The following is a 69,531-nucleotide window of genomic DNA, read 5'->3' as shown; positions in this document are numbered from 1 at the left end:
CCCCGGTGCGCTGCTCCCCATTCAGAGTCACAGGGAAAACAGCCCAGGACCTGGAGAGAGAGGTCCAGGACATGTTGGCCCTGGGGGTGATCCAGCCGTCCTCCAGCCCCTGGGCCTCTCCCGTGGTGCTGGTTCCCAAGAAGGACGGGTCGATCCGGTTCTGCGTGGACTACCGGAAGCTCAACGCCATCACGGTGTCCGACACCTACCCGATGCCAAGGCCCGACGAGCTCCTGGACAAGCTGGGGGGAGCTCGCTATCTCACCACCCTGGACCTCACCAAGGGCTACTGGCAGGTGCCGCTAGACCAGGAGGCCAGACTGAAATCGGCTTTCATCACGCCGCTGGGGCTCTATGAGTTCCTGGTCCTACCCTTTGGCCTCAAAGGGGCGCCGGCCACCTTCCAGCGCCTGGTGGACCAGCTGCTGAGGGGAATGGAGAACTGTGCCCTAGCGTACATCGATGACATCTGCGTCTTCAGCCAGTCCTGGGAGGACCACGTGGCCCAGGTCAGCCAGGTACTGGATCGGCTGAGGGAGGCTGGGCTGACCGTAAAGGCTGGGAAGTGCAAGGTTGGAATGGCCGAAGTGTCCTACCTGGGCCATAAGGTGGGGAGCGGCTGCTTGAAGCCAGAGCCGGCCAAAGTGGAGGCCATCCGGGACTGGCCTGTGCCCCAGACCAAGAAGCAGGTCCAGACTTTCATTGGGATGGCGGGGTACTACCGGAGGTTTGTGCCCAACTTCAGCTCCATCGCTGCCCCGATCACAGAGCTGTGCAGGAAGGGGAGGCCCGACAGGGTGGTCTGGACAGAGCAGTGCCAGAGGGCTCTCTGTGCACTGAAGGAAGCCCTGGCCAAGGCCCCAGTGCTGGTAAACCCAGACTTCGACAAGCCCTTTATCGTGTTTACTGACGCCTCGGACACCGGGCTGGGGGCGGTGCTGATGCAGGCGGACGAGAAAGGGGAACGTCACCCCATCGTGTACCTGAGCAGGAAGCTGCTGCCCCGGGAGCGGAGCTACGCGACCGTAGAGAGGGAATGCCTGGCCATGGTGTGGGCCCTGCAAAAGCTGCAGCCGTACCTGTTTGGACGGCGTTTCACGGTGTTCACCGACCACTGCCCCCTGACCTGGCTGCACCAGATGAAAGGGACGAACGCCAAGCTGCTGCGGTGGAGCCTGCTCCTGCAGGACTACGACATGGAAGTGATCCACGTCAAGGGGAGCGCCAACATCATCGCTGACGCGCTGTCCCGTAGCGAGGGGCCCGAACTTCCCCAGGTCACGAGCGGAGTGACCCTGCTCAGTTCGCTCTCGGAGGGGGGAGAACTGTGACGTAGTGGGGGTACTTGCTGGGCTGTGGTGACCCCTGCTGTCTGGAGCAAGACCCAGCAGGGAAAATCTCGCTAGGCAGAGATAAGGCCAAACTTGTCGAACCAGTGGCCAGACACCCCCCATGGAGAGGAACAAAGGAAGGTGAATGCTGCCCTGGACTGGGGGGCAGGGCTGCAAGGGAATTTAGTTGTTACTGTGGGAGAGCATGGAGGAGACAGCCTAGGGAGAGGAGCTGGAGTTTAGGGGCCCAGTCTCCCCCCAACTCAAGGGGGCCTGAGGCATCCTAGCCCAGTTCTGTGACCAGACTACATCTGTGCTGTGCTGTATCCTGGAGAGGCAATAAACTTCCTCTATTCCACTGGCTGGTGCAGTCTGTTTGTGACATCTCGGGGTGCAGGAGACGGGGAACCCCCAACACGCCGTCACAGACGGACACACACACACACACACACACACACACACAGAGAGAGAGAGAGAGAGAGAGAGAGAGAGAGAGAGAGAGAGATTCATTCATGGACTCGCCCAATGTGACTCCAATATGAATAAAATAGGTAAAAACGGGCTTTAAACTAGACAGACTTTGGGACATTTCTCGTATCACGTGCTCTGTCGGGGACACGCTCTGCCTAGTGCCCCACAATGGGCTGTCCCAAAGCTCTGTGTAAACTCAAAATCAGTCTCAACGTGGGTCTGCTCCTCCGACCTGCCATGGGGAGTGTGTCACATGGACAGCCATGGGGAGAGGGCCCGAGCACAGAGGCCCACACGCGGCGGGCGGGGGCGCTCTCGGGCGCGGAGGTGCGCACAGACCCTCAGGGAAACACTCTCGGCGCTTGCAGTAGGGGGCGGCGGGCTGAGCAGGTGGTACCTGGGAACACTCCCTGTGGGCAGCTTGACCAGCGATCCTCGGGGAAACCCGCTGGTCCGTGCGCTGCAGGGGCTCGGGTCAGGCGGTCCTAGAGGTGCTGTCGGGACTCAATAGCCATGAGGCTATTGTCATTTGCCACTGACACAAACCACAAACTGCTGCTCCCCCTGCCTGTTAGCTCGGGGGTCCCCAGGGTGCAGTCGAAGCTCTTCATGGCACGAACCCCAACGCTGCATTGTCCCTTCTGGTCTCCATTTCCTCCTGCCTCCTGGCACCTGTTTATTCGTAGCCCCTGCCCAATGCCCAGGTCTCTCCACCGCTTTCCCTGTTGGCTCTGTCGGCGCGGCAAGGCATGAGTTAACAGAAAGGAATCACCTTCCCCTTCACATCCTCTCAGCGGCTCATTTCCACCGGGGAGGATGTTTCTGCGCTTTGGTTTAATCTCTGTCATCTCTATTCTCAGGAGCCACAGCTGGAGGGCACCAAACCCCGCTAAGCCCTGTCCTAAGGCCCATGGCACTCAGGGGAAAGGCTTTTCCTACCGCCTGTGACCGCCCCATCCCAGGCCGGATGCGATGACGAGTTGCAGGTGGCTCCGCCAGACAGCGCTCCCCTTAGACGTCCCTTTGTCACCTTATATCCGCTGGGTGCGACCCGCATGCAAATCCCGGCCCAGGCCTTGCTGCTTAAATACAAACCCGGGTTCTTCGAGCCTCAGTCTTTGCCCAGACACAAGAATGGAACCTCTGCTGCTTTTCCTTGCCCTGCTCCCCACCCCCAGCTGTGAGTGTGGATGAGACGGGGAAGGGAAGAAGGGGGAGGGAGAATCAGGGACAGAACCGTGGGTTGGTTCAGTGGCTAATTCTTTCGTCCTTTTTTTCCCTTTTCCCAGGTGTCCGCTCCCAGGTGCAGCTGGTCCAGTCGGGCCCAGGGACTGTGAAGCCTGGAGAGACCCTCACCCTGAGCTGCGCTGTCTCGGGTGTGTCCATCACTAGCAGCAGCTACCTATGGAACTGGATCCGGCAGCTCCCCGAGAAAGGGTTGGAGTGGGTGGGGGCTTTGTATCCAGCTTTCGGGGAAAGCACCGACGTCCTGTCTGTCCAAGGCAGAGTCACTATCTCTGGGGACACCGCCAAGAACTAGGCGAGCGGAGCCCCTCAGAGATCAGGACACGCGCGGGGATGGATGCGAACAGCCCACACGCTCCTGTCGGGCAGTGACCCGGGCGGGGCAATTGTCTGTCAGAGGAGAACACAGAGCGCAGGGACAGTCTGAGTCCCGGGTTTTTCTTCCCGCGGGGTACAAGGGGTCTGGGAAGGACCATCCCCGCCCCCCGCTAAACGAGAAAGTCTAAATGATACAAACGGCAGAAACTCGCCCTGCCTCGTGCGCACTGGGGTGAGGCGGCTGGGCTCGGAGTCAGTCGCAGGGATTGGTTCCTGACTTTGTCACTCTCCTGTTCCTGGGAGAGCCCCTGTCAGATCTGTGCCTCTTTATCTCCCCGCCCCCCTTCCTTCTGGGGAGGGGCTGCAAAGCTGAACAAAGATTCTGGATTCTCAATTCGTGTCCATTTGGGCACCTGAACTTTGGATATGGAACCCAGAGAGCGACTCGGCCCGGGGCTAAGGACACTCTCTGGAGCTGGGGGGGACTCAAATCCCTGTTCTAATGGGTCCGTCTGGCAGCTCTGGGTGAGAAGGGCCCTGCCCCCTGAACGTTTCCGGCTGGCCCAGGCTGGGAGCTGGGGAGACGGGCGAGAGCAGGGGGCGATGTGTGGGGGACACAGGGGCACATGCCCCCAGTGCCCTGGCAGAACGGGCAAGGGGCAGGCCCCGGATACTGGCGCGCCGGGTAGCTAGCGGATGGGCCTGGCACCCTGTGATGGCGCGTTGGGGGTTCCCCGTCTCCTGCACCCCGAAATGGCACAAACAGACTGCACCAGCCGGTGGAATAGAGGAAGTTTATTGCCTCTCCAGGATACCGCATAGCACAGATGTAGTCTGGTCACAGAGCTGGGCTAGGATGCCTCAGGCCCCCTTGAGTTGGGGGGAGACTGGGCCCCTAAACTCCAGCTCCTCTCCCTAGGCTGTCTCCTCCATGCTCACAGACAGCCAGCAACCAACTCACTCACTTCCAGCCCTGCCCCCCAGCCAGGGCAGCATTCACCTTCCTTTGTTCCTCTCCATGGGGGGTGTCTGGCCACTGGTTCAACAAGTTTGGCATTACCTCTGCCTAGTGAGGTTTTCCCTGCTGGGTCTTGCTCCAGACAGCAGAGGTCACCACATCCCAGCAAGTACCCCCACTACGTCACACACCCGCAGCAGGGGACCCCCCAGCACGCACTGGCCGCGGCGGGAGTAGCAGAGCAACGCGCCTCCAGCTCCATCTGCTGCCCCGGTGACTGGTTCCGGGGAGGGGGCAGGGTCACATCAGTGGGAAACGGAGCGAGCTGGGGCCACGCAGCTCTGTTAACCACCGAGGCCAGGAAGATCCCGAGCGTGTTCCCAGGGGCGCCCCGTCCTGCTGCGCCTCTTTCTCCCCGGTCCTGCTACTTTCCCTTAACCACCCGCCCCCGCGGGCAGCTCTTGAGAGAGGCCCCTGGGTCTGTCTGCCGGCCGCTGAGCAGCTAAAGGGGTGGGTCTGGCTGGACAGGGGAATGTGGACCAAGGGCAGACAGGGGTGTGGCTCATTCGGAGGAGCGGAGCCGCGTGGGCAGGTATGCAAATATGTGTGTGCGAGTGAAGCATTGTGGGAGTAGGAGCAGGCTGAGGAACGGGGCCCTAATTTGCAAGCGGGGCTCTGGGTGGGGAATGGAGGGGGACGGGGGAGGCAGCTGGCAGCAGCAGGAAGCGGTGCCGGCGGGGTTGTTTGGCGGTGGAGGTGGAAGCCACCGTGATCTGAGAGTTCGGGGGCTTGAGGGCTGGCGGGGGCTCTGGGACAAGAGTTTATACTTACCTGGCAGGGGAAATACCACGCTCAGGAAGGTGGTTTTCCTAGGGTGAGGCCCATCCATTGCACTGCGGGTGCGCTGACTCCTGTGATTTCCTCAAGTAGAGGAAACTCGACTGCACAATTTGTGATAGTGGGGGACTGCGTGCGCGCTTTCCCCTGGTATAGCTGTTGAAAGAAAGATAATCTTGTTTCCGCAATGAAGGGTTAAGCTGACATGAGTAAGCTTTGTCTGTTTTGCACCCCTGCAGTCAAACAGATTCCCCAAGAACCACTCCCGACAGTGTATAAAGCAGGAATTGTATTCGCTCCGCTTTGGGAGTTTATCATCCTGTTAAATATCATCAGTTCATTTCCCCGCGGGGCTGGGCTCGTTGCTCGTTTTTGTTTATTTGCTTTTTCCTTGTCGGGCAGGAGAATGGTCTGACCAAAAACGCCTGTTTCTCCCGCCTTCCTGGGAAGTTCTGGTCCAAGCTGCAAGCTCCCCGCCCCCACTCACCTCTGGACCCAGCTTGGGTGTTGGCACCCCCGAGTAACGCAAACATTTAAGAAAACGAAGGTTGGAAGAAACTGCCCCGGGGCGCTCTCAGGGCGGCCGAGTGATCTAACAAAGCGGCCCACTCCGGGGCCTGTCTGTCCCCTCATTTGGGTGTTCTGGTCTCCGAACTCAGCCGTGGGTTCAAATCCCGCTCCGGGCGCCGCCTTTGCTTCCTGTGCGGGGAAGTAACCGCATGTCCATGTCCCCCGTCATTGCAACAACACGCGCTTAGGAATCTGCCTGTTCGGGGCACCTGGACAGGTACGTTCTGGCTCATTCCCCAGGAGATATTTGGTCTTGTCTGGGCTTTGGTAGGCTGAGGGAGAGGCGGAGGGGAGAAGCGCAGCAAACACTGATCAGAATCTGTCCCCTCTCCCTGAGGAAAACAGGAACCCAAAGGGCGCCCAGAACTATTTTAACTCAGACAAGTATCACAAAAGCTGGAAGAGCTTCTGCAACGTGCCCGCCTCACAAGGGGATTGGCTGTAACTGACCCGTAGCCCCGCCCATCTCTCCGCGGGGAACGAAACTCCTCTGCTCCCTTTTCTGTGCCCTGAGCCCGGTTCCTCCTTTCTCAGGTCCAGCAGCGCGCGCAGGCCGAGGCGGGGGAGCTTTTTCGCAACAAGTTCTGCCGGGAGCGACACAACCGGCAGGGGGCGGGCTTCGAGCTTTGTTCAGCCCCAGAACCCCCGGCAGTTCGAGCTCAGCCTGGCGTGGACACTCCCGCCTCCGGGCACCTCCCGGGCGCTGCCTGTGTCCCTGGCAGACCCCGGCACGTTCTGGAGCAGCCCGTGGGCCAAGGGAGAGACACCCATTGGTTCCACGGGGCTTTGACCTCAGACATGGGGGGGAGGGATTCTTCGATCCACCGGACATCAGTCCCTCTCCCGGTGGGTCATCTCCGCTGGCTCGCACCCGCCTGCAAACCTCTGACCCACCGGGGTCTCCTGCGTCCCAGTCCAGGGCCTGGTCCCCTGAACCCACCCACCGCCCTATCCCAGCCCCTCCTGCCGCCCTGCGAGCGCTGAGCTGAGCGCAGCATCTTTCTTGTTTAAAGGGAAGGCCTGTCTCCGACGGGACATCGCCATGTGGTGAGCTCCCCCCCCCCCCCTTATATCCGGCCTGGGGAACCCGCATGCAAATACCTGCCCGGGGCTGCCTGTTTAAATACCAGCCCCTGGTTCTAGGAGCCTCAGTCTCTGCCCAGATACAGACCTGCCCGGCCCTGCCCGCTGAGGAGTTTCCCTCAGTGCCTGGGAACGAGAATGAAATTTCTGTGGCTTTTCCTCGCCCTGCTCTCCGCCCCCGGCTGTGAGTGTCCGCGGGGCAGTGAGGGGTTTAGGGTCCCACACACATTCAGCGGCTAATTCCTTCCTTGCTTTGTTGCCTTTCCCCAGGTGTCCTCGCTCAGGTGCAGCTGGTCCAGTCCGGCCCGGGAGCAGTGAAACCCGGAGAGACCCTCACCCTGAGCTGCGCTGTCTCCGGGTTCTCCATCACTGCTCAGCATTACAGCTGGCACTGGAGCCGGCAACCCCTCGGAAAAGGGCTGGAGTGGGTTGGGTCTGTGTACCCATATAACAGCGGGGAGACAGGCTACGCCCCGTCTTTCCAAGGCCGAACCACCAGCTCTGGGGACACCGCCAAGAATCAGGTCTCTCTGCAGCTCCGCTCGCTGACAGTTGCAGACACCGCCACCTATTACTGCGCCCGGAGACACACAGTGGCACAGAGCGACGCAGGGCCTGGCACAAAAAGGGGAGGCTGCAAGCCATGGAAGCTGCACCTTCCCCGACAAAAAAAAAAAAGGAGGAGGTGGAAAAATACCTAGAGCTGGCCCCGGACACAGGGAAAGGGGGAGGGGCACGCAGGGGTGACATCATGGGGAGGGCCATTCTCAACCGGTTTCTTTGGGGTCTATTTTGATTGCCAGTCTCCCCTGTCATTGTGTCTAATGTTCAGATCTTCAGCATGGTGCTGAGAATCCCCTCTGAGCAGGGCCGGCACAAAGTCTTCTCCACCTGCCTGCCCCACATCGCTGTGGTCTCCTTGTTCCTTTGAGTTCCTGAAACCCACCTCCAGCTTAGCAGCCAATCTGGATTTCTTGGGGGGTGTTCTCTACACCCGGGTGCCTCCCATGGTGAATCTGGTCATCTACAGTGCTCTGAGGAACAAGGAAAACAGCTGCCTTTGTCACACCTGAATTCCCCAGCCTGGCACATAGGAGCGTTAAGTAATGGGGGCTGGCTAGCAAAATAAACACAGTCAGATCCTGTCTGTGTAGATCCCAGAGACAAAAAGTTTTCCTGATTTCAGTTCCCCTGAAATCCGTTGGTAACTCTGTGAGGTAGTGTAGGTACCTTGCTGGTTGCTAGGCTTGGGCTGTGGGTGACCCCCACTGGCTGCTGTGTGTACCAGGGCCCAGCCAAGCCGAGTAGCTGATGGGACAGGGAGGTAACCTGTTAAACTGGTTACCTCCCAGGGAGAGGAACAAAGGAAGGTGGAATGCTGCCCCTGGCTGGGGGGCAAGACTGGAAGGGAGGGCTTTTAGTTTGTGTCTGGGATCATGGAGGAGATAGATTAGGGAAGGGGCTGGGATTTAGGGGCCCAGTCTCCCCCATCTTAAGGGGGGCTGAAGCATCCTAGGCCTGCCCTGGAACCAGATTACATCTGTGCTGTGCTGTATCCTGGAGAAGCAATAAACTCCCTCTATTCTACTGGCTGGTGGAGTCTGTGCCATTACCGGGGTGCAGGAGACGGGAAAACTCCAATGCACAATCACAAGGGGAAACTGAGGCCCACACTCACGGAGGCTAAAGTTAAAAAACCCGCCCAGTGGATTTGGGCTCCCACCACCCACTCACACGAGTGGGAATTGTGCACACAGAATCCCGAGTTGGGTTGGCCTGAAGGCAACAGGGAGCAAGAGGATGATTTAGGGACTGACCCTGCGTCCAGTCTCCCAAGGCCCAGGGGAATTATTAGACTAATGCAGGTGTCTGGGTTGTAGGGTGGGCCCTGTCTGACCGGGACATCGCCATGTACCGAGCGTTCTACTCTTATCCCCGCCCTGAGGAACCCGCATGCAAATCCCTGCCCCGGGGTTCCTGTTAAATACCAGCCCCTGGTCCTAAGAGTCTCAGTCTCCACACAGGCATAGACCTGCCAGGCCCGGCCCGCTAGGGGGAGTATCACTTAGCCATCCCCATGGTACCGTCACTGCTCTTCTGCCTCTTCCTACTGGCCTCCCCGTCGGGTGAGTGTTTCATGGGGGCCCTGAGAGACACCGCGGTGGGGGATGTCCCAGTTCCAGGCAAGACTCGGATCCGCTTTCTCCTTCCCCAGGTGTCCTCGCTCAGGTGCAGCTGACCCACTCTGGCCCGGGGACGGCGAAGCCCGGAGAGACCCTCACCCTGAGCTGCGCTGTCTCCGGTTACTCCATCACCGGCGGTGTCTGGAACTGGGTCCGGCAGCCTCCCGGGACAGGGCTGGAGTGGCTGGGGCGGGGATATTACAGCGGTTCCACCTGGCACACGAACTACGGCCCATCGGTCCAGAGCCGGGTCACCATCTCCCCGGACACCTCCAAGAACCAGTTCTCGCTGCAGCTCCGCTCGCTGACAGCTGCAGACACCGCCACCTATTACTGCGCCCGGAGATACACACAGTGACAGAGCGAAGCAGGATCCGGTACAAAAAGGGAAGCGAAGCCTGAACTTTAGGGTCTTCATGACGCTGTAATATATAAGATTCGGAGCAGGAGACACCCCCGCCCCTTTCCACTACATGGCACTAAAGGGACAAGCACAGGGTCAAAATTCATGGACAAATAGAAACGTTCACCCGCATCCCACCCCCCGTGAAAAAGCGTCTACACACAGGCGCTGAACCGAATTCACTCCTGATTAAGCACTCGCCGTGTAAATTCTGCCTCTGGGCGCCCTCATCGCTTTGCGCTACAAATAGTGAACAGGACGAGCGTGTCCAACCGAAACACTCCTTGATCTGGTTCCCTTGCAGGAAACAGTTTTGCCTGACACAATCTGAGCGCCCTGGGATTTAATAACACGCATAGAATTTTAAAAAACCTGTCAGGCTCTCCCCGCAAAAGTCCCTGGTTCGAAACCAGCCCATCCCTTCGTACTGTGGCTCCCCTTGGTGCCCCGGTAAGCGCATCTCCTGCTGCCTGTCCTGGGTCTGGGAACAGTTCAGCTCCCCTATGAAGTAGGGTTGTGACGTCAGCTCAGAATGCAGCTGGGTGTCAGCCTCGGGAAGGGAGAGGAGTCGAGTCGGGTTGGAGGCCTGTCGCTGGGCCTCAGGTGCCCTTGGCAGGTGGCAGATGGAGTCGGCGCTTCCTGCTGCCTCCCCTGTGTGACCTGCCAAAGGAAGAAGCGAGGGAGGGATGGGACAAAGGAGGAAACTCAAGCTGAGGGAGGCAGGGCAGTAAGTCAGCGCCACAGCGCGACTCACTGGGCTTAGCAAAGCGCCACCCTTTGTGCTGCCAAAACCTGTGGGGTGCGGCTGGGTGCGGGGAGGCAGAATCCTGTGCCTGTCTCATGGCATCCCGGGGGTGGTGACTATAGTCCAGGAGAAGAGGGGGCTTCTGGGTGAAAAGGAAACCGGCAAAGCTGTGTCCGAGTGGGCATGAGCCGGCGCTCTCTTTGGCCCAGCTGGGTGGGCGATGGTGGACTTCATGGGCTCCCCGCCAGCTTTTGTTGTTATTCGTGGCTTTGCATGTGGGGTGGGGCTGCCTCTGAGCAACAGGGATCCACGAAGTCTCCACCTGCCCTTCCGGCGGTGCAGTCCGAGGAGCGCATCCTAGAATGGAATGTCTGGGACCTGACCCAGAGCTCTCGGGGTAAAAGCCTGATGCTCTACCAGCTGCGCTAATGAGTAACCTTCGAAAAGGCTCCAGGCTACTGGTAGGAGAGCGAAATGGTTCCTACGCGCACCAGCCGCGCAGAGCCACAAGGGGGCAGCAAAGTGTCACGTGGGAGCACGAAGCGTTTCTTCCCACAGACTGACGCTGGGCACAAGATCAGGGAATTCCCGCGCCCAGCGCCCAGGGCCCCTCGGAGGGTTTGTCAGCCACAACGATCGGGCCCATTTCATCCGGGCAGGGGGAGCCCTTGGTTCTGGTCTTCCAATTTCCTTCATCTCGCCTGTTACATTCCGAGTTCACAATAGGAGGAATTTTCCTATTCAGTCTCCCAATTCACTCCGAGCTCAGACCCATGTCCACGTGCTTCAGTGTCCGCCGGGATCGGGACCCGAATTTCATTCGTGTGTTTAGTGCCCACCAGGACCGCGCCCCGCTCAGTTCTCCCGGCGGCTATTTGTACAGGCGGGTGACGCTGAGGTTTAGTCAAATGACGAGGCGGTGCCCACATGCAAATGAAGAAGGAAAGTGACTGATAAGGCCAAGAAGCGGCCCTCCCTGAACAGCTGCCGGCAGAGGAAGGGTCGCTAGTTCCCAGGCACGGAACTGAGGCTGAACATGCTCCGTCTGAGCCTCTTTTCCTTGTTAGCAGCTCTCTCGGGTAGGTGGATGAACGCACCGGCATCAGCTCAGCACAGCTGGGCCAGGGGAGGGAAGATGGTTGTAAGCTAGGCCAGAGCGGTGCGGGTCAGGATTGTAAATTCTCTAGCCTTGAAGAAATCACATAGATTGAGATTTTGAACCGTCAAAAAGATTTTAATACCCACGTTCATCATTTGTAATGGGACCTGGGTGTCCAAAAACTCAGAGAGCACACTCAAAATCTTCCTGCCTCAGTTTCCCCCTTTCAAAATGGGGATAACTGTACCTCCCTACAGCACAGGAGGGTAGTGCAGGTAAATTCCTTTTGACGCACAAGCTGATCAGCTTCTGCTGCGAGGAGAGGAACAGAGGATCTTGGATAAACCTGGGAAGGTGGGGACAGACGGGAATTAACTGTGTTTTTATGATTAACAGGTGCCAGCTCCCAGGTCCAGCTGACCCAGTCTGGGGCAGATATCAAGAAGCCCGGAGAGTCTGTGAAGCTGACATGTAAAACCTCCGGCTACACCTTTACCAGCTATTGCATCAACTGGGTCCGGCAGACTCCCGGGAAAGGCCTGGAGTGGATGGGCTACATCTGTCCTATCGATGGTAGCACTGGCTCCGCCCCGGCCTTCCAGGGGCGAGTCACCATGACCAGGGACAACTCCATAACCACGGCCTGGCTGCAGCTGAGCAGCCTGCGAGCCGATGACACCGCCACGTATTACTGCGCTCGGGACACAGTGACACAAACCGCAGCTACAGCCCTTCACAAACCCCAGTGAGAGAACCCAGGGCTCCTGCTAATTCCTCACTCACCCGGGCCAGTGATTGCTCGTGTGAACCCGGGTCATTACTGCCAGTGACATAGAATCAGAGACAGTTAAAGGGCTTTAGAGCCCTAAGTGCCTAAATCACTTTCCAGGGTACGACTCAGTTCCTGGAACACAGTCAGCTCCAGCTGGAAGGGACCAGAGCCATCGCAGCCGCTGGAGAAGCTGGATGTGTTTGGAGCAAGGGGCAGGTGTGACAGCGCGTTGGGGGTTCCCCGTCTCCTGCACCCCGAAATGGCACAAACAGACTACACCAGCCAGTGGAATTGAGGGTGGTTTATTGCTCCTCCAGCACAGCATAGCACAGATGTAATCTGGTTACAGGAACTGGGGCTAAGAGGCCTCAGTGCCCCCCCTTGAGATAGGGGAGTCCCAGCCCCCTCCCCAGCTCCTTATACCCTGCCTTCCAGCGAGGAACTCACTAAAATCCCTTCCAGCCCTGCCCCCCAGTCAGGGCAGCATTCCACTTTCCTTTGTTCCTCTCCTTGGGGGGTGTCTGGCCACTGGTTCAACAAGTTTGGCACTACATTTGCATAGTGAGGTTTTCCCTGCTGGGTCTTGCTCCAGACAGCAGGGGTCACCACAGCCCAGCAAGTAACCCCACTACGTCACAGTTCTCCCCCCTCCGAGAGCGAACTGAGCAGGGTCACTCCGCTCGTGACCTAGGGAAGTTCGGGTCCTCTGCGTGGGAACCCGCCCCGGGGACATGGGTGCTCCCCTTGACTCAGTCCGGCCGTGGCAAGGCCCCACATGAGCTGGCTTCCCTCTGTCCACTCGCCGCCCCGCTCCAGGGCGACTGGCGCAGGCCTGTCCTCAGGGTCACACCCACCCTTCCGCTGGCCTTGATCTCTGGCCAGGGTCTCTCGGGCCGGGGCCATGAGCCCAGTGAGCCTTCTCTGGACAGCCAGGGCGGCTTCCACCCCCGAAGCTCCATCCAGGGAGGTCTTCCCCTCCCATAACTCTCTCAGCAAGCCCAGAGGGTCTATCTGGGGTAGAGACCCCCAAGCCGCTTTCCTCCTGTCTTGGGCCTTCCCGCCCCTCTGGCAGGAGTCACAGGACCGGCAGTACCGCTGCACGGCTGTAAAGATTCCCGGCCAATAGAAGTGCTGGAGCAGCTTCAGCTGGGTGCTCCGGATCCCCCGGTGGCCCCCAACGGGGACATCGTGGGCCAAATACAGCAGCTTGAGGCGATACTTTCGGGGGACGACCAGCTGCCGCTGGACCCCCCATGCCCTCGACTTCCTGGGGGGAAGCCATTCACGGAACAGGAGTCCACGCCCCCGCAGGAATCTCTCCTGGCCACCTCTCCCCCGGGACTGAGCTGCACGGAGGCCAGCCTGGTCCCTCAGCCTCTGCAAGGAGGGGTCTGCCTGCACCTCAGCCTGGAATTCAGCTGCTGAGGCAGGGATCGGGACCTGTTCCCCACTTTTGCCTAGGTCCGGAGTCCCAGCCTGGCTGGACCCCGTGTCCACTGGGATGGGACCCTGAGGACGATGCCAGGAGTCCTTCCCTGGACCCAGGTTGTCAGCCCCCCGCTGGCTCTGGCTCCGGGTAGTGACTAGAGCCCGCTGGGATTCATGGGGCCACTCCTCTAGGTCATTCCCCATCAGCACCTCGGTGGGCAAGTGCGGGTGCACTCCCACTTCCTTGAGGCCTTCCTTCACCCCCCATTTCAGATGCACCCTGGCTACAGGCACCTTAAACGGGGACCTGTCTATGCCCTTCAGGGTCAGCTGCGTGTGGGGTAGTATCCGCTCTGGGCCACTATATCGGATCGGGCCAGTGTCACCTCTGCCCCCGTGTCCCAGAAGCCCGTCACCTTCCTACCATCCACCTCCAGGGGTATGAGGCACTCGCTCCGCAGGGGCCGTCCTGCCCCCACCCGGTACACGGAGAAATCCGCCTCCTGAGAATCAGACCTCCCAGGGGAGGTGCACTGAGCATCCTTCCCCTCTCTCTGAGCTGAGGTTTGCCTGCCAGCCCCTGCCTCTGGGGCAGCCTGCCCTTCCTCCCGCCCCAGCCAGTTAACCCTGGAAAGTCCCCGGTCCTGGGACCTGGTGCACTGAGCCCTCTTGTGGCCTTTTTGCCCACAGCGATGGCAAGTTAGGCTTTGGGCTGTCTCTGTCCAGGGCCTGGCGGGTTCTCTGGGGTATCGATGACTGGTCCTGGTCCCCGGGGCTCGCCTCGGAGGTGTCTCTCTCCGTTGCTCCGCCGGGAACTGGTCTCTGCGCGATTCTCCTTCTCTCCGGGACTCCCGTTCACCCCCGGACCGGCTCTCCGTGAACTCATCCGCCAGCCTCCCGGCCACCTGGGGGTTCTCTGGTCTCCGGTCCTTGAGCCACAGCCTCAGTTTGGGTGGGCACGCTTCATAGAACTGCTCCATCATGACCAGCTTGAGCAGCTCCTCTGCAGTCTGGGCTCCGACTCCAGACACCCACTTGCGGCAGTATTGCGCCAGGCGGGAGGCCAGATCCACATAGGTCTCCCGTGGCCCTTTCTGTACCCCCCGGAACTTCTTCCTGTACATCTCGGGGGTCAGCCCGAACTTGTGCAGCAGGGCCTCCTTGACTCGGTTGTAATCCCCTGGCTGTAGGTCCTCCAGCTGACTGAGCACTCCGGCCGCCTCCTGGCTCAGTGCGGGGATGAGCTCCTGCAGCCAGTCAGCTGGGGGAACCCGTTGCAGTCCACAGGCCCTCTCAAAGGCACTGAGGAACCTGTCTATGTCGCCCATGTCCTTCAATTGGGCCACCACGAGCCTCTCCAAGCGTCTGGCAGTCCTGGGACCTTGGGGCCCATCCGCACTTGGCGCAGCCGGTGCCCCGCCGGTTCTCCGCTCTGCCATGGCCAGCTCATGCTGCCGCTGCCTCTCTCGGTCCTCTACTTCCAATTCCTTGATCCGCAGCTGGATCTCCAGCCGCCGCAGCTCTGCTTGGCTGGCCCCTGCCCTAGATGGGCTGCAGCTTGCAGGTCTCCTGGGGGAAGCTGTCTCATCTCTCCGGTGAGTTCCAGCACTCCTCCCCCTCTCTGAGCCTGACACACTCTCAGGACGGGTCTGGCTGCTTCCCCTGGGGACAAGATCCTGGCCCTGTGGCTGGTCGTTCTCTTCTAGCTGAGCAATCAGCTGGGCCTTGGTTGCTTTCTGCACAGGCAAGCCCCTCTCTCTGCACAGCTCCACCAGCTCTGCCTTCAAGAGTCGGGCATAGGCCATCTGCCCGCGGGTCCCCTCGGTGCAGACTCACCAGTCTAGTGCTGCAGCGCCCCACGATTCCCAGGAACCGCTTCACTCTGTCTTCAGCATGCCTGGCTCCAGGGCTCTTGCTTTTCCTGCGCCTTGTCGCTCGCCGCTGGAAGCTCCAACCACAGGGTGCAGTGCATCCCGCTCCTGACACCAGTGTGACGGCGCGTTGGGGGTTCCCCGTCTCCTGCACCCCCAAAATGGCACAAACAGACTGCACCAGCCAGTGGAATTGAGGGTGGTTTATTGCTCCTCCAGCACAGCGCAGCACAGATGTAATCTGGTTACAGGAACTGGGGCTAAGAGGCCTCAGTGCCCACCCTTGAGATAGGGGAGTCCCAGCCCCCTCCCCAGCTCCTTATACCCTGCCTTCCAGCGAGGAACTCACTAAAATCCCTTCCAGCCCTGCCCCCCAGTCAGGGCAGCATTCCACCTTCCTTTGTTCCTCTCCATGGGGGGTGTCTGGCCACTGGTTCAACAAGTTTGGCACTACCTTTGCATAGTGAGGTTTTCCCTGCTGGGTCTTGCTCCAGACAGCAGGGGTCACCACAGCCCAGCAAGTACCCCCACTACGTCACAGCAGGAAATGTGGGTCTGTCCCAGGACCGGACCCGCCCCCATGGCCCTGCCCCCGGCGCTCACCCACAGCTCCAGCGGGGGAGGGGCCCTGGCTGCTGACGCCTTTTAGCCAACCCTGCCGCGAGCGAGGGGCCCTGCCAGTCACAGGCTCCTGGAACGCGCCTCCGGGCGGAGAGCGAGCCCGAGACAAAGGGCGCTACTCGGGGAGGGCTTTGAAGGGAGGACACAGCGGGGAGGAGCGGTGCTGAACGGAACAGCCGGACATTGGTCACTGTGGGTTCCAGCCGGAGACAGCCCCGAGAAAGGTCTCGCTGACTCTGGGTTTCCAGGCTCCCTTCTTACCGCCAGTAGGACCACAAGGGAGATTTGGCTCCAATTCTGGTTGCTCAAGTCGAGACACTTTTAAAAAGGCGGCTCCAGGTGGGGGCCCTGCCCGCTTCGGTTTAGTCTCTTCCTGGGGCACAGAATTAAAACGGGAGCAGTCAGGCTGGGAGGCGGCTAAAGCCAAGAGCCCCGTTCCGTTGTGTCAGCCTCCGGCCAGGGGGTCTCAGATCTAGTCTCTCAGTTTCTGTCCTAAAAACGCTACCGGCTTCAGTGACATATTCCTGCAAAAATCGCACCCACCCGCCAGCCACCCGCAGGAGACACCAGCTGACCAGCAGGGGGAGCCCACCAGCTGCAAATACTGGACAATTCGCCCGTCAAGACATCTTCAGGGGAGTCACGGGACTTAAGTACAGGAATTTCCCGTTAAAAACGGGACGGGACCATGTATTATCGTGAGGGGAGGGTTACATTCAGGTCAGGTGAATGCGGCAGGCGGTGCCAGCAGGGGGCGCTCTCAGGCAGGGCGCAGAGGCAGAACGACAGGCGGCCAGTAAGAGACCAGGCAGACTGTGTGTGATAGAGGGGTCAGGGTGCGGGGGTGAGTCAGAGGTTTGTGTCACCCCTGCCCATGGGCACCCCAAAGAAGGTTCCTCAAAAGGGGGGATTTCAGGCTGCGGTGCTGAAGCCCCAAATCCCGGCACCTGCTGCGGGGCTGAAACGTTGATCCTGCCAACCCCTTCCATGCTGAATTCCCAGCGCCCCCAGGCTGAAGCCCCGAAGCCGGTGGAACCCCCTGAGTTTCCAGCACCTCTCCAGGCTGTAGCCGTGATCCGCAGTGCCCCTTGTAGTCACAGTACCACCCCCACCCCCATTGAAGCCCTTATCTGTGGCAGCCCGCTAAATCGCCAACATACAAGCATCCTAGCTCATGGCGCTGCTCGGACAGGAGCTGCTGCCTCCCTCCCTGTGCCAGGCTGTGCCGCAGGAAGAAGCAAAGACCCCCGGCAAGAGGTGAGGGGGCAGCAGGTGCAGGGACCGCGGGAATCGAGGCGTTTCCTGGTGTCCGCTGCTCCGGGCTTCTCGCTTTACTTACGACTCCCTCTGACTCGGGCTGTGTGCCAAAGACACGCGCTACGGGGATATTTTACACGCAGGAAAAAGTGACACCCTGAGACATGGACCCTCCCCTCACACTGAGCTACTGCTCGGCGCTGCATGGCCCCTCTGCGCATGGGAGGGAGCTCCAGAGATCACTTCCCTCCCCCATCACCTGAGAGTCACCAGCCCCTCAGTCCCTGCGTGAGGAGACACAGTCACTGCAGGGAGCTGCTCCTTCCTCCAAGGGTCCGAAAGTGTCAGGAGGGTCCCAGCGCCCCGTGCCCGGCCCTGCACAGACACCCCGGCCGGGGCAGTCTGACTCCTGCACTCGGGGCCCCAGGAAGTGTCAGTCAGATCCCCGGCAGGAGCAGCGCGTGTATCTTATGAACAGCGGGGTATGCAAATGAGAGAGTCAGTGTCTTGCATAAATCTGTCCCTGTCTCTGCCCAGACTGCACCCGCAGGGACAATCCGCAGCCCCTGGGTCTGGACAGTGACCAGCCAGTCCCCGGAGAACTTCCCCCTCCAGCGCCAGGGACAATGAATATTTTGCTCCTGGTAATTTTGGCTGTAGCGGCTTTGGAAGGTATTTTCTTCTTCTGACAAACGGCAGAGGTAGAAGAGTATTAAATCCCCCCGGGTGCTGATAACAATATGTGTAACCTGTTTGTGTTCCCAGGTGCCCGGTCCCAGGAGCTGGTGGAGTCCGGAGGGGATGTGAAGAAGCCCGGAGACTCTCTGCGCCTCTCCTGCAAAGCCTCCGGCTTCACCTTCAGCAGCTACTGGATGAGCTGGGTCCGACAAGCTCCTGGAAAGGGGCTGGAGTGGATCTCACTTATTTACAGTGATGGGAGCCAACAATTTTATGCAGACTCAGTCAAAGGTCGATTCACCATCTCCAGGGACAATCCCAACAACCTGCTGCACCTGCAACTGACCGGCCTGAAGCCCGAGGACACCGCCCGCTATTACTGTGCCGGGCACACAGTGAGGAGAAGCCGGGCTGAGCCCAGACACAAACCTCCCCCTGCGTGAGCGAAGCGGCGCTGGGGGCGCCCAAGGTCCGTACGTGGAAATGAAACCGAGTTCTGAGCGCCGGGCTGCAGCAGCCAAACCCCTTTCACCGCCGCCCCCTGCCCCCGCAAACCCCTTTCACCGCCGGCCCCTGCCCCCGCCTTGAGCTTCCTGGAGGCGGAAACGTTTGTCCAGGTTCCCACCCCTGGCCTGCAACAATGGACCAGTGAGACGCAAATCCAGGCTCTCTTGTTTACTAGGCAGGCGCTTTAGCAAACCAAGGCAAGGTGCCTCCTGCAAAAACGCTTTAAATGATCTATGTGGCTGTGGGTGGGGGAGTCAGGGCAGGGGGCCGGAGAGTGTAGGGGTGAGAGGAGGAGGGGCGCTATTGGGGGGATGCAACTGAGATCACCCGGCCCTTGTGTGTTTCCCTGTTCGCAGGGAGCGAGGGCAAAGGGCACATTCTGCTGCGCCCAGCTCTCTCCCGGCTGCCCCCACAGCGATGGGAAAGGGCAGCTGCAGCCTCTCCACCTTCGAAATGGCTTCATACGGGATGGAAATAAACACTGTTTGCCTTGACAAACGCCCTTCCTAGCCCCTTCCAGTAAGCGCAGAGCGCCCGGCTTTCATCGAACTGCCCTGCCCTGGGAGAGGCAGAACGGTCCAATGGTTAGTCCATGAAACAGCCACTGCGGTTCGATTCCTTGCTCGGCCTCGGAATTCCCCTGTGACCGACAGGAAGTCGTTCCCTCTGCCCCAGCCTTAGTGTTCGCCTGTGGAATGGGGGTAACAGCGCGCCTGCCGCAGGGGGTGTAACAAGACTGCACCCATAAGAGCGTGAGGCGTGCGGATCCCGTACTGATGGGGATCAGCTAAGCACCCGAGGCCGAAACTTCCGAGTGGTGATCGCGAATTCCCTGGAAATCTTTGGATGCACAATTGGAGACATTTGGGGTCTGCTGGTGAAGAGAATTTTTATAAATGAAATTCAGACTGAGAATTAAAATCCCGGATCCTACTGAATTTCGATGCCAGGTGGGTTCTTCATTCCCGTGAGCTCTTCTGAAATGCCCCCAAAGCCGCAGGAGAAGGGGTGTAATTTCTCTTCTTCAAAATGTCCTTCATTCCTAAGAAGGCGCCTTCCTTCACATACATTGGGATTGGTCCTGCCTAGAGCAGGGGGCTGGACTTGATGATATTCTGAGGTCTCTTCCAGCTCTATGATTCTATGATTCATGATTTCACAGACCATCCATAACTGCACAATTCCCATGTTTTTCTTCTCTCCTCATTTGAAACTGTTTCCAAGCCCCCCGTGTTTTAGTACCCTCTCGGCACCTTTTCCATACTTAACATAGATTTTCTGGGATAGGACAACCACACCTGCTTGCAATATTTAAGGTGGAGCCGTACCATGAATTTATACCGTGGCATCATGGCATTCACTGCCGGGTTACCGATCCTTTTGTCTTGTGGTTCCATTTATTTTAGATCCAAGGGAAACCTGGGCAGTTCAGGGAGACTTAACCACTTTCTTATTTTTTGCAAGCTTTAAGCTGTTAATACAGTTGTTAAGTTTTACAAGCCTTAAAACCGACGACTATGCACTTTAAACCTTAAATACTATACATTCTAAAGCAATTAATACAGTGCAAAGCAATGCAAAAGCAAGCAAGAAATTATTATAATACAATCATTAAGCCTAGTTCTCTTACCCTTCATCTATATGCTCCCTAGAGTAGCAGGCAGGAGATTGTGGTTCCTTTGAACGCCAGGCACTGGGGTCCGGGCTGTGAAGGGGCCATTATTGCTAGTTACATCGAAAGCAAAACCTGTGGGTCATTCCTGCTTATTCCCTCCCATCCATTCTTCTTACTAAACCCAATTGACACCAAAGCAAGCCTTGGTGGTTCTAGTCATATCTACCAATCAACTGCATGTTGTGTAGGATACCTATTATGCCAATGTTTAGGATACATTTTGCTGTGCCAAAAGATTGCAAAAGTGCTTAATTAATAGTTTTTCAGCTGTCTCTGGAATTTTTCTTATAAAAAATGGGATGCACTAGGACCAGGTTGTTTCTGCTCTAATTGGCTTGGTCTCGCTGTCCTGTACAAGCTATGCATGATTGGGCAGCGCTCCTGACTCTCCTTTTTGGCCTTGTTTGCATGTGTCCGTGCATACACCAGTCTTGAGTCAGACCTAGGCTTTGCTTTGTTAGAGATCCAAGGACTGGACGAGGCCTGGCATTGGAGACATTGTTGTTCTGGTCAAGGGAGGGCCGTCCAGGCTCCCCGACATGTGCCCTGTTGCTTTCTATCTAAAGGTGGAGAACCGGGGGCCAGGGCAAAGGGAAGCTCCGCACCTTGGCCCTTACAAGTCCCAGGCCTGTGTGCTTGGTTGGTTTGTCTGTTGGAGCTCTGTGACGTAGTGGGGGTACTTGCTGGGATGTGGTGACCTCTGCTGTCTGGAGCAAGACCCAGCAGGGAGAACCTCACTAGGCCAAGGTAATGCCAAACTTGTTGAACCAGTGGCCAGACACCCCCCATGGAGAGGAACAAAGGAAGGTGAATGCTGCACTGGCTGGGGGGCAGGGCTGGAAGTGAGTTAGTTGGTTGCGGGCTGTCTGTGAGGATGGAGGAGACAGCCTAGGGAGAGGAGCTGGAGTTTAGGGGCCCAGTCTCCCCCCAACTCAAGGGGGCCTGAGGCATCCTATCCCAGCTCTGTGATCAGACTACATCTGTGCTATGCTGTATCCTGGAGAGGCAATAAATTTCCTCTATTCCACCGGCTGGTGCAGTCTGTTTGTGCCATTTCGGGGTGCAGGAGACGGGGAACCCCCAACGCGCCGTCACACTGGTGTCAGAAGTGGGATGCACTGCACCCCGTGGATGAAGCTCCCAGCGGCAAGCGACAAGGCGCAGTAGAAGCAAGAGCCCTGGAGCCAGGCGTGCTGGAGACAGAGCGAAGCGGTTCCTGGGAATCGTGGGGCGCTGCAGCACTAGACTGGTGAGTCTGCACCAAGGGGACCAGCGGACAGATGGCCTACGCCCGACTCTTGAAGGCAGAGCTGGTGGGGCTGTGCAGAGAGAGGGGCTTGCCTGTGCGGAAAGCAACCAAGGCCCAGCTGATTACCCAGCTGGAAGAGAATGACCAGCCACGGGGCCAGGATCTTGTCCCCAGGGGAAGCAGCCAGACCCCCCCCTGAGAGTGTGTCAGGCTCAGAGAGGGGGAGGAGCGCTGGAACCCACCGGAGAGATGAGACAGCGTCTCCCGGGAGGCCTGCAAGCCGTAGCCCATCTAGGGCAGGGGCCAGCCCAGCGGAGCTGCGGCGGCTGGAGATCCAGCTGCGGATGAAGGAATTGGAAGTACAGGACCGAGAGAAGGAGCGCCAAGATCGAGAGAGGGACCGCCAGGATCGAGAGAAGGAGCGCCAAGATCGAGAGAGGCAGCGACAGCATGAGCTGGCCATGGCAGAGCGGAGAACCTGCGGGGCCCCGGCTGCGCCAAGAGTGGATGGACCCCAGAGTCCCGGGGATGCCAGGTGCTTGGAGAGGCTCACGGTGGCCCAATTGAAGGACGTGGGCGACATAGACGGGTTCCTCAGCTCCTTTGAGAGGGCCTGTGGGCTGCAACAGGTCCCCCCAGCTGACTGGCTGCAGGAGCTCATCCCCGCACTGAACCAGGAGGCGGCCGGAGTGCTCAGTCAGCTGGAGGACCTACAGCCAGGGGATTACAACCGAGTCAAGGAGGCCCTGCTGCACAAGTTCGGGCTGACCCCCGAGATGTACAGGAAGAAGTTCCGGGGGGTACAGAAAGGGCCACGGGAGACCTATGTGGATCTGGCCTCCCGCCTGGCGCAATACTGCCGCAAGTGGGTCTCGGGAGTCGGAGCCCAGACCGCAGAGGAGCTGCTCAAGCTGGTCATGATGGAGCAGTTCTATGAAGCGTGCCCACCCAAACTGAGGCTGTGGCTCAAGGACCGGAGACCAGAGAATCCCCAGGAGGCCGGGAGACTGGCGGATGAGTTCATGGAGAGCCGGTCCGGGGGTGAACGGGAGTCCCGGAGAGAAAGAGAATCGCGCAGAGACCGGTTCTCGGCGGAGCAACGGAGAGAGACACCTCCGAGGCGAGCCCCAGGGACCAGGACCAGTCATCGATACCCCAGAAAACCAGCCAGGGCCCGGGCAGAGCCGACCCGAATGGGCCCACAGAACCTAACTTGCCATCGCTGTGGGCAACGAGGCCACAAGAGGGCTCAATGCACCAGGCGCAAGGACAGGTCCCATGACCTGGGACGTTCCAGGGTTAACTGGCTGGGGCGGGAGGAAGGGCCGGCTGCCCCAGTGGCAGGGGCTGGCCGGCAAACCTCCGCTCGGGGATGGGGGAAGGATGCTCAGTGCACCTCCCCTGGGAGGTCTGACCCTCGGGAGACAGATTTATCCGTGCACCGAGTGGGGGCGGGGCGGCCCCTACGGAGGGACTGCCTCGTACCCCTGGAGGTGGATGGCAGGAAGGTGACGGGTTTCTGGGACACAGGGGCAGAGGTGACGCTGGCCCGGCCCGACATAGTGGCCCCAGACCGTATGCTACCCGACACTCAGCTGACACTGAGGGGCATAGGCGGCACCCCTTTTAAGGTACCCGTAGCCAGGGTGCATCTGAAATGGGAGGCCAAGGAGGGCCCCAAGGAAGTGGGGGTGCACCCGCACTTGCCCACCGACGTGCTAATGGGGAGTGACCTAGAGGAATGGCCAGACGGACCCCACAGGACGCTGGTCACCACCCGTAGCCAGAGCAAGCGAGGGGCTTGCGGCCCGGAACTCGAGGAGGTTCCCCAACACGGGGCCCAGGGCCCCGTCCCAGCAGACCTAGAGTTGGACCTAGGCAGTGGGGGGAACCACGGCCCTGTCCCAGCCCCAGCCGCTGAGTTCCAGGCGGAGGTGCGAGCGGATCCCTCCTTGCAGGCCCTGAGGGACCGGGCTGACCTGGGTGCCGCTCAACCCCTAGGAGGAGATTGCCAGGAGAAGTTCCGGTGGGAGAGGGGATTTCTGTACCGGGAATGGCTTTCCCCCGGGACGGTAGGCAAGTGGGGGCTCCAGCGGCAGCTGGTGGTTCCCCAAAGGTATCGCCGCAAGCTGCTACACCTGGCCCATGACATCCCGTTCTCGGGACACCAGGGGATCCGGCGCACGCGGCTGAGGCTGCTCCAAAACTTCTATTGGCCGGGGATGTTTGCAGCTGTCCAGCGGTACTGCCAGTCCTGCGACTCCTGCCAACGAGTTGGGAAGGCCCAAGACAGGAAGAAAGCTGCATTGAGACCCCTGCCCATCATAGAGGAGCCTTTCCAGAAGGTGGCGATGGATATTGTGGGGCCCTTCAACAGAGCGACCCGGACAGGGAAGAAATACATCCTGGTGGTGGTGGACTTCGCCACCCGCTACCCCGAGGCCGTGGCCCTGCCCTCCATCGAGGCAGACACGGTGGCAGACGCACTGCTGACCATTTTCAGCAGGGTGGGGTTTCCCCAGGAGGTTCTCACTGACCAGGGATCCAACTTCATGTCGGCCCTGCTCCGGTGCTTGTGGGAGAAGAGTGGGGTGCAACACACCTGGGCCTCAGCGTATCACCCCCAGACCAACGGGTTGGTGGAGAGGTTCAATGGGACTCTGAAGCAGATGCTACGGACCTTTATGCACAAACACCCGCAGGACTGGGACAAGTACCTACCCCACCTGCTGTTTGCATACAGGGAAGTGCCCCAGGAGTCCACGGGGTTCTCGCCGTTCGAGCTGTTATATGGGAGGCGAGTGAGGGGCCCCCTGGACTCATTGAAAGACGAGTGGGAGGGGAAGGTCTCCCCGGAGGGTGAGCCGGTCATGGAATACGTCCTGACATTCCGGGAAAGACTTGCCGAGCTCATGGGCCTGGCCAGAGAGAACCTGAGCAGGGCCCAGAGGAAGCAGAAGGTCTGGTACGACCGCAATGCACGGGCCCGCGCCTATGCTACCGGGGACCAGGTGATGGTCCTGATCCCCGTGCGGAAGAACAAGCTGCAAGCCGCCTGGGACGGCCCCTACAAGGTGGTTAAGCAGCTGAACGAGGTGAACTACGTGGTGGAGCTGACGGGCCGGACGCGCGGCCAGCGGGTGTATCATGTTAACATGATGAAGCCGTACTGGGACAGGGAGAACTTGGTGCTGGCCGTGTGTAAGCCCTGGGAGGAGCAGGGGGAGGATCCCCTGGTGGGACTGTTCCCTGGGACCGGAGAGGACTCTTCGCTGGAGTCAATTTCCCTCTCGGACCAGCTCACCCCGGCCCAGCAGGCCGAGATCGGGGAGGTGCTGCGCTCCCACCAGCAGCTGTTCTCCAACAAGCCGGGTCTCACCAACCTGGCTGTCCACCGGGTGCAGACGGGCACTCACCCCCCGGTGCACTGCTCCCCATTCAGGGTCACAGGGAAAACAGCCCAGGACCTGGAGAGAGAGGTCCAGGACATGTTGGCCCTGGGGGTGATCCAGCCGTCCTCCAGCCCCTGGGCCTCTCCCGTGGTGCTGGTTCCCAAGAAGGACGGGTCGATCCGGTTCTGCGTGGACTACCGGAAGCTCAACGCCATCACGGTGTCCGACGCCTACCCGATGCCAAGGCCCGACGAGCTCCTGGACAAGCTGGGGGGAGCTCGCTATCTCACCACCCTGGACCTAACCAAGGGCTACTGGCAGGTGCCGCTAGACCAGGAGGCCAGACTGAAATCGGCTTTCATCACGCCACTGGGGCTCTATGAGTTCCTGGTCCTACCCTTTGGCCTCAAAGGGGCGCCGGCCACCTTCCAGCGCCTGGTGGACCAGCTGCTGAGGGGAATGGAGAACTGTGCCCTAGCATACATCGATGACATCTGCGTCTTCAGCCAGTCCTGGGAGGACCACGTGGCCCAGGTCAGCCAGGTACTGGATCGGCTGAGGGAGGCTGGGCTGACCGTAAAGGCTGGGAAGTGCAAGGTTGGAATGGCCGAAGTGTCCTACCTGGGCCATAAGGTGGGGAGCGGCTGCTTGAAGCCAGAGCCGGCCAAAGTGGAGGCCATCCGGGACTGGCCTGTGCCCCAGACCAAGAAGCAGGTCCAGGCTTTCATTGGGATGGCGGGGTACTACCGGAGGTTTGTGCCCAACTTCAGCTCCATCGCTGCCCCGATCACAGAGCTGTGCAGGAAGGGGAGGCCCAACAGGGTGGTCTGGACGGAGCAGTGCCAGAGGGCTCTCTGTGCACTGAAGGGAGCCCTGGCCAAGGCTCCAGTGTTGGTAAACCCAGACTTCGACAAGCCCTTTATCGTGTTTACTGACGCCTCGGACACTGGGCTGGGGGCGGTGCTGATGCAGGCGGACGAGAAAGGGGAACGTCACCCCATCGTGTACCTGAGCAGGAAGCTGCTGCCCCGGGAGCGGAGCTACGCGACCGTAGAGAGGGAATGCCTGGCCATGGTGTGGGCCCTGCAAAAGCTGCAACCGTACCTGTTTGGCCGGCGTTTCACGGTGTTCACCGACCACTGCCCCCTGACCTGGCTACACCAGATGAAAGGGACGAACGCCAAGCTGCTGCGGTGGAGCCTGCTCCTGCAGGACTACGACATGGAAGTGATCCACGTCAAGGGGAGCGCCAACATCATCGCCGACGCGCTGTCCCGTAGCGAGGGGCCCGAACTTCCCCAGGTCACGAGCGGAGTGACCCTGCTCAGTTCGCTCTCGGAGGGGGGAGAACTGTGACGTAGTGGGGGTACTTGCTGGGATGTGGTGACCTCTGCTGTCTGGAGCAAGACCCAGCAGGGAGAACCTCACTAGGCCAAGGTAATGCCAAACTTGTTGAACCAGTGGCCAGACACCCCCCATGGAGAGGAACAAAGGAAGGTGAATGCTGCCCTGGCTGGGGGGCAGGGCTGGAAGTGAGTTAGTTGGTTGCGGGCTGTCTGTGAGGATGGAGGAGACAGCCTAGGGAGAGGAGCTGGAGTTTAGGGGCCCAGTCTCCCCCCAACTCAAGGGGGCCTGAGGCATCCTATCCCAGCTCTGTGATCAGACTACATCTGTGCTATGCTGTATCCTGGAGAGGCAATAAATTTCCTCTATTCCACCGGCTGGTGCAGTCTGTTTGTGCCATTTCGGGGTGCAGGAGACGGGGAACCCCCAACGCGCCGTCACAAGCTCCCTCTCAAATATTCCCTCCTGGACCATCTTTTAGCCACCAGGCAGTGACAGGCATGAATGTCTGGACCAGCATCTGTCACATCTGTCTGGATGTCTGTTCCCCCTGTCTGAGCCCAGTGCCCCAGGGTTTGAGTGGCTGGTGCTGGCTCTTGAGACACTACCCCCCAGGGTGCAGAGACATGCACCCTCCATTCCCCACTCAGCTGCTGTGCCAGGGCCGGCAGAGGGAGGCAATGAAGACAAGGCTGCCATATTGCAATGAATATTACTTATTGCTCCACTGACCCTGTTTCTGTCCCACAGACACACCCCATGGCAAACCAGGGGCAAGGAAACCAAACGTCTATCACAGGGATACCTACTGGGACTGGGACATCTTCCTGGCCTGCAGGTTCCTCTCTTCCTGGTCTTCCTCATGATCTACCTGGTGACCATTGTGACGTAGTGGGGGTACCTGGCTGGTTTCTATGCTGCTGGCTCTGGGGTAACCCCCACTGGCTGCCGTGGATACCACGACCCAGCAAAACAGGATGAGTCACTATGCAAACCAGTGGCCAGCCACCCCCCATGGAGAGGAACAAAGGAAGGTGGAATGCTGCCCTGGCTGGGGGGCAGGGCTGGAAGGGAGTTAGTGAGTTGGTGTCTGGGAGCATGGAGGAGACAGCCTAGGGAAGGGACTGGAGTTTAGGGGCCCAGTCTCCCCCATCTCAAGGGGGCCTGAGGCATCCTAGCCCAGCTCTGTGACCAGCTTATATCTGTGCTGTGCTGTATCCTGGAGAGGCAATAAACAACCTCTATTCCACCGGCTGGTGCAGTCTGTTTGTACCATTTTGGGGTGCAGGAGACGGGGGAACCCCATCGCGCCGTCACAACCATGACCGGGAACATCCTCGTCGTGGTGTTGGTTGTGGCCGATCGACACCTCCACACCCCCATGTACTTCTTCCTGGGCAACTTGTCCTGCTTGGAGATTTGCTACAGCTCCACCCTCCTGCCCCAGCTGCTGGCCGGGCTCTTCGCTGGGGCCAGGACAATTTCCTTCACTGGGTGTCTCACGCAATATTACTTCCTCGGTGCTCTGGTAGCCTCAGAATGCCTCCTCCTATTGGGGATGTCCTACGACCGGTATCTAGCCATATGCAACCCACTGCACTACACAGTCCGGATGAGTGGCAGGTCTTGCCTCCAGCTTGCCGGGGGATCTTGGATAGGTGGATTGCTTGCTTGTGGTATAACCATAGTGCCAATATCCCAGTTAACCTTCTGTGGCCCCAATGGTATCGACCATTTCTTTTGTGATTTTATTCCCCTTGTAAAACTCTCCTGCAATGATCCTCTGCTGATGGACACGTTGGCATTCACAGTCTCCTTGATTGTCTTACTAGTCCCCTTCATGCTCACCTTGGTGTCCTACATCTGCATCCTCAGGACCATCCTCAGAATCCGCTCTAGCACTGGGAGGCAAAAGGCCTTTTCCACCTGCTCTTCCCACCTCATTGTGGTGAGCATTTACTATGGAGCTCTCATGATTGTCTACATGTTCCCAACCACCGACCTCCTGAGCCACTTCAAGAAAGTTCTCTCTGTCTCCTACACTGTCCTGACGCCCCTGGTCAATCCACTCATCTACGCCCTGAGAAACAGGGAGGTCCAGGAGGCCCTGTGCAAAGCTTGCAGGGAATTAAGAACATAAGAACATCCACACTGGGTCAGACTAAATATCCATCTAGCCCAGTGTGACGTAGTGGGGGTACCTGGCTGGTTTCTATGCTGCTGGCTCTGGGGGAACCCCCACTGGCTGCCTTGGGTACCACGACCCAGCAAAACAGGATGAGTCACTATGCAAACCAGTGGCCAGACACCCCCCATGGAGAGGAACAAAGGAAGGTGGAATGCTGCCTTAGCTGGGGGGCAGGGCTGGAAGTGAGGGAGTTGGTTGCTGGCTGTCGGAGGGCATGGAGGAGAGCCTAGGAGAAGGGGCTGGAGTTTAGGGGCCCAGTCTCCCCCATCTCAAGGGGGCCTGAGGCATCCTAGCCCAGTTCCTGTGACCAGATTACATCTGTGCTATGCTGTATCCTGGAGAGGCAATAAACCACCCTCAATTCCACTGGCTGGGGGAGTCTGTTTGTGCCATTTCGGGGTGCAGGAGACGGGGAACCCCCAACGCGCCGTCACACTGGTGTCAGGAGTGGGATGCACTGCACCCCGTGGATGGAGCTTCCAGCGGCGAGCGACAAGGCGCAGTAGAAGCAAGAGCCCTGGAGCCAGGCGTGCTGGAGACAGAGCGAAGCGGTTCCTGGGAATCGTGGGGCGCTGCAGCACTAGACTGGTGAGTCTGCACCGAGGGGACCAGCGGGCAGATGGCCTACGCCCGACTCTTGAAGGCAGAGCTGGTGGGGCTGTGCAGAGAGAGGGGCTTGCCTGTGCGGAAAGCAACCAAGGCCCAGCTGATTACCCAGCTGGAAGAGAATGACCAGCCACGGGGCCAGGATCTTGTCCCCAGGGGAAGCAGCCAGACCCCCCCTGAGAGTGTGTCAGGCTCAGAGAGGGGGAGGAGCGCTGGAACCCACCGGAGAGATGAGACAGCGTCTCCCGGGAGGCCTGCAAGCCGTAGCCCATCTAGGGCAGGGGCCAGACCAGCGGAGCTGCGGCGGCTGGAGATCCAGCTGCGGATCAGGGAATTGGAAGTAGAGGACTGAGAGAGGGAGCGCCAAGATCGAGAGAAGGAGCGCCAAGATCGAGAGAGGCAGCGGCAGCATGAGCTGGCCATGGCAGAGCGGAGAACCGGCGGGGCACCGGCCGCGCCAAGTGCGGATGGGCCCCAGGGTCCCAGGACTGCCAGACGCTTGGAGAGGCTCGTGGTGGCCCAACTGAAGGACATGGGTGACATAGACGGGTTCCTCAGTGCCTTTGAGAGGGCCTGTGGACTGCAACGGGTCCCCCCAGCTGACTGGCTGCAGGAGCTCATCCCCGCACTGAACCAGGAGGCGGCCGGAGTGCTCAGTCAGCTGGAGGACCTACAGCCAGGGGATTACAACTGAGTCAAGGAGGCCCTGCTGCACAAGTTCGGGCTGACCCCCGAGATGTACAGGAAGAAGTTCCGGGGGGTACAGAAAGGGCCACGGGAGACCTATGTGGACCTGGCCTCCCGCCTGGCGCAATACTGCCGCAAGTGGATGTCTGGAGTCGGAGCCCAGACCGCAGAGGAGCTGCTCAAGCTGGTCATGATGGAGCAGTTCTATGAAGTGTGCCCACCCAAACTGAGGCTGTGGCTCAAGGACCGGAGACCAGAGAACCCCCAGGAGGCCGGGAGACTGGCGGATGAGTTCACAGAGAGCCGGTCCGGGTGTGAACGGGAGTCCCGGAGAGAGAGGGAACCGCGCAGAAACCGGATCTCGGCTGAGCGACGGAGGGAGTCAACTACGGGGCGAGACCAAGGAACAGGTCGTCTGCGCCCCAGAGAACCAGCCAGGTACCCCCACTACGTCACACCCAGTATCCTGTCTGCCAACAGTGGCCAGTAGCAGGTGCCCCAGAGGGAGAGTACACAAGAAGTAATCCTCACTGATCCCTCTCCTCTCACCCATTTCCAGACAAACAGAAACTAGGGGCACCATTCCTACCCATTCTGGCTAATAGCCATTCATAGACCTAACCTCCGTGGATCTATCTAGCTCTTTTTTGGACCCTATTAAAGTCCTAGCCTTCAGCATATCCTCTAGCAAGGAGTTCCAGAGGTTGGCTGTGCGCTGAATGTAGAAAAACTTCCTTTTCTTTGTTTTAATCCAGCTGCCTATTAATTTCATTTGGTGACCCCTAATTCTTATATTTTGGGAATAAGTAAATAACTTTTCCTTTTTCACTTTTTCCACACTAGTCATGATTTTATAGACCTCTGGCATATCTCCCCTTAGTCTCCTCTTTTCTAAGATGAAAAGTCCAAGTCTTTTTAATCTCTCCTCTTATGGTGTGATGGCGCGTTGGGGGTCCCCCGTCTCCTGCACCCCGAAATGGCATGAACAGACTTCACCAGCCAGTAGAATGGAGGTTGTTTATTGTTCCTCCAGCACAGTGCAGCACAGATGTACTCTGGTTACAGGAACTGGGGCTAAGAGGCCTCAGTGCCCCCCTTGAGATAGGGGAGTCCCAGCCCCCCTCCCCAGCTCCTTCTTCTCTCCTTCCAGCCAGGAACTAACTAACCCTCCTCCAGCCCTGCCCCCCAGCCAGGGCTGCATCCACCTTCCTTTGTTCCTCTCCATGGGGGGTGTCTGGCCACTGGTTCAACAAGTTTGGCATTACCTTTGCATAGTGAGGTTTTCCCTGCTGGGTCTTGCTCCAGACAGCAGGGGTCACCACAGCCCAGCAAGTACCCCCACTACGTCACATATGGGACTCACTCCAAACCCCTCCTTGGTTTTGTTGCCCTTTTCTTTACCTTTCCTAATGCCAATAAATATTTTCTGAGATGAGGTGACCACATTTGTGTGCAGTATTCAGTTAAGGGTTCCAGGATTCTGGCCCATTGGGTTGCGTAGGTGACAATGGAATAGCTGCAGCTTGGGCTGGGTTAGGGCCAGAACCAAATTTCCACTCGCCTCTGTGAGTTTCTTGCCCTGCGCTTGCAGAGTCACAGCCCTGGGAGCAATGGGAATGAAGGGACCTTTTCCAAACCCTTGCTCCGTTATATATAGGGCCAATGGCCGATGCCCCCGGGGACGTACCAAGGGGCTTCAGGGGACGTGAACTGGTGGCTGCTCGAAATGAAAAGAGCTGGGGAGACTGAGCTCAGAGAGAGACGCAGGGGTCAATCGTGCTCACTGTGCCTTGGGCCGGCTTTGCGCCGACAGCAACCCATCAGGCTGCCTGTGACCGGCCCGAGAAGACACCGGGCTGCGGGTCAGGATTAGCAGCTCCCGGCCAGCTGCACGAGAACAGCACAGGCCTGGTGCCCGGCCTGGAATCCGACGGATGTTGGAGTCTCTGGAGGCACGTGACGCGCCATGGAACGGCCCCTGCTTGGTCTTTCCCCCCTTGGTAATAAACCTTCAGGTTCACACACCGCAGGGCTGGTCACGTGCTGCCCCTTTGTACCTGTGAGCAGCGGGGTTAAACCCTTCTCCCTGTCCCAGCCACGGCGCCGATGTGGAGCCAGAGAACGCACCGAGCCGGCAGCCTCTCCAGCCAGGGAGAAAGGGCATTTCTGGGGAGGGCTGCTCCGGGCGCTCAGCTCACACCAGCACCTGGACTCCGGGATCTCTAGGCAGAGCATCGAGTTTCAGTGCCCCCTCCCTTGGGACCCCTCCCCTCGCGCCAGCTGGGCCGGAGAGCTCTAACTCTAGCACGGGGGTAGCGGAGAGCAGCACGGCCAGAGATTTCAGGCTTTGCCTGAGGCCAGCGCAGCACCAGGAGGTGCCCGTGGAGATCTGAGTTCGGATGGCAGGATGTGGAGCCCTGAACGCTGCCACGACACCTGTGGCCTGGCTGGCGTCGCTCTCTCTGGGCACCTTTCATCCGCAGGCGGCTCCCAGGCCCCCTGCCCATATTGACTCTGCCCAGCTCCTGTGTCCCGGGGACTCACTCTCCCTTCCCTTGGCTTCCTCAGCGCTCGGCCCCGCAGCGCTTCCGCCAGCCGGAGGCTGCACTTTCCAGGCCCGGTCCTGTGGATTTGAGCCTCCAAGGCTGCTTCCTAAGGCAGGGCCCCCCAGGAGAAAGGGAATTTCCTTTCCAGGCACTGACCCCATAGGCTGGTAACTGGGGTGTCACCCCGGGGTACAACCTGGATTCATTGAGATCCTGGTGCACAAGGCAAGTTAAGAGCCACTTGCCAGGACCTGGGCTGGACACCTTAGTCCTCAGATTAAGTATCTGATGATTTGTTATCTGCATTAATGAGGAACCTTAAAAAGCCCCCTACTCCTCTTCCTCACAAGAACAAGCAGGTAGGTAAAAGAAATGGGGGAGGGGCGGAATAAAACATCTAAAAATCCTTCTTTAGGGCTGTTTGGAAAGAAGATACACGCGGTTTACTGGTTAAGGCGGTAAACGCCTAAGCTATTGGGCTTTACTCGCGTGGGTTCGAATCGCACGGTGCTATTCTTCTTCCCCTTTTCATCGAGAGCCCCTGGCCAGACCCTTGGGATGTTTGTGCTGCCCCCACGTGACCCGCCCACTTTTCACAGCAGTTTCCAAACGGACGCTTCAGTGCAAATGACGGAGTAGAGATTGCTAGGCCAATGGGAGGTCATTGCGTCAAGCGGTTCCCGATCTCCGCCCCCTCCCCCAAGTGGCCCATCTCTCACCTCCTTTGAGAGCGAGCCCCCCCCATACTCAGTGGGTCCATTTCCTTCTAGTGGTTTTGCCCCTGCAATGCAGCTTTTGCTCATACACCCGGAGCGCAGGGAGCTGCAGTAAGGGGCCTCTCCAGGTGCACGATTTTCTGCTTCCACGAGGCACAACACAATCCCCCCTCTCCTTCCTTGTCAGGTTCTGGGGCGGAAACCACCAGCCTCTCTGCCTGCAGCTGCGCTTCCTGCCCCATTTGTCCCTCCCAGGAGAGACTCCCCCTCTGGGCACCAACTGGGCACCTCCCCTACCCATGGCAAGTGCCTGGCACATTTTGGAGGGTAAAGGGGGAAAGTATCCCCGACGGGACATCGCCCTGTCCTGGCGCTCCCCCCGTCATCCCTTACACGCCACCTGGCGAACCCGCATGCAAATCCCTGCCCCGGGAGTCACTTCTGAAATACAAACCCGTGATTCTAGGGCGCTCAGTGTCTGCCCGGACACAGCCCTGCCCGCTGCGGAGTTTCCCTCAGTGCCTGGGAACGAGAATGGAACCTCTGCTGCTTTTCCTGGCCCTGCTCGCCGCCCCCAGCTGTGAGTGTCCGTGGGGCCCGTGGGAGAATCAGGGACATACAGAGACATTCGCTGGCTAATTTGTTTCCTTTTTTCGCAGGTGTCCTCTCCCAGGTGCGGCTGGTCCAGTCCGGCCCGGGAGCGCTGAAGCCCGGAGAAACCCTCACTTTGAGCTGCTCTGTCTCGGGGGTCTCCATCTCTACTCAGCATTATCACTGGCACTGGATCCGGCGGCCCCCCGGGAAGGGGCTGGAGTGGGTGGGGTGGGTGTATCCGTATAGCGGGGCTACAGCCTACGCCGCATCTGTCCAGGGCCGAGTCACCATCACCGCAGACACCGCCAAGAACCAGTTCTCGCTGCAGCTCTGCTCGCTGACAGCTGCAGACACCGCCCTCTATTACTGCGCCACATACACAGTGACACAGCGCAACGCAGGGCCCGGGACAAAGGGGGAAGCGGTTTCTCCATAGCCTAAGCGGGAACCGACCCTGACCGGGTTAGCGGAGCCGGATCCTAGGAACAGGCACACGCAGGGAGCTGACTCTGGACAAGATACCGACACGCCCGTTTGTAAAACTCCCTCCCGGCAGGATTTCCCCGGTGTCTCTGGCTGCGCCCCGCCCTTCGGGAGCCCGGCCAGGCGCACAGACCTGAGAGCTATTTCCGGCCTTTGCAGAGTGTGCGGGCCGGGACAGAGCCATGGAGTGAAGGGAACCATCGCGCGGCGCCCGGGTCACAGTGCGCGGGGCGCGCCCGGGGACGGACCCCGCCTTCGCGGTACCAGGAGAGGGCAGGGCAGGGACACACGCACGCGCCTGCGCGCGCACCCAGCCAGTCTCGTTCTCTCCACTAGGGCCCGAGGACACCGCCCGGCGGGCGCCAGGCACAGGGAGGGGAAGTCGGGCCGGGCTCAGAGGAATCCCGCAGGGAAAGTCCCGGCTGGCAGGACCGGGACAGTGCGCGTGCCGGGCTCTCCGTGTGTTCAGTTCTCAAGGGCTCAGATTCACCCCGTTGCTCTAGGGCTACAGACCCAGTGGCCGCCCTGCCTCCCTGAGCCTGGGGGGACAGACACTCGGACCCTCAACCACCGCACCGGGCTGGAGTCTCTACCCCTGGACTCTGCTGGGCTCGCACCGAACACCCCCCTCGGCTGCAGCCCTGCGGCTCCTTTCAGGGCAATCGCTTCATCTTCCCCGGTTCGGTTCCTTGCGATCGGGGCTGGCTGTTCCCAGACCCTTCACTCCGCAGCTGCAGCCCGGCCTGTCCCGGGGGAGTGGAACAGTCCAGCGGAGCCGGTGCAGCGACAGAAAGAGAAATGTCCCACGGAGAAACCAATCCAGAGCAGAGCCGCACACGCCTCCCACCAGTCGCTGCTCTCGCTGCAGTGAACGGGGAACACTCCAGGGAGTGAGAAGAGGCCGGCCGGCCCCCCAGCCCAGTGTCCCAACCCGCCAGGGGATAGCTCTGTCTGGAGCCGGACACTGCTGGGCAGGGTGCAGATGGGGAGTGAAACGCTCGCTCTCTCCCAGCAACCCCCGGTTATCTGCGCTTCGCCCCCTCCCCCGTCACTGACCCCAGGGACCGGCCTTCCAAAGCCCCGCAGGGTCGGCTGGAGGCTGTAGAGCTGAGAGTGGCTCCGTCTTGCTTCTTCCTCATGGGTCAATCTTCATTCCTTTCTTTCACCTCAGATTTAAAACACAATTTTCTGCATCACGTGGCAAATCTCCACCGGTAACTCGGAGTCTCCCGCCGCCAAACACGCGACTGTGGCCGGGCCCCCAAAGTCCCTTCTGCGGAACCCAGAGCCTTCCAGGAAGCTGTTTGTGTTTCCTTGTCTCAAGCGCACTGGGGGCCCCATCGCTCCGTGCCTGGCGCTGCACAAACAGTCTGGGGTGTCTGGCTTCCACTGTCAGAGTTTGAGTTATAAGGAGGCGGATATGCAAATAGCCCCCAGCCGCTTCACTCCCCTGGTTGCTCTGCCTCTGGCTTTTAAAGCCGGCTCCCCTAGGTCAGACCCTTCGTTAGCCACACAGGGGAAGGCTGATCCCGAGGCTGAGTGAGGCTGATCAAAACTAATGAAAAAAGAACTGAGGGTCTTGTGAATGCTCAGAAACTACAGGCAGAAAGAATAAATTAGAGGCCAGCAGAGGGGTGGGTGTTAAAACAGCAGCAGTTCCCCGGGCTGAGCCCTGGTGTGCTGCTGTCTCTGTGTTTCTCAGCACCTCCACAAGACCCAGCGGTCACAGCTCCAATTAGTCTGCACAGCGATCTGCGGCCAACGGGAGCTGTGAACCCGCAAACCTGCGGAGATGCAGGGAAATGTTATGGTGTGGGGGCCCGCCAATGGCTAACCCTGGCGAACCAGATCCCGCTCATGGGCCATTTGTTCACCCAGGGCCTCGCATCTATCTTATCCCTAAATGCTGCTGCAATGTGTGTAGTCTGAAAGAAGCTTGTCCAGCTACTTGAGTGAGGAGTCAGATCTGTGGGTCAGGGCGCATTGGTCTCCAGCGTGTGCCCGGCCGGACCAAGGGTGGGGCAAGCAGGGCACTCGCCCCGGGCGCATCATGATCAGGGGTGCAAAGATGCAATAAGTAAAAAGAATACTCTGCAAAAGTAAAGTGCGTGACAGGTGCAAACCTTAGGAGAGAGGGCGCAGAATTCTTATTTTGTCCCGGGCACAAAAACACCCAGTTCTGCGCTGAGTGTATAACAGACCAGCAATACCGAGAGAGTCTGAATAATTCCAGTTATTTCCTTGAACAGTAGGATCGGACAGAACCTTTATTTTTAAAAATGCAGGTGAAGAACAAACGACTAACACGGAATTTCACTGGTCCCACCAGACTGACTCTTTCAGTATGGCAGAGGGTTTCTAGTCTTCCGCTTTTCTTCTATCTACCCAGAATGATGGCACAGACTGGGGAACACCATTGTAGCAGTCCGGCTGATTGTTTCTTTCAGCGCGAGCGTCATGGTCTTGTTTCGGAAGCGGTAGATGAAGGGGTTGAGGAAAGGGTACATGATGGTGTTCAGCACAGCCACCCCTTTGTTGAGCTCCAAAGAGGAATTTCCTGAAGGCCGAGCGTACAGAACAATGCAGCTTCCATAGGCAATTGCCAGCGCGGTGAGATGGGAGCCGCAGGTGGCGAAGGCTTTCTGCCGGCTTGTGGCTGTCGGCATTCGCAGAATGGAGCAGAAGATGCTGATGTAGGACAACATTGTCAAGCACAACGATGTCAGCACTAAAGCTGAGATCAAAATGGAGTCCGCGCTCTTGATCCCACGGGTGTCGGTGCAGGAGAGCTGGAAGAGGGGCGCGTTGTCACAGAAGAAATGGTTGATCACGTTCGGCCCACAGAATCTCAGCTTCGAAATCAGGAGCATCCGTAACCCGATGACTGTGAAACTTCCCACCCATGAACCAAGAACGAGTTGGTAGCAAAGTCTCTGCTTCATGATGGTGGCGTAGTTCAAAGGGCGGCAGATGGCCACATAGTGATCGAAGGACATGACCACGAGGAGGCTGAACTCTGTGATCCCTAATGCGAAATATAAGAAGGACTGAGCCATGCAGCCAAGGAACGAAATGGTTCTGCTGACCGACAGGAAGTTCAGCATCAGCTTAGGGCTGGTGGTTGAGGTGAACCCGATTTCCAAGAAGGACAAATTGGCGATGAAAAAGTACATGGGGGCATGGAGTCGGTGATTCGCCCACACAAGGAAAATGATGACCACGTTCCCCGTTATTGTGGTCAGGTAGATGAGGAGAAGAACCAGGAAGAGGAAAATCTTCATTTTCTCACCAAGACTGGAGAATCCCAGGAGGATGAACTCAGACACGACCGTTTCATTTCTCTCCCCCATGATCAACGTCAACGTTGTCTGGAACGAGCCACAGTGAAAATAAGTGACCGGCATGTTCACAGATTCATACTTTTAAAGCCAAATGAGAAAGACCCTTGTGATCTTGTATCCCAGGGGTGGGCAAATAACAGCCGGCGGGTTGTATCCAGTCTGCCAGGGTTAGCCCTCGTGGGCCTTCACACCACCGCATTTCCCTGTGCCTCTGCAGGTACCAGGGATCGCAGCTCCCATTGGCTGAGGTTCACCATTCCCAGCCAATGGGATCTGTGATCGTCTGCACCTTTGTAATTGCAGGTAAATATAGCGGTAGGGCCCACCAAGGGCTAACCCTGATGAACCGCTACCATTTTATTGCTCATTCCTGCTTTATGTAGTCACATCGTTATATTTAATGTCCTATTATCTATCTTTTTATAATGTTTCCTAACTGCTTGTTGCATATTGAGTAGATGTTCCCAGGTTATTGCCCGCAAAAACTCCAAAGTCTCTTTTTTGAGGAATAATAACTAATTTAGACCCAATAATGTTGCACATGTACTTGGGATTATGTTCTCCAACATACATTATGGTGCATTTCTCATCACTGAATTACATCTGCCAGTGTGTTTCCCAATCACCCTGTTCTGGGAGATGCTTTTGTAACTCTACTTTGGACTTAAGTATATTGTGTAATTTTGTTTCATTTGTGATCTTTGCCATCTGTGTGCAGTGCCCATCAAAAAGCTAACAGAATGTCAGGTACCACTGGGGAAAGGATCGGTAACAAGGCAGTTAATAACATGATGCTATGGTATAAATCCATGGTACGACTCCACCTTAATTATTGCAAGAAGATGTGGTTGCCCTATCCCCAAAATCTATACTAAATATGGAAAAGGTGCAGAGAGGATAATAAAAAATTCGGGGTAAGGAAACAGTTTCACATGAGGAGAGAAGCAAAATATCGGAATTGTGCAGTTATGGAAGGTCTGTGAAATCATGAATGATCATCTACTGCAGAGGTGGGCACTAACACGGCGCCGTTTCATCAGGGTTAGCCCCTGATGAGCTGCTGCTTCCATATAATTTACCTGCACCTCCCCTGGTACTGGTGATCGCAGCTCCCAGTGGCCAGGAACGGCGATCCGTGGCCAATAGATGTAGTGTTCCCTGTACCTGAGGAGATGCAGGTACATATGGTGGTGTGGGGGCCTGCCAGCGGTTAACCCTCTGAGACTGAACCCAGCCACGGACCAGTATTTGCCCACCTGTGTCCTAGAAAAATATCCACCCTTCGTTTAAACCTGACCTGAGAAATAGAATCCAGGACAAGACTGGGCGGGTTATTCAAACGCTGAACCTCCCTCACTGTCAAAACCTTCGTTGCAGTCTCAATATTTCTAGCTTCCGCTTCCATCCATTTCATCACATGACACTTTGGTCTGCTGGACCCAGCTTTGTGTTCCCCGGGAAGATACCTACAAGTCGTGCTCAAGTGACCCAGCCAGCTTCCCTTTGCTAAGAGGAGCTCATTGAGACCGTTACTGTAAGGAAACTTTCCAGAGCTTCAGCCGCTCTTGGGGCTCATTTCTTGACACGCCTCAGTTTCCCAGTAGCTTTTTTTCAGCTGCGCACTGCAAAATGCTACACGGGATTTCAGCATGTGGCAAACACAAGGCAGAAATGACACCTGTTCTCCTAGTAACTGTTCCCCGGATTTTACAGCTGAGATTGACGTCAGCCTCTTAGGTCACAGGGTGACCCCCACACCTACTGGGTGTGGTTCACTGTCGCATGGAGTGGTACCGACACCACCTACAGCGAGTGAGAGACAATGAGTTTGTTCCACAGCCTCAGCCGGGAGCCAGATGGCTTTTAGCTCAAGCAGTAGAATCTCTTGCCCAGCTACAATTCTGCCTGTCTGCGCTACAGCAGCACCAAGCTGAAAGCTCATGATCTTCTGGTTGTTCACCAGGACCCTTGACATTTTTTTCAAAGTCAGTTTTCATCCTAGAATATCTCACACAAGCACTTTCAAGTTCAGATGGTCCCCAGTGCCGCTTGTGCGCTTTACATAGAACAATATTTGTCAGCATTTCAAGGTTGGCAAACCCTTATATTAAAATATGTTCACAATCCCATCGTGATAGATGTAAAGATTAAAATATTTTATCAGTGACAAGAAACTTGTTTCATACAACCACTACGTGTGAGCTCAGAAACTTTGAAGCTTTTAATGACCCCAATTTATTCTAAAAGATGTATTTTCATTGTATCAGAAATATACAATGTATAACAATGTGAGTGCCTTACAGCTACCCCTCTCTGCCTTTCATTTCACCGGCACAAAATTAGTTGCCAAAGATGTAATCTGCTCTCAGCATCACATGAACCATACAGTTGTATTTTAATTTCACCAGTCAACTTGCATTTGAAATAGAGGATATCTTCTGGAAAGACATCCAGGCTCAAATTAAAGACTTCACGTGATGGCATATCCACCTCCCTAATCCTAACCGTAACCCAATTGTTATCAGCTCTGACCCTTTAAAATATATACCTTACCTCTTGTTTGAATGTGTCTAACTTCAGGTTCCAGCCAGGGGATATTTTTTCAGCTCGAGGAAGAAGTTTTCAACTGTCAGAAATCTTCTCCACACAAAGTCTTCTCTCCACTTGTTCTTCAATAAACTTTTTGGATTGAACTTCACTACTGTATTTTTTGCTTCACCATTCTGTATTCCGTGCTAAATTATTCTTCTATACCGCTTTTATAGAGCAGCAACATAAACACAGCAGTCAAAGTCTCGCTTGCGTGTGCTTTCTAGCGATAGACTCAAGGAACTCAATCCATTCAGAGTAACACGTTTCAGAGATGACTTGGTTGTAGGTCTGTAGTAGTTACATGAGGAGCTGAATGGACTCTTCTATGTAACAGAGACACTCAAACATGCCCCACTGAATGGTGGTCGAAACAAGACAAATTCACACTGCACATGAGGTGCACCTTTTAACAATGAAGATAATTAACAGTTTACCAAGGGTCGTGACACTTTCTTTATAACGGACTACTTTTAACTGAACATTGGATTTTTTTTTCTAAAATTTCTGCTGTAGGAGTTTTTTCTGTTAAGTTTTTGGCCAGTGTTACACAGGATTTCAGCCTAGGAGATCGAAACGGTCATCGAAACGGTTCATGAAATTGTGAGCCATGAAACATCAAAGCATAGAAATAGGTAGGCATAGATCTCACCTTTTCAGACAGGCTGCAGTTCAGATGCTGTAATCAGAAATGAAATAAATACCTCTCTCTCTTTCTCTCATTTACTCTGTCTCTCTAGTTTTGCCAGTGTGTTGCCTGTGCCCATCTGGGAAATAAACTGCCTGCATTCATTCTATAAATGTGGTTTTGAATGTGGTATGATTTCATCTGAGCTTTGCCAATACAAGAGGGAAATTATCAGGTGCAAGAAATCTCCTAGGACTTCCTGAGATATGTGACCAAAGTGAACACAAAAATGATCATCTTCTTCATGGCTCACATTTTCAAAAAAGCCTATGGAAGTTAGGTGAAGAGCTCCCATTGGATTCAGGTGCTCAAATCCAATAGGATTTTTTGAAAATCCTACTATGTAATTTTAAAACAGACCTGGTTGAGTAATTCAGGTACTTTTAATTTTTTTCATTATTTTTTTCTCACTAAAGTTTGGAAGAATACTCTGAAACAACCCTGGAGAATAATTCTCTTCAACAGTTACAAATTCTTTATCCATTTTGTAAGCATTTCTATCAATTACATTTTAAAATGGGGAGGCTGCAGGTTCTGTAGCAAATTAGTATCTGTTTGTGAGCATATCTGCATGAACAAAGACTTTGTTAGCTTGCAATGGAAAATATATTTCAGGCTGAACCAAAAATTAAATTATTGTTGTGAAAGCAAAAGTAACAAAAAACAAAAACAAAACAAAAAACCAAGAACAACCCTGAAATGCAGTGCTTCAATTTTAACTGTTTTAGAATATTTCTAGGTACTCCGCTTAGGAAGCAGCAATCAGTTTCCCTTGATACTGAAAGGGAAATGAGCCACAGGTAATGGGCCACAAGCTAAATATAAGTCAAGGGTGTGACACTGCAAACATGGTTCTGGGATATATTAGCAGGAGTGTTGTGAGCAAGACAAGAGTAATTATTTTTCCACTGTACTCTGTGCTGATTAGGCCTCAGTTGGAGTACTGTGTCTAGTTCTGGGGACCACATTTCAAGAAAGATGTGGAGAAACTGATGAAGGTCCACAGAAAAGCAACAACATAGAATCATAGAATCATAGAGCTGGAAGAGACTTCAGAAGGTCATTGAGTCCAGTCCCCTGCTCTAGACAGGACCAGTCTCAACTAAATCAACCCGGCCAGGGCTTTGTTATGCCAAGATTTAAAAATCTCTTGGGACGGAGACTCCACTTTTTTGCCTAGGTAACCCATTCCAGTGCTTCTCCACTCTCCTAGTGAAACAGTTTTTCCTAATATCCAACCTGGACCTCTCCCACCACAACTTGAGACCATTGCTCCTTGTTCTGCCATCTGTCACTACTGAGAACAGGCTTTCTCCAGCCTCTTTGTCACCTCCCTTCAGGAAGTTGAAGGCTGCTATCATATCCCCCCTGACTCTTCTCTTCTGCAGACTAAACAGACCCAACACCCTCAGCCTCTCCTCATAGGACATATACTCCAGACCCTTAAATATTTTTGTTGTCCTCCCTGGACTCTCTTCAATGCCTCCATATCCTTTTTGTAGTAGGGGGCCCACAACTGAACACAATACTCCAGGGCTGTGTCTAGAATTGCCAGTTTTTCCGGAAAAGTGGCCGCTTTTCCACAAAAACTTGCCAGCTGTCTACACTCGCCGCTTGAATTTCCGCAAAAGCACTGACTTCCTACTGTAAGAAATCAGTGCGTTTTGTGGAAATACTACTCTGCTCCCGTTTGAGCAAAAGTCCCTTTTGCGCAAAACAGTTTCACAAAAGGGCCAGTGTAGAAAGCTGAGTTTGTTTTGCGCAAAAAAGCCCCAATCGCGAAAATGGTGATTGCGGCTTTTTTGCGCAAAAGCGTGTCTAGATTGGCCATGGTCGCTTTTCCACAAAAAGTGCTTTTGCGGAAAAACATCGGTGCCAATCTAGACACTCTTTTCCGAAAATTCTTTTAATGGAAAACTTTTCCGTTAAAAGCATTTCCGGAAAATCATGCCAATCTAGACGTAGCCCCAGATGTGGCCTCACCAGAGCTGAATAAAGGGGAATAATCACATCTCTGGATCTGCTTGCAGTGCTCCTCTTAATGCAACCTAATATGCCATTAGCCTTCTTGGCTACAAGGGCACACTGTTGACTCATATCCAGCTTCTCATCCACTGTAACCCCCACTTCCTTTCCTGCAGAACTACTACTTAACTGATAGGTCCCCAGCCTGTAACAATGCTTGGGATTCTTCCGTCCCAAGTGCAGGACTCTGCACTTGTCCTTTTTGAACCTCATCAGATTTCTTGTGGCCTAATCCTCTAATTTTCTAAATCATTCTGGACCCTATCTCTGCCCTCAAGCACATCTCTGCCCTCAAGCACCTCTCCCCCTAGCATAGTGTCATCTGCAAGCTTGCAGAGGGTGCAATCCATCCCCTTATCCAGGTCATTAATAAAGATATTGAACAAAGCCGGTCCTAGAACCAAACCTTGGGGCACTTCACTAGAAACCGACCACCATCCTGACATTGAGTCATTGATCACTACCCACTGGGTCCAGTCTTCAAGCCATCTTTCTATCCATCTTACTGTCCCTTTATCCAATCCCTATCCCCTTAACTTTCTGGCAAGGATATGGTAGAGACCATATCAAAAGCCTTGCTAAAGTCAAGGTATATCACATCCTCTATCTTACAGAGGCAGCAACGGGAGGGAAATCGACTAGTTGACTACTCAAAATACTACTCAACTTGTCTTTTACATCCTTACTACACTCCCTGGGCCAGCCTGGAGCTAGAAGAGGGGACCCAGACCAATGACTGAGGGGCCACCCCAGGGCCAGGACAGAGTTGGGGTAGAGGCCCAGAATTGCAGGGATTGGGGCTGGAGTCAGGAGAAGGATTGGGAGGATGAGTGGGGCCACACATTCTTTTCTCACAGGAGCTCCCCTGGCCCACTCTGGGAGCAGAGGACAAAGGAGAGGTCTGTGTAGGCCTCCCTTGCTGGTGCTCCTGAGGCTTGACCCAGGAGTGGAGGGAAAGAGGACCCACACATACCTCCCCCACCAGTGCTCCCAGGCCCAGATGGAGGGTGTGGAGACACAAGTTGACTTGCTGTGCCTACACTCGACAACCCAGAGCTGCTGGTGAAGGGGCAGCCCATGGGTCCTGCAGGCCATGGCTATGATGCCTGGTCTGCTGGTGCTCTGGGGGCGGGGGCACAGCTGTGGGACTGGTGGTCTTTCTCTCCCCATCCAGCTCTGGGACTAAGGGCTGAAAGTGGAGTTTGGGGCAGAGGGGCCACTTACCTAGGCTAGTGGCAGGAAAACTGGAGAGCCTCGCCCCCAGCTGGTCTCTCCCTGACACTGCAGGATTTGTTCCCTGCACTCACTGCCCCCAGAGGTGACTGTGAGTGTCGCATCCCTCCTCTCCCTTCACCCTCCTTTTCCATGTTTTGGAAAACAAATCGAAATCCAGGCAGGTCCCATTTTTCTGGCACAACCAAACCCTGGCATTAGAAGGAGAGGAAGCTCAGCAAAGCCTCCTGCACCCCAGGACTCCTGAGCTCAAGCGATTCGCCGGCCTCAGCCTACCCCGGTGCTGGGATCCCCAGTACCCACCCCGGGGCCCGGCTGGGTTTCCCTTTTCCCGCTTGCACCTTCACACTCCGGTGCCGCGCGCTGGGCTTGCGCTGGCCGGAACTGGCCCCAGGAACCCAGCTCATTCTCCACAATGTTATTTGCATTACGGCGCGTCACAGCGAGGTGACAACACCGGGCCCGGGTCCTTGCACCCAGCCCCGGTCCTGAGAATCGGGCGCGGGGCCGCGTGAAAAGACATCGGGTCTGTCCTGGGCGCTGCCAGTCACGGGTACGCCCCGCTCTCCATTGGCCCCGGAGTTTCCACCTGCTCCATTGCTGACCTGGCTCCCCTCGCCCTTGGCCCCTCGGGGACCCCCAACCTACCGCAAATCACCGCATCGACGCGCCTTTCGGCCCAGACAGCAGCTTAGCCGACAGCGGGCAGCGCCTGGACTGCGAGACGTGACCCGCCTCAGCTTCTTGCGGCGCACGGGAGGGAGGGTCTGGGCCGCCTCGCGTGTGCAGGGGCCTCCCAGCTCCCCCTGTAAGCGCCGCTTGTCAGTTCTAAGCGTTGGCCACACGGTGCAAGACCGGACCTTGAGATCCCCGGGGCTGAGCCCCGTGCGCCGCGGGACACAGACTCGCACTCAGGCCCGTGTGGAGCCCGGAGGCCTTAGACAGAGCGAAGCCCTGGAGGCTACTCGGGTCCCGCGGGCAGGGAACAAGGTGCCACCAGGGCAATGGAGGGGAGCGGGGTCGGTGACACGTGCCTAGAGGATCCCACCTGATGATCCGCTCCCCCGCCACAGAGCCGGGTGTCCCAGTTCCGCCTGCTCTTATTGCAGGGCCGGCTTTAAGCACCAGCAAAGCCCCCAGTCCCACTCCACTCATGCCTCTATCAAAAAGGGGGGGGGGGGGCGGCCAAAAATTATTTTGCGTGGGGTGGCAAAAAGCCTAGAGCCGGCCCTGGTGTTTGTACAACCTTTTATGTCGGTTTTTTTCGCTCAGTTGGGTGTCCCGCTCTCCCAAGGGAGGCCTGGATTCAAACCCCATTCCTGCCACAGCTTTGGTTTCCCGTGTGGAGAAGTGACCTCAACTGGATGTCTCCCCTGTGTAGGTGTGGAAGTCGAGAGGGAAATTGGGAATATCTGTCCCTTGGACCATAAGGAGAAGAACTGAACCGTAGAAATGGAGCAGGGCACGATGACTTGGCTGTCTAAAAAGTTGCCCTTTAAACAGACGGTCATAGATTCAACTCCCCGTGTGTCTATTTTGGTGGTTCCCAGGTGGTTCTGCCCCAGTCAGGTCCGGAAATGAAGAAGCCCGGAGACTCCACTCGGCTGACATGCCCAAGGCAAGGGCAGAGGACCGCAGCACTTTGCTCTTCCGCCCCGGCCCCAGCCAACAGGGAACAACGCCCCCCCCCCCCCCCGCACCCAGAACCGGCAGCTCTCGCCCCTTTTCCCCAGTCAGCCTCTTTAATCCGCCTGCCGCTAGCCGCCGTCCCGCTGTGCAGCCCCGTCAGTGTGAGCGGCCAGAAACGGGCCAGCGGCATCAGCCTCTCACCGCATCGAACTCACCGAGCGCAGAGGGAAGAGATCGGGGGGAAAGTTACAGACACGGTGCGAACTGGAGCTCGCATGTCCTAAAGGGCCTAACGGAGCAAGAATCGAAATGAGCATCTGTGGGATCCGGGAAACGATTCACATCAAACCGCCCAGAGCCCCCAGCCTGGAACTACAATTCCCACCGAATCTGAACAGAGAGCAGAAATGTTCGCACCCCCGGGCTCACCCCTTCCCCTGGTGCCACGCGAGACAAAGCCCGCGAAGTCCAATGAAATTATTTCCCTTCCCCGCAGGCGATTCCCAGGCAACCCCTAGACATGAATGGCGAATTACGTGACGTCATTTCTACCTATCTCCCCATCGGGACCGTCGCGCTGTGCCAGGCGCTGCACAAACACACCGGGAGGGGGAAGGAGATTCCATGGCAGTGACTCGGCTCGTTAAGGGAAGGCGTTTGTGCCTCTATAAGGAGGGGAATATGCAAATAGCGGTGACCGTTGCCTGCTTAAATCGGTCTCTCTCCCTTCCTAGGCTGCACCCGGAGAGACACCCCGCAGCCCCCGGTGTCTGTGCAATTACCAGCCAGCTCTCCCACCCAGCGACAGGAGAAATGAAATTTTGGGTCTATTTAGTTTTCGTGGTGGCAGCTGTCCCAGGTATTTTCTAGATAAACGCGCTGAAGAGGAGAACGGAGATTTCGTATTTCACATTTTGATACTAACGTTTGTGTCGCGTCTTTGTTCCCAGGTGCCCGGTCCCAGATCAACTTGGTGGAGTCCGGAGGGGATGTGAAGAAACCCGGAGACTCTCTGCGCCTCTCCTGCAAAGCCTCCGGCTTCACCTTCAGCAGCTACTGGATGGACTGGGTCCGGCAGGTTCCCGGGAAAGGGCTGGAGTGGGTCGCTGCTATCAACAGCGGCGGGGGTGGTACATACTACCCTGATGCCGTGAAAGGCCGATTCACCATCTCCAGAGACAACACCAACAACCTGCTGCACCTGCAAATGACCGGCCTGAAGCCCGAGGATACCGCCCGCTATTACTGTGCGAGAGACTCACAGTGACACAAGACCTATTGAAGCTCCTGTAAAAACCCAGGCTGCAGATCCCGCGGCCGCCACGCGGGGGCGGCAGAGACACAAAGAACCGGGCTGGAAAGGAGACAAGAGAGACAGAAAGTAGGCGGTGGAGACGCTCGGTGTGTCTGGGGTGTGAGGGGGATGGGCAGGACACACTGGACTGGAGACAGACAGACTCGGCGGTGCCATGTGTCATTCAGGGCGCCCTGTTTAAGTAGCAGCTCGCGGGGACCCTAGTGGCTCTACCCAGCAGCCACAGCCCCGGGAACACTCGATAATCCCGGGAACACTCCAGGAGCGCAGGGCACTGCAGTAGGTGCCCCACCCCGCTTCCGGGTTCCGTCCAGTCCTAAGAGTCTCTGCTCCATGAGGCACAACCCAACTCCTCCCCTCTTCAGTCTAGGAAACCAACTTCTTCCCGCAGCTGCGGTTCCGTCCCCATTTTCCCCTCCCGGGAGAGACTGCCGCCTCTGGGCATCCCCTGGGCACTGTCTGTGTCAATGGCAGGTGCCCGGCACATTTTGCGGCAGCCCGTGATCCTGAAGAGAGACACTCGCCGGTTTCCAGGGGCTTTCCCGCTCAGGTGTGGGGTGGGGTGCGGAGGACGCTCCCCTCCACCAGACAGCGCTCCCTGCACGGGGTCCCTCCCCCTGCTCGTGTATCCCCGCTAGGAAAATCCGCATGGAAATCCCTGGAAAAAAGGTTCTTGGGTCCCAGTGCGGGACTCGGTATTCTGCCCCCTACAAACTGCCTCTCACAGCTCCCTCGTGCCATTCCCTGTGCGCTGAGCTGAGCGCCCGGCCTCTCTGGAAGGTGAAAAGTGTCTCCGAGGGGGCATCGACATGTACTGAGCACTCACCCAGCGCCATCCGTTATACCCGCTCTGGGGAACCCGCATGCAAATCCCTGCCCGTGGATTCCTGTTAAATACCAGCCCCTGTTTCTAAGATCCTCAGCCTCCGCCCAGACACAGACCTGCCCGGCCCTGTCCTCTGGGGAGTTCTCCATATTGCCTGAAAGGAAAATGAAATCGCTGTTGCTTTTCCTTGCCCTGCTCTCTACCCCCAGCTGTGAGTGTGGGTTAGAAAACTGGGGAATTGGGGACGAGTCCAGGGATTCATTGACTGGCTAATTGTTTCCATGTTTTGTTTTTCCTTTTTCCGAGGTGTCCTCTGTGACGTAGTGGGGGTACCTGGCTGGTTTCTATGCTGCTGGCTCTGGGGGAACCCCCACTGGCTGCCGTGGGTACCACGACCCAGCAAAACAGGATGAGTCACTATGCAAACCAGTGGCCAGACACCCCCCATGGAGAGGAACAAAGGAAGGTGGAATGCTGCCTTGGCTGGGGGGCAGGGCTGGAAGTTAGTGAGTTGGTTGCTGGCTGTCGGAGGGCATGGAGGAGAGCCTAGGAGAAGGGGCTGGAGTTTAGGGGCCCAGTCTCCCCCATCTCAAGGGGGCCTGAGGCATCCTAGCCCAGTTCCTGTAACCAGATTACATCTGTGCTGCGCTGTGCTGGAGGAGCAATAAACCACCCTCAATTCCACTGGCTGGTGCAGTCTGTTTGTGCCATTTCGGGGTGCAGGAGACGGGGAACCCCCAACGCGCCGTCACACTGGTGTCAGGAGCGGGATGCACTGCACCCCGTGGATGGACCTTCCAGCGGCAAGCGACAAGGCGCAGTAGAAGCAAGAGCCCTGGAGCCAGGCGTGCTGGAGACAGAGCAAAGCGGTTCCTGGGAATCGTGGGGCGCTGTAGCACTAGACTGGTGAGTCTGCACCGAGGGGCCCAGCGGGCAGATGGCCTACGCCCGACTCTTGAAGGCAGAGCTGGTGGGGCTGTGCAGAGAGAGGGGCTTGCCTGTGCAGAAAGCAACCAAGGCCCAGCTGATTACCCAGCTGGAAGAGAATGACCAGCCACAGGGCCAGGATCTTGTCCCCAGGGGAAGCAGCCAGACCCCCCCTGAGAGTGTGTCAGGCTCAGAGAGGGGGAGGAGCGCTGGAACCCACCGGAGAGATGAGACAGCGTCTCCCGGGAGGCCTGCAAGCCGTAGCCCATCTAGGGCAGGGGCCAGCCCAGCGGAGCTGCGGCAGCTGGAGATCCAGCTGCGGATCAGGGAATTGGAAGTACAGGACCGAGAGAAGGAGCGCCAAGATCGAGAGAGGCAGCGACAGCATGAGCTGGCCATGGCAGAGCGGAGAACCGGCGGGGCACCGGCTGCGCCAAGAGTGGATGGGCCTCAGGGTCCCGGGGCTGCCAGACGCTTGGAGAGGCTCATGGTGGCCCAATTGAAGGACATGGGCGACATAGACGGGTTCCTCAGCTCCTTTGAGAGGGCCTGTGGACTGCAACGGGTTCCCCCAGCTGACTGGCTGCAGGAGCTCATCCCCGCACTGAACCAGGAGGCGGCCGGAGTGCTCAGTCAGCTGGAGGACCTACAGCCAGGGGATTACAACCGAGTCAAGGAGGCCCTGCTGCACAAGTTCGGGCTGACCCCCGAGATGTACAGGAAGAAGTTCCGGGGGGTACAGAAAGGGCCACGGGAGACCTATGTGGACCTGGCCTCCCGCCTGGCGCAATACTGCCGCAAGTGGGTGTCTGGAGTCGGAGCCCAGACCGCAGAGGAGCTGCTCAAGCTGGTCATGATGGAGCAGTTCTATGAAGCGTGCCCACCCAAACTGAGGCTGTGGCTCAAGGACCGGAGACCAGAGAACCCCCAGGAGGCCGGGAGACTGGCAGACGAGTTCACGGAGAGCCGGTCCGGGTGTGAACGGGAGTCCCGGAGAGAAAGGGAACCGCGCAGAGACCGGATCTCGGCTGAGCGACGGAGGGAGTCAACTACGGGGCGAGACCAAGGAACAGGTCGTCTGCGCCCCAGAGAACCAGCCAGGCCCTGGACAGAGACAGCCCAAAGCCTAACTTGCCAGCGCTGTGGGCAAAAAGGCCACAAGAGGGCTCAGTGCACCAGGTCCCAGGACCGGGGACTTTCCAGGGTTAACTGGCTGGGGCGGGAGGAAGGGCAGGCTGCCCCAGAGGCAGGGGCTGGCAGGCAAACCTCAGCTCAGAGAGAGGGGAAGGATGCTCAGTGCACCTCCCCTGGGAGGTCTGATTCTCAGGAGGCGGATTTCTCTGTGTACCGGGTGGGGGCAGGACGGCCCCTGCGGAGCGAGTGCCTCATACCCCTGGAGGTGGATGGTAGGAAGGTGACGGGCTTCTGGGACACGGGGGCAGAGGTGACTCTGGCCCGATCCGACATAGTGGCCCAGGAGCGGATACTACCCCACGCGCAGCTGACCCTGAAGGGCATAGACGGGTCCCCGTTTAAGGTGCCTGTAGCCAGGGTGCATCTGAAATGGGGGGCGAAGGAAGGCCTCAAGGAAGTGGGGGTCCACCCGCACTTGTCCACCGAGGTGCTGATGGGGAATGACCTAGAGGAGTGGCCCCATGAATCCCAGCGGGCTCTAGTCACTACCCGGAGCCAGAGCCAGCGGGGGGCTGACAACGTGGGTCCAGGGAAGGACTCCTGGCAGCGTCCTCAGGGTCCCATCCCAGTGGACACGGGGTCCAGCCAGGCTGGGACTCCGGACCTAGGCAGAGGTGGGGGACAGGTCCCGATCCCTGCCTCAGCAGCTGAATTCCAGGCTGAGGTGCAGGCAGACCCCTCCTTGCAGAGGCTGAGGGACCAGGCTGGCCTCCGTGCAGCTCAGCCCCGGGGGAGAGGTGGCCAGGAGAGATTCCTGCGGGAGCGTGGGCTCCTGTTCCGTGAGTGGCTCCCCCCCGGAAGGTGAGGGCATGGAGGGTAGAGCGGCAGCTGGTCGTCCCCCGAAAGTATCGCCTCAAGCTGCTGTATTTGGCCCACGATTCCCCCGTTGGGGGCCACCGGGGGATCCGGAGCACCCGGCTGAAGCTGCTCCAGCACTTCTATTGGCCGGGAATCTTTACAGCCGTGCAGCGGTACTGCCGGTCCTGTGACTCCTGCCAGAGGGGCGGGAAGGCCCAAGACAGTAGGAAAGCGGCTTGGGGGTCTCTACCCCAGATAGACCCTCTGGGCTGGCTGAGAGAGTTATGGGAGGGGAAGTCCTCCCTGGATGGAGCATCGGGGGTGGAAGCCGCCCTGGCTGTCCAGAGAAGGCTCGCTGGGCTCATGGCCCCAGCCCGAGAGACCCTGGCCAGAGATCAAGGCCAGTGGAAGGGTGGGTGTGACCCCCGAGGACAGGCCTGTGCCAGTCGCCCTGGAGCGGGGCGGCGAGTGGACAGAGGGAAGCCAGCTCATGTGGGGCCTCGCCACGGCCGGCCCGAGTCAAGGGGAGCACCCATGTCCCCAGGGCGGGTTCCCACGCAGAGGACCCGAACTTCCCTAGGTCACGAGCGGAGTGACCCTGCTCAGTTCGCTCTCGGAGGGGGGAGAACTGTGACGTAGTGGGGGTACCTGGCTGGTTTCTATGCTGCTGGCTCTGGGGGAACCCCCACTGGCTGCCGTGGGTACCACGACCCAGCAAAACAGGATGAGTCACTATGCAAACCAGTGGCCAGACACCCCCCATGGAGAGGAACAAAGGAAGGTGGAATGCTGCCTTGGCTGGGGGGCAGGGCTGGAAGTTAGTGAGTTGGTTGCTGGCTGTCGGAGGGCATGGAGGAGAGCCTAGGAGAAGGGGCTGGAGTTTAGGGGCCCAGTCTCCCCCATCTCAAGGGGGCCTGAGGCATCCTAGCCCAGTTCCTGTAACCAGATTACATCTGTGCTGCGCTGTGCTGGAGGAGCAATAAACCACCCTCAATTCCACTGGCTGGTGCAGTCTGTTTGTGCCATTTCGGGGTGCAGGAGACGGGGAACCCCCAACGCGCCGTCACATCCTCTCCCAGGTGCAGTTGGTCGAGTCCGGCCCAGGCGCCGTGAAGCCCGGAGAGACCCTCACCCTGAGCTGCGCTGTGACCGGGGTCTCTCTCACTAGCAGCAGCTACGTATGGAACTGGGTCCGGCAGCCCCCCGGGAAGGGGCTGGAGTGGGTAGCTCGGATATACCCCTATGACGGGAGAAAGTGGTTTGCCGCGTCTCTGCAAAGCCGGACCAGCATCTCTGCAGACACGGCCAAGAACCAGTTCTCCCTGCAGCTGGCCTCCCTCGCAGCTACGGACAACGCCACCTACTACTGCGCCAGGGACACAGTGACACAGAGCGCAGCGGGGCAGGTACAAAAAGGGGAAGCGTGTTGTCTGGTGTCACTGGGTGTGACGTAGTGGGGGTACTTGCTGGGCTGTCACTTGGTGACCTCTGCTGTCTGGAGCAAGACCCAGCAGGGAAAACCTCACTATGCAAAGGTGAGGCCAAACCTGTTGAACCAGACACCCCCCATGGAGAGGAACAAAGGAAGGTGGAATGCTGCCCTGGCTGGGGGGCAGGGCTGGAAGAGTGTTGGTTAGTTGCTGTCTGGGAGCATGGAGGAGACAGCCTAGGGAAAGGGGCTGGAGTTTAGGGGCCCAGTATCCCCCCATTTCAAGGGGGCCTGAGGCATCCTAGCCCAGCTCTGTGACCAGATTACATCTATGCTGTGCTGTATCCTGGAGAGACAATAAACTTCCTCTATTCCACCGGCTGGTGGAGTCTGTTTGTGCCATTTCGGGGTGCAGGAGACGGGGGACCCCCAACGCGCCGTTACACTGGGGCCCGGTCACACTCAGCTGCATGAGAAGTGGCGGAGACCCTGGTTCGAAAGGCGGGATAGGAGGTGGCAGAGGGGGGAGAATCCTCCTCTCCTAACTCAGCTCTTTGTAATACACGTTACCGAGCTCAAGTCTCCTGGCTCCGGCGGGGTCAATCAGACAAGTAGCCCAATCTCGTTCCCCTGGCTCTGGGCAGCGGTCACAGAGACCTGCAGGGCACTGGCTGCGGACTTTCTCAAACTCTCTGGGCCACGCAGACTCCTGCGATGTGCGAGCTGTCCTTTGCACCCCCACTCACGTTTGGGACCAGCTTGGCTTTTGGTCATTCTAGCACAGGGGTGGACAAACACTGGCCCGCGGGCCGGATCCGGTCTGCCAGGGTTAGGCACTGGCGGGTCCCCACGCTGCCGTATTTACCTGCGCAGGTCCGGGGGATCACAGCGGAGATGCGGGTAAATACAGCGACAGCAGCCCAGCAGGGGATCCCCCTGGTGAACTGCTGCCGTTTCATTCCCCACCCCATCTAGATCCTGTCTGCGCTACTGAGGCTAGGTTGGCCCAGCCCATGGTAGAGCCCTGCGCCTTGCCCTGGGCCAGTAGGGGGCAAACGCTTTGGCCAGAGGGGCACATCTCGGCGTGGCGGCCAACAGCTCAGTACCACACGCTCTCACACCCATTGTCCTGTCTCCGTGCGACCCTCCCCTCCCCACACAGAACCAACCAAACCAGACCTGTGCCTCCAGCAGCTCCAGCCTGCTCCTTAGAGCCTGAGACCGACAGACACTTTCCCAACCACCCCCCTTCCTGCAGCCCCCACCCATTTCTTACCCTGCATCGCCATGGTTGGTCTTACCCTGCATTTTGTTGGCTTTTACATGTTTGCACTTTGCAATTTTTTTGACTGTTTAAAAATTTTAAGAAATGAAACAGAAAATTTGTAGTTAGTGAAATAAAACAATTTCCTACTAGTGTCCTCATTTAATTTTAACAAAATCACAATTAACAAAACCAAATTCATAGACCGGAGAGGGAGGTCCAAAAGCCATAGTTACAGAAAATGGGCTAATAAGGAGAAGTTCTGTGGTACCTTATAGACTAACAGATTTACTGGAGCACAAACTTTCGTGGGAAAAAGACCATTTTTGTCCCGACAGGCTGATACAAAAACTAAGGCGGCAGAGTCGTTCTCCCCTGCGCCGAGTGGAGACAGCACTTCCACAGGGAATCCCGCAGCAAGCGCAGCAACAAAGTCATCAGGCTCCAGCTCCATGTGTCTGTGCGTGAGCAGGTCAGAACAAGCAACTGCTCGGAGCGCAGATCTCTGCTGTTTCCCAGAGGGCCACAGGAATACACGGGCAGAGAAGAGCAAAGGCCGTTTACAAGCGAAGAGTGGAAGCTTTTTGGGGGTCGGGGGCCAGTTCCCAGGTCCAGCTGATCCAGTCTGGGGCCGAAATGAAGAAGGCCGAAGAGTCCGTGAAGCTCTCATGTAAAACTGAACCGTTACCAGCTGTAACCTGCTCTGGATCCGGCAGGCTCCCGAGAAAGGCCTGGGGTTGGGCGGGATACATTTCTCCTGGTAATGGTGTCACGGGCTAGCCCTGCGTTCCAGGGACGATTCACCATCACCAGGGACAAATCCATGAACTGAGCAGCCTGCGAGCCGATGACACCGCCACGTCTTACTGTGCGTGATGCAGTGACACAAACCGCAGCTACAGCCCTTCACAAACCCCAGTGAGAAACCCAAGGGCTCCTGCTAATTCCTCACTCACCGTGGCCAGTGGTTGCCCGTGTGAACCCGGGAAATTACCCTCTAGTGTCTTAGAATCAGAGACAGCTGAAGGAGTTTAGAGCCCCAAGTGCCTAAATCACTTTTCAGATTACGACACAGTCAGCTCCAGCTGGAGGGGACCGGAGCCATCGCAGCCGCCGGAAAAACTGGATGTGGCAGGACGAAGCGGCAGGAAATGTGGGTCTGTCCCAGGGCCGGTCCCGCTACCAGGGCAGACAATCGCTGTCTGAAGGCAGCAGATACAAACCCACCAACTCATGGCCCCCCGAGCGCGGTTACAGCAGCCTCAAACCTGCAGACCCGGAAATCCCCGGTGCCTGGCTGCCATACGTGCTGGGCCAGAGAGAGCGAGAGAGAGACTTACCCCATAGCCCGGTGCTAAGGACACTCTCTGGGGCTGGGGAGCTGGGGAGGCTGGTCTGTAGGGGCCGATATGTGGAGGCCACCCACAAGGAACCCGCAGAAGCCCCCCCGCCACCAACACTCACTGGCCGCGGCAGGAGCAGCAGAGCAACACGCCCCCAGCTCCATCTGCTCCCCCGGTGACTCGTTCCGGGGAGGGGACAGGACCACACAGGTGGGAAACCTGCGGCCACGTGACTTCCCCGCCGGTGACAGTGAGCGCGAGGGCGTGTGGCCGGGTGCACCCTCTCCTGCTGTGCCCCTTTGTCCCCCGCCCCGCTACTTTCCCTTAACCCCCCGCCCCCCGGGCAGCACTTGAGAGAGGCCCCTGGGTCTGTCTGCCGGCCGCTGAGCAGCTGAAGAGCTGGGTCTGGCTGGACTGGAGAGTGTGGACCAAGGGCAGTCAGGGGCGTGGCCCATCCGGAGGGGCGGAGCCTCGTGTGCCCGTATGCAAATGTGTGTGCGAGAGGAGCACTGTGGGAGTGGGAGCACGCTGACGAGCGGGGACCTAATTTGCAAGCGGGGCTCTGGGTGGGGTCTGGGGACAGGGGCGGGGCAGCTGGCAGCAGCGGGAAGCGGTGCCGGCGGGGTTGTTTGGAGGTGGAGGTGGGAGCCACCGTGATGTGAGAGTTCGGGGCACTTGAGGGCTGGCGGGGGCTCTGGGACAAGAGTTTATACTTACCTGGCAGGGGAAATACCACGCTCAGGAAGGTGGTTTTCCCAGGGTGAGGCCTATCCATTGCACTGTGGGTGCGCTGACCCCTGCGATTTCCTTAAATAGAGAAAACTCTACTGCACAATTTGTGGTAGTGGGGGACTGCGTGCGCGCTTTCCCCTGGTATTGTTTTTGAAAGAAAGATAATTTTGCTTTGAGAACACAGGATTAACGGTTCTTATCTATTCTGCACGCATGCAGATAAATACTGTGAGATAGATTTTCCCAAGAGCTAACCCCGTGTGGTCTGGTTTGGAGCTGCGGTTGGGTTGCAGGAGTTGTGTTCAGATTCTGTGCTGGGCGGTGCTGGCGGAGCAGGGTCACATTCCAGGGAATGCCGAGAACGAGGGAGGTTTGGTGTCTATTTAGTTTTTCCTCTTAGATACTCGCAGAGACAAACGGGCTGGTGCATTCTGCGCACCCCCCACAACTCACCACTGCTGCATCGCCTCCCTATAAACACCATTCCCGAGAACCGCTCCCTCGGTCGCCCGCTGGCCAGGTGCGCTGGGAATGGGAAAGGGGCGTTGGTCAGAGGCACCGGGACATTTCCAACGAGGCTCGTAGCCATGAACATTTGTCCTCCTGCGAACCCCGGCCCCGGCAGACACACCCCGCCCCTCGGGGGGCTTTGCCGTGGCTTGTGTTGCGAGGCGTTGCAGAGGCGGGTCCGATGCGCTGCGAACTGGCGGTCGGAGTCCGATGGGGTCGGTGCGGCCATCCCCGCGCGTTTCCGCCGGAGGGGGCGGTCAGTGACTCAGACACTGTATCGGGACCCATCGCAGTGTCCCCGCCTGGGAGTCACGTCCCCGAGGAGCATCCCGGGGCCGCTGCTGTCAGTGTGAATCCCGCGGGGAGGGGACGCGCCGAGATGCGGGCGGGCAGGGACTCAGGCGGACGAAGCGCTGCCCGGTCAGTGTCCGGGGCTGTGTCGCCGCTCCTTGGGGTGACGCGCTGTCCTGGGAGCTTCCCCACAGTCACACGATGACGATCGGCCCCTGCTGCGTTTGTCACCGCCCGGGCGCCTCCCCTCGGAAGTGTCCAGACCCCACATCTCCCTATGGCCTGTCACCGCCCCACGCGCAGGCGGAGCAATCTTCTGTGCTGAGTTGGCGCAGCCATCTCTGGGGGCAGCTGTCGTGTGTGTAAATGGTGCCCCCCCTCTATGGGGTGTTTCTCCTTCCCCCCACTGCAGGGGCCGATCCGCACGTGCTGTCAGTCTCCGGCCGACTGCGGAGTGATCCAGCGGCCTGCGATTTTCAGCTCCCATATCCCGTGCCAGGCTGATCACAAGGCATTGATGCCCCAGAGGCGACTGTTCTGAGCACGCGCAGTGGGGGCTGGTTTCTGTCCATGTCGAACTGCCGAAAAAAATCTGGCGGGAATCACCCAGCAGCCCCCACGTGGTGTTGTGATTTCCAAGCATTTCAGCTGCAATGAGACGTTCAGTAACAGCCTCTCCCGCACCCACCCTTCCCCCCACGTGTTTCCGGCGGGTAACAGCCCCTGCAGCCACAGGTCCCAGGCCCAGGTAAGAGTCCCCCCCTCCTGCCACGGGTCCCCAACCCAGGCAACAACACCCCAGCAGATACGTGTCCCCAGACCAGATAACAGCCTCTCAAGCCAGGTGTCCCGGTCCAGGGTGTGACGGCGTGTTGGGGGTTCCCCGTCTCCTGCACCCCGAGATGGCACAAACAGACTGCACCAGCCAGTGGAATAGAGGAAGTTTATTGCCTCTCCAGGATACAGCATAGCACAGATGTAGTCTGGTCACAGAACTGGGCTAGGATGCCTCAGGCCCCCTTGAGTTGGGGGGAGACTGGGCCCATAAACTCCAGCTCCTCTCCCTAGGCTGTCTCCTCCATGCTCTCCCACAGTAACAACTAAATTCCCTTGCAGCCCTGCCCCCCAGTCCAGGGCAGCATTCACCTTCCTTTGTTCCTCTCCATGGGGGGTGTCTGGCCACTGGTTCGACAAGTTTGGCCTTATCTCTGCCTAGCGAGATTTTCCCTGCTGGGTCTTGCTCCAGACAGCAGGGGTCACCACAGCCCAGCAAGTCCCCCCACTACGTCACAGTTCTCCCCCCTCCGAGAGCGAACTGAGCGGGGTCACTCCGCTCGTGACCTGGGGAAGTTCGGGCCCCTCGCTACGGGACAGCGCGTCGGCGATGATGTTGGCGCTCCCCTTGACGTGGATCACTTCCATGTCGTAGTCCTGCAGGAGCAGGCTCCACCGCAGCAGCTTGGCGTTCGTCCCTTTCATCTGGTGCAGCCAGGTCAGGGGGCAGTGGTCGGTGAACACCGTGAAACGCCGGCCAAACAGGTACGGCTGCAGCTTTTGCAGGGCCCACACCATGGCCAGGCATTCCCTCTCTACGGTCGCGTAGCTCCGCTCCCGGGGCAGCAGCTTCCTGCTCAGGTACACGATGGGGTGACGTTCCCCTTTCTCATCCGCCTGCATCAGCACCGCCCCCAGCCCGGTGTCCGAGGCGTCAGTAAACACGATAAAGGGCTTGTCGAAGTCTGGGTTTACCAACACTGGGGCCTTGGCCAGGGCTCCCTTCAGTGCACAGAGAGCCCTCTGGCACTGCTCCGTCCAGACCACCCTGTCGGGCCTCCCCTTCCTGCACAGCTCTGTGATCGGGGCAGCGATGGAGCTGAAGTTGGGCACAAACCTCCGGTAGTACCCCGCCATCCCAATGAAAGCCTGGACCTGCTTCTTGGTCTGGGGCACAGGCCAGTCCCGGATGGCCTCCACTTTGGCCGGCTCTGGCTTCAAGCAGCCGCTCCCCACCTTATGGCCCAGGTAGGACACTTCGGCCATTCCAACCTTGCACTTCCCAGCCTTTACGGTCAGCCCGGCCTCCCTCAGCCGATCCAGTATCTGGCTGACCTGGGCCACGTGGTCCTCCCAGGACTGGCTGAAGACGCAGATGTCATCGATGTACGCTAGGGCACAGTTCTCCATTCCCCGCAGCAGCTGGTCCACCAGGCGCTGGAAGGTGGCCGGCGCCCCTTTGAGGCCAAAGGGTAGGACCAGGAACTCATAGAGCCCCAGTGGCGTGATGAAAGCCGATTTCAGTCTGGCCTCCTGGTCTAGCGGCACCTGCCAGTAGCCCTTGGTGAGGTCCAGGGTGGTGAGGTAGAGAGCTCCCCCCAGCTTGTCCAGGAGCTCGTCGGGCCTTGGCATCGGGTAGGCGTCGGACACCGTGATGGCGTTGAGCTTCCGGTAGTCCACGCAGAACCGGATCGACCCGTCCTTCTTGGGAACCAGCACCACGGGAGAGGTCCAGGGGCTGGAGGACGGCTGGATCACCCCCAGGGCCAACATGTCCTGGACCTCTCTCTCCAGGTCCTGAGCTGTTTTCCCTGTGACTCTGAATGGGGAGCAGCGCACCGGGGGGTGAGTGCCCGTCTGCACCCGGTGGACAGCCAGGTTGGTAAGACCCGGCTGGTTGGAGAACAGCTGCTGGTGGGAGCGCAGCACCTCCCGGATCTCGGCCTGCTGGGCCGGGGTGAGCTGGTCCGAGAGGGAAATTGACTCCAGCGAAGAGTCCTCTCCGGTCCCAGGGAACAGGCCCACCAGGGGATCCTCCCCCTGCTCCTCCCAGGGCTTACACACGGCCAGCACCAAGTTCTCCCTGTCCCAGTACGGCTTCATCATGTTAACATGATATACCCGCTGGCCGCGCGTCCGGCCCGTCAGCTCCACCACGTAGTTCACCTCGTTCAGCTGCTTAACCACCTTGAAGGGGCCGTCCCAGGCGGCTTGCAGCTTGTTCTTCCGCACGGGGATCAGGACCATCACCTGGTCCCCGGTAGCGTAGGCGCGGGCCCGTGCATTGCGGTCGTACCAGACCTTCTGCTTCCTCTGGGCCCTGCTCAGGTTCTCTCTGGCCAGGCCCATGAGCTCGGCAAGTCTTTCCCGGAATGTCAGGACGTATTCCACGACCGGCTCACCCTCCGGGGAGACCTTCCCCTCCCACTCGTCTTTCAATAAGTCCAGGGGGCCCCTCACTCGCCTCCCATATAACAGCTCGAATGGCGAGAACCCCGTGGACTCCTGGGGCACTTCCCTGTACGCAAACAGCAGGTGGGGTAGGTACTTGTCCCAGTCCTGCGGGTGTTTGTGCATAAAGGTCCGTAGCATCTGCTTCAGAGTCCCATTGAACCTCTCCACCAACCCGTTGGTCTGGGGGTGATACGCCGAGGCCCAGGTGTGTTGCACCCCACTCTTCTCCCACAAGCACCGGAGCAGGGCCGACATGAAGTTGGATCCCTGGTCCGTGAGAACCTCCTGGGGAAACCCCACCCTGCTGAAAATGGTCAGCAGTGCGTCTGCCACCGTGTCTGCCTCGATGGAGGGCAGGGCCACGGCCTCGGGGTAGCGGGTGGCGAAGTCCACCACCACCAGGATGTATTTCTTCCCTGTCCGGGTCGCTCTGTTGAAGGGCCCCACAATATCCATCGCCACCTTCTGGAAAGGCTCCTCTATGATGGGCAGGGGTCTCAATGCAGCTTTCTTCCTGTCTTGGGCCTTCCCCACCCGCTGGCAGGAGTCGCAGGACCGGCAGTACCGCTGGACAGCTGCAAACATCCCCGGCCAATAGAAGTTTTGGAGCAGCCTCAGCCGCGTGCGCCGGATCCCCTGGTGTCCCGAGAACGGGATGTCATGGGCCAGGTGTAGCAGCTTGCGGCGATACCTTTGGGGAACCACCAGCTGCCGCTGGAGCCCCCACTTGCCTACCGTCCCGGGGGAAAGCCATTCCCGGTACAGAAATCCCCTCTCCCACCCGAACTTCTCCTGGCAATCTCCTCCTAGGGGTTGAGCGGCACCCAGGTCAGCCCGGTCCCTCAGGGCCTGCAGGGAGGGATCCGCTCGCACCTCCGCCTGGAATTCAGCGGCTGGGGCTGGGACAGGGCCGTGGTTCCCCCCACTGCCTAGGTCCAACTCTAGGTCCGCTGGGACGGGGCCCTGGGCCCCCTGTTGGGGAACCTCCTCGAGTTCCGGGCCGCAAGCCCCTCGCTTGCTCTGGCTACGGGTGGTGACCAGCGTCCTGTGGGGTCCGTCTGGCCACTCCTCTAGGTCACTCCCCATTAGCACGTCGGTGGGCAAGTGCGGGTGCACCCCCACTTCCTTGGGGCCCTCCTTGGCCTCCCATTTCAGATGCACCCTGGCTACAGGTACCTCAAAGGGGGTGCCGCCTATGCCCCTCAGTGTCAGCTGAGTGTCGGGTAGCATACGGTCTGGGGCCACTATGTCGGGCCGGGCCAGCGTCACCTCCGCCCCCGTGTCCCAGAAACCCGTCACCTTCCTGCCATCCACCTCCAGGGGTACGAGGCAGTCCCTCCGTAGGGGCCGCCCCGCCCCCACCCGGTGCACGGATAAATCTGTCTCCCGAGGGTCAGACCTCCCAGGGGAGGTGCACTGAGCATCCTTCCCCTCTCTCTGAGCTGAGGTTTGCCTGCCAGCCCCTGCCTCTGGGGCAGCCTGCCCTTCCTCCCGCCCCAGCCAGTTAACCCTGGAACGTCCCAGGTCATGGGACCTGTTCTTGCGCCTGGTGCATTGAGCCCTCTTGTGGCCTCGTTGCCCACAGCGATGGCAAGTTAGGTTCTGTGGGCCCATTCGGGTCGGCTCTGCCCGGGCCCTGGCTGGTTTTCTGGGGTATCGACGACTGGTCCTGGTCCCTGGGGCTCGCCTCGGAGGTGTCTCTCTCCGTTGCTCCGCCGAGAACCGGTCTCTGCGCGATTCTCTTTCTCTCCGGGACTCCCGTTCACCCCCGGACCGGCTCTCCGTGAACTCATCCGCCAGTCTCCCGGCCTCCTGGGGGTTCTCTGGTCTCCGGTCCTTGAGCCACAGCCTCAGTTTGGGTGGGCACGCTTCATAGAACTGCTCCATCATGACCAGCTTGAGCAGCTTCTCTGCGGTCTGGGCTCCGACTCCCGAGACCCACTTGCGGCAGTATTGCGCCAGGCGGGAGGCCAGGTCCACATAGGTCTCCCGTGGCCCTTTCTGTACCCCCCGGAACTTCTTCCTGTACATCTCGGGGGTCAGCCCGAACTTGTGCAGCAGGGCCTCCTTGACTCGGTTGTAATCCCCTGGCTGTAGGTCCTCCAGCTGACTGAGCACTCCGGCCGCCTCCTGGTTCAGTGCGGGGACGAGCTCCTGCAGCCAGTCAGCTGGGGGGACCTGTTGCAGCCCACAGGCCCTCTCAAAGGAGCTGAGGAACCCGTCTATGTCGCCCACGTCCTTCAATTGGGCCACTGTGAGCCTCTCCAAGCGCCTGGCATCCCCGGGACTCTGGGGCCCATCCACTCTTGGCGCAGCCGGGGCCCCGCAGGTTCTCCGCTCTGCCATGGCCAGCTCATGCTGTCGCTGCCTCTCTCGGTCCTGGCGCTCCCTCTCTCGGTCCTGGCGGTCCTTCTCTCGGTCCTGGCGTTCCTTCTCTCTGTCCTGTACTTCCAATTCCTTCATCCGCAGCTGGATCTCCAGCCGCCGCAGCTCCGCTGGGCTGGCCCCTGCCCTAGATGGGCTACGGCTTGCAGGCCTCCCGGGAGACGCTGTCTCATCTCTCCGGTGGGTTCCAGCACTCCTCCCCCTCTCTGAGCCTGACACACTCTCAGGGGGGGTCTGGCTGCTTCCCCTGGGGACAAGATCCTGGCCCCGTGGCTGGTCATTCTCTTCCAGCTGGGTAATCAGCTGGGCCTTGGTTGCTTTCCGCACCGGCAAGCCCCTCTCTCTGCACAGCCCCACCAGCTCTGCCTTCAAGAGTCGGGCGTAGGCCATCTGCCCGCTGGGCCCCTCGGTGCAGACTCACCAGTCTAGTGCTGCAGCGCCCCACGATTCCCAGGAACCGCTTCGCTCTGTCTCCAGCACGCCTGGCTCCAGGGCTCTTGCTTCTACAGCGCCTTGTCGCTCACCGCTGGAAGCTTCATCCACAGGGTGCAGTGCATCCCACTTCTGACACCAGTGTGACGGCGTGTTGGGGGTTCCCCGTCTCCTGCACCCCGAGATGGCACAAACAGACTGCACCAGCCAGTGGAATAGAGGAAGTTTATTGCCTCTCCAGGATACAGCATAGCACAGATGTAGTCTGGTCACAGAACTGGGCTAGGATGCCTCAGGCCCCCTTGAGTTGGGGGGAGACTGGGCCCATAAACTCCAGCTCCTCTCCCTAGGCTGTCTCCTCCATGCTCTCCCACAGTAACAACTAAATTCCCTTGCAGCCCTGCCCCCCAGTCCAGGGCAGCATTCACCTTCCTTTGTTCCTCTCCATGGGGGGTGTCTGGCCACTGGTTCGACAAGTTTGGCCTTATCTCTGCCTAGCGAGATTTTCCCTGCTGGGTCTTGCTCCAGACAGCAGGGGTCACCACAGCCCAGCAAGTCCCCCCACTACGTCACACAGGGTAACACTCTCCCTCCCTCCCACTCCTTCCCCCAGCCGCTTGTCTCACAGTGGGCTGCAAAGCCAGAAAGTGTTCTCCAGAACCTCTTCATCTGGCTGCGCTTTTCTCCACACCCCACCCGTGGCCCCACAGAATCGAAACCTTCTCGTCAACCTCCTGCCTACTTTCGATCGGGAGCTTCCTGAGGCACAAAACTGGAGCAGCCAGGCTGAGAGGCAGCTAAAGCCAGGAGAGCTGTTCGGTTGTGTCAACTTCAACCTCCTGCCAGGGGGTTTTGTGGCTGGTCTACCAGTTTCTAGCCTAAAATATTATTTGCTCCAATGACTTTTTCCTTCAAGAATCGCATTCACCTGCCAGCCACAAACAGGCGGCTGCTGTGTACGGTGACACCAGCTGATCAGCGGGGGGAGTGCAGGAGCTGAAAACACAGGACAATTAGCCTGTTCTTAGAAAAGAAGTCAGGGAAGCTTCAGCGGGTCTTAACTACAGGACCCTCCCGTTAAAAACGGGACTGATGGTCGCCCTATTTACAGTAAAAGTATTATCCTGGTGGGAGAGGTAAATTCAGGCGAATGCGGCAGGCGGTGCCTGCAGGGAGCGTTCTCAGGCAGGGGTGCAGAGGCAGGACTACAGGGAGCCAGTAAAAGACACGGCAGTCAGTGTGCGACAGAGAAGTCAGGGTGTGTGTGTGGGGGGGGAGTCAGAGGTTTGAGTCACCCCTCCCCACGGGCACCCTAAAGAAGGGTTCCTCAAGGGTGGTGGGAGGGCGAGGGGGGGTGTTGTCAGCTCTTTCAGGCTGCGGTGCTGAAGCCCCAAATCCCGGCACCTGCTGCGGGGCTGAAATGTTGATCCCGGGCAGCCCCTTCCATGCTGAATTCCCAGCGCCCCGCAGACTGACGTCCGGAACCCGGCGCAACTCCCGTGAATTTCCAGCAATTTTTCAGACTGTAGCCGTAATCCGCAGTGCCCCCTGAAGTCCCAGTGCTCCCCACCCTAGACTTACCTGTTCCGGCCCCCACACACCCTGCTGAAAGCCCGATCTCTGCCCCCTTCCACTTCCCAAGCCATGAATGCTGCAGGGAGAGTCAAGGCTGAATCCTGCAGGCCCAGTGCTCCCTGTAGGGGAGAAGCCTCCAGAGCCTGTGCACAGAGTTGAGGGGCTCTCTAGCAAGTGCCCAGGAGAGCTCCACGGGTCGAAGGCCGGAGCACAAGCCATGGGAACCATTCCCCGTATGAGTGAAAGTGCCGCGTGTTTATCGGCAGGTGGCGCTGTTGCTACAAAGGGACTGACTAGCCCAGGGAAGAGCCCCCTGCCCGCACATAGATCGATGCTCTCCCAAAGGGGCGTTGGGAGCCCGACCACTGGCTCCCATAACACCTGGCACCAGCCTGTCTCTCAATCCCTGTATGAGAAAACACAGTCACCGCCGGCTTCGTTCCCTCCAGGGCTTCGAAAGTGTCAGGAGCCCTGTGCCCAGGCCGGGTCAGTTTGACTCCTGCACCCAGAGCCGTAGGGCGAGTAAAGAACACTACTGGCAGGAGCAGTGCGGGGCTTTTATAAGCTGCGGGGTATGCAAATGAAGGAGTCAGTGCCCTGTTTAAATCCACCGCTCCCCCTGCCCACACTGCACCGTAGAGACAATCCGCAGCCGGTGTGTCTGGGCAGCGACGAGCCAATCCAGCAGCTAACCCCTAACCCGTCCCCTCCAGCACCAGGAAACATGAAATTTTTGCTCGTTCTGTGTTTCGCTGTAGCGGCTTGGGAAGGTATTTTCTCCCGCTGAATAACGGCAAAAGAATATTCAATCCCCCTTGCGTGGATACCCATATTGATAGCATGTCTGTGTTCCCAGGTGCACGGTCCCAGGTGCAGTTGGTGGAGTCCAGAGGGGATGTGAAGAAGCCCGGAGACTCTCTGCGCCTCTCCTGCAAAGCCTCCGGATTCACCTTAAGCAGCTACTGGATGCACTGGGTCCGGCAGGCTCCCGGGAAGGGGAAGGAGTGGATCGCCAGCATTTATAGCTCTGGCTACTACAGCGACTCGGTAAAAGGGCGATTCACAGTATCCAGAGATGACTCCAACAACCTGCTGCACCTGCAACTGACCGGCCTGAAGCCCGAGGACACCGCCCGCTATTACTGTGCGAGAGACACAGCAAGAGGAATCCCGACAGGCCGATTCAAAAACTCAAGTTGCAGAATCGTCCTTCTGTCTTGCGCCGCGAGGGGGCAGCACTTCCACAGGGAATCCCACTGTAGGCGCAGCAATGGGATCTCGGCCCGCAGTGTAAACAGAATCCCTCTCACTAGGCCCCAGGTCTCTACACCCATCCATGACCCTGTGTCCATGAACGACCGGGCTTCATGACTATTCACGTTTTGGTGCGGCCGGTGTCAGACATGGAGGTACAAAGGAGTAGCTCGGAAAAGCCAGATGCGGGGATCGGTTGTTAGCGGTTCAGGAACTAGAACCTGGATTTCCCAAGCTGACTTGTTGCAGGGCCCAACATCTCCACATCCGCCTCAGTCCCAGAGTGAGGGAGAAAACTGGAAAAGCAAGAGCAGCCGCCCTGGCTTCTGGGGCTCACTTCTGCAATTTCCTGGGCACCGGGCACTGATGCTCCGGACCGTCCTTCACAACTCCCCCAGTGCCAGAGAGGGTCTAACCCGCGTGGAAAAAGCCCGTCAGGTTCCAAACTCCGGGCCTCCTTAGTATACAGATGTTCGCCTGATGCCCCCTCAAGAATTCCCCACCCTCCTTCCAAAACACATAAATGAGCCATGGTGGGGGAAGCGCAATCCTCTCCTGCCCCCACCCAGAGAAACCCCTGTCGTCGGTCACTGTCCCACATTCATCGGCCTGGAGGTGTGTGACGGCGCGTTGGGGGTTCCCCGTCTCCTGCACCCCGAAATGGCACAAACAGACTGCACCAGCCAGTGGAATAGAGGAAGTTTATTGTCTCTCCAGGATACAGCACAGCACAGATGTAATCTGGCCACAGAGCTGGGCTAGGATGCCTCAGGCCCCCTTGAGATGGGGGAGACTGGGCCCCTAAACTCCAGCCCCTTCTCCTAGGCTCTCCTCCATGCTCTCCCACAGTAACTAACTAAATTCCCTTGCAGCCCTGCCCCCCCAGTCAGGGCAGCATTCCACCTTCCTTTGTTCCTCTCCATGGGGGGTGTCTGGCCACTGGTTCAACAAGTTTGGCCTTACCTCTGCCTAGCGAGGTTTTCCCTGCTGGGTCTTGCTCCAGACAGCAGGGGTCACCACAGCCCAGCAAGTACCCCCACTACGTCACAAGGTGTCTCTCCCACCCACCTCCCCCACTCTGCCCTCCAGCAGCACTGTGCCCAAATGGGATCCTTCCCCTCTCTGGCCACAGCCCAGCTTTGCCCGGAGGGGCACTGTGCCCAACTCAGCTCCTTTCTCCCAGCGTCTCTGCCAACCCCTGCCCGCAGCCCTCCGCTCTTTCCCCTTCCCAGCCTGGTTTCTTCGCCCCCTCGGCCACAGCGCCCTGCATCCCTGTGCCCGACTCTACCCCACAGCTCAGCTCCCTCCGTGTAATCCCAGCCTGGGTCCCTCCCCGCTTGCTCCCACGGTTACAAAAAGTTACAGCCTTGTTAACGTGAAATCCCCCCGGGGACTGCTCTGCCTACTGGCCCTGGGCCGCTCAGAGTTCCTTCGGCTCCGGCACTGATTGGTGGGTGCATCCAAACCAGACAGATGCTGGGACTCGGCGCGGAGAGGGGGCTATGGGCTGGCAGCCCTCCCAGGCAATGTGACAGACCCGAGTCTCCCAGCCCCCATCACTGCGGCCCCGTCCAGAGAACGGGGCCCCTTTAAATAGTCCGGGGCATTGGGCGATGCCCCAGTTGCTGACAATGAGGGTCCCTGCGGTTGGTAAATGGGTATCAGAGGAAATGACCCGCAGACACATAGACAATCGGAAACTGGGAAGAAGGGATGTTTCCTTGGGGCCCCACTTCAGTGGCTGCCACGTTGGTCCCTTTGGAGAGGGGAGAGGAAATAAAACAGCGCAGGAAAGGAGTTTGTTCATCTGTGACGTAGTGGGGGGTACCTTGCTGGTTGCTATGCTGGGCAGTGGGTTGTGAGTGACCTCCACTGGCTGCTGGCTGCTGGCTGCAGCACGGCCCAGCAGAGCAGGGGATGAGTCACTATGCAAAGGGGGCTTTGAACCTGTTTGACCAGTTATCTGCCAGGGAGCGGAACAATGGGAAGAAGGGAGGTGGAGCCCTGGCTGGCGCAGGGCTGGAAGTTAGTTAGTTTTCTGTCTGGTATCATGGAGGAAGCAGCCTAGGAAACAGGCTGGGATTTAGGGGCCCAGGCTCCCCCAGTTTCTGTAACCAGATGACATCTGTACTGTGCTGTATCCTGGAGAAGCAATAAACTCCCTCTATTCTACTGGCTGGTGGAGTCTGTTCGTGCCACTATGGGGGTGCAGGAGATGGAAACCCCAACTCACCGCCACACCCACATGCAAATAAAGCAGGAAAACTGCCTGATAAGGAGCATCCAGGGGGCCTCACCAACAGATGGCGGGTTTCCTGATTTGTAACACAAGCGGTGGGAGAGGAGAATGACAATGATCGGTCTGGGGTTCTGTTTTGTTCTGGCCGCTGTCTGAGATGAGGGGGTGGATGTGAGTGTCTGCTGGGCACAGCTGGGCTGGGGGAGCAAAGATGGTTTGAAGGAGAAGACGTAGGAGGTGGGTCAGGAACTCTGGATTCCTAGCTCTGAGCACATTGCATAGGATGGAATTTTAAAGCCAAGTAGGGTATTTTGATGGCCTGATTTCATTACTTTGTATTATGAATCCCCTACACGCCTATGAAAAGCCTCCAGACCAGATCGTGCCTCAGCCCCTCTCCCCGCGCGGCTGAAGGGATGTTAAACCTGGTGCTTCAGAGCTGAAGTCAATCCCCCTCTATTGGAAATCAGAGCGAGATGTAACGGGGAAGGCAGGGGTCCACGCCCTGGCCACTACGGGGTTTCTCACTGGCTCTGGCGCTTCTGTCACTGGTCACTGTCCCGCAGCTGTTCTGGGACTAGAGGGAACGAGGGCCCGACCCGTGGGGCGGTGTCCATGCTCCTGTGTCCGCCTGCCCCGGGCTAATTCTCTGCGGGTGGATCTGAGATGTCGGTTCCGGGTCAGGGCTGAATTGTCCCCTTTGTGCCTGGGGATGACACGTCCCCTCTGATCCAGAGCTGCCCCTGCCGGCCCCTTTGTACTCCCGCTGGGTGAGACCCGCATGCAAATCCCTGCCCCCGGGCTTCCTGTTTAACACTGACCGCTGCTTCTAGGAGCCTCAGTCTCTCCCCAGACAGGCCCGCCCGCTCCGGCCCGCGGGGCGCAGTGTCTCTCTCGATCGCACGCAATGAAGCGCCTGGTGCTTTTCCTTGCCCTAGTGGCCGCCCCGGGCGGTGAGTGGCTGCTGCAGGGGCCGGGAAACACACAGCGAGGGGGCTGATCGGATTCATTGCCGCGATGTTTTGTTTTCCCCGCAGGTGTCCGCTCCCAGGTGCGGCTGGTCCAGTCCGGGCCCGGCGCGGTGAAGCCCGGACAGACCCTCAACCTGAGCTGCGCTGTCTCCGGGGTGTCCCTGGCTAGCAAGAGCTGGGACTGGTTTCGGAAGCCTGCGGGGAAGGGGCTGGCGTGGCTGGGGTACCTCAGTTCTTCTGGGGGCACAAGCTACGCCGCATCTCTCCAGGGCCGCCTGACCTTCTCCCGAGACACGGCTAGAAATGAGCTGTCCCTGCAGCTCCGCTCGCTCACAGCTGCGGACACCGCCACCTATTACTGCGCCGTGGCCACACAGTGACACAGAGCAACGCGGCCCCCGCACAGAAAGGGGAAGCAGCCTCCAAGCGCAGCTGAATCGGGAGCGCAGAGTCCCCGGGACAGAGAGAGAGGCGGGCCCCGGGAGCCGAGTCCAACCCACGGGCCTGCCAAGAGGAGGGCCACAAACTGCCTCTAGGATCGGCCTCAGGTCTGGCCCGCCTCGGAGCTGGCGGACGATGAACTTAGACACAAACCCCCAAGAGTTGATTTGCACGTTCTGCTAGGAACAGACAGGGAGAGAGTCACAGAGAGACACAAGAGGCAGTTTTCTCTCCCTTTCTGTGAACGAGAGAGCGAGACAGACAGACAGACAGACCGATAGACAGGCGAACGAACAGACGGACAGAGATTTCTCTGTGAAAAGCCCCCAGCCCCTTATGTCCCCCTCCCACTCCCGGTTTATCTGGTGCTGTCAGCACAGGCCTCGCTGTGACAAAGCCCGGAAGCGGCTTTTCCCCCTCATGCCGAGTCCTCTCCCGTTCCATGACGCTGTTTGTCGGTCTCCGGGACGGTTACCAAAGGGTTAAACGGGTAGCTCAGGGTGTCAGTAGGGAGCCAGAAGAGCCAATGGGATACAGCTCTGAAATTTTAATTACCTGCTGTTGCTCCTGGCTAGTATTTGTCCTGCCTCAGACTCAGCCCCCGGGAGCCTTTTTCCCACTTACCCACTTTCCCACATCTGTAAGGATATAATCCTCGTAAGAAAATATGAACGTCCAGACTGGGTCAGACCAAAGGACCATCCAGCCCAGTATCCTGTCTGCCGACAGTGGCCAATACTAGATTCCCCAGAGGGAGGGAACACAACAGGAAATCCTCACGTGATCCCTCCCTTGTCACTCCAGACAAACAGTGGCTAGGAACCCCATTCCTAGCAATGCTGGCTAATACCCATTGATGGGCCTAACCTCCATTAATCTATCTAGCTCTTTTTTGAACCCTGTTAAAGTTCTAGCCTTCACCACATCTTGTGGCAAGGAGTTCCACAGGTTGGCTGGGCTTAGCCAAACTGAGCTCTGAGTCACAGGGATGATGTGGAGACTGCAGGAGCCGGTC

General features: G+C 58.2%; 1 protein-coding gene, 2 non-coding genes and 2 gene segments (V, D, J or C); 4 read left to right on the top strand and 1 right to left on the bottom strand.

The window, feature by feature from the left end:
- Positions 1 to 5,146: 5,146 nt before the first annotated feature.
- Positions 5,147 to 5,310, top strand: LOC142821397 (U1 spliceosomal RNA). The gene has a single exon (XR_012898171.1). It is a non-coding gene; the product is annotated as a U1 spliceosomal RNA (small nuclear RNA).
- A 5,054-nt stretch (positions 5,311 to 10,364) lies between these two features.
- On the top strand, positions 10,365 to 11,992 carry LOC142821120 (immunoglobulin heavy variable 1-8-like). The segment is given in 2 exon segments: positions 10,365 to 10,419; positions 11,640 to 11,992. Coding segments are annotated over 2 exon segments (408 nt in total).
- Positions 11,993 to 36,238: 24,246 nt separating this feature from the next.
- Positions 36,239 to 37,207, bottom strand: LOC142821168 (olfactory receptor 6M1-like). Its single transcript, XM_075911973.1, has one exon. It carries the CDS (start codon positions 37,205 to 37,207, stop codon positions 36,239 to 36,241), a length of 969 nt encoding a protein of 322 aa, XP_075768088.1.
- Positions 37,208 to 46,139: 8,932 nt separating this feature from the next.
- On the top strand, positions 46,140 to 46,629 carry LOC142821216 (Ig heavy chain V region 3-like). The segment is given in 2 exon segments: positions 46,140 to 46,221; positions 46,313 to 46,629. Coding segments are annotated over 2 exon segments (363 nt in total).
- Positions 46,630 to 55,167: 8,538 nt separating this feature from the next.
- Positions 55,168 to 55,331, top strand: LOC142821401 (U1 spliceosomal RNA). The gene has a single exon (XR_012898176.1). It is a non-coding gene; the product is annotated as a U1 spliceosomal RNA (small nuclear RNA).
- Positions 55,332 to 69,531: the final 14,200 nt, after the last annotated feature.

This window comes from Pelodiscus sinensis, chromosome 30 (genome assembly GCF_049634645.1).
Source record: "Pelodiscus sinensis isolate JC-2024 chromosome 30, ASM4963464v1, whole genome shotgun sequence".
In the NCBI taxonomy this organism is placed as follows: domain Eukaryota; kingdom Metazoa; phylum Chordata; order Testudines; family Trionychidae; genus Pelodiscus; species Pelodiscus sinensis.
The sequence above is the reverse complement of the archived record's forward strand: the minus strand, read 5'-3'. Positions and strand labels throughout refer to the sequence as shown.

Bases quoted from the DNA above. Each gene is read 5' to 3' on its own strand.
- LOC142821168 (XM_075911973.1), bottom strand. From the start codon at position 37,207: ATGGGGGAGAGAAATGAAACGGTCGTGTCTGAGTTCATCCTCCTGGGA.